General features: G+C 48.0%; 2 protein-coding genes and 1 long non-coding RNA gene across 5 annotated transcripts; 2 read left to right on the top strand and 1 right to left on the bottom strand.

Moving 5' to 3' along the window:
* Window positions 1–37,697: 37,697 nt before the first annotated feature.
* Window positions 37,698–47,411, top strand: CDKN3 (cyclin dependent kinase inhibitor 3). 2 transcript variants are annotated; one of them, XM_084797078.1, is made up of 8 exons: window positions 37,698–37,839; window positions 39,730–39,812; window positions 41,572–41,627; window positions 42,035–42,079; window positions 42,750–42,972; window positions 44,462–44,493; window positions 45,579–45,679; window positions 47,211–47,411. In XM_084797078.1, exons 1-8 carry the CDS (start codon window positions 37,831–37,833, stop codon window positions 47,295–47,297), a joined length of 636 nt encoding a protein of 211 aa, XP_084653204.1. In that variant the 5' UTR covers window positions 37,698–37,830; the 3' UTR covers window positions 47,298–47,411. The 2 variants fall into 2 exon arrangements, with proteins under 2 accessions (XP_084653204.1, XP_084653203.1); XM_084797077.1 differs by having other exon boundaries at window positions 45,576–45,679.
* A 1,600-nt stretch (window positions 47,412–49,011) lies between these two features.
* Window positions 49,012–63,261, bottom strand: CNIH1 (cornichon family member 1). Of its 2 annotated transcripts, XM_084797081.1 has the most exons (6): window positions 63,095–63,261; window positions 59,096–59,164; window positions 58,790–58,837; window positions 54,054–54,166; window positions 52,608–52,751; window positions 49,012–49,893 (listed from the first exon to the last, which is right to left on the bottom strand). In XM_084797081.1, the coding sequence occupies exons 1-6, from the start codon at window positions 63,173–63,175 to the stop codon at window positions 49,866–49,868; spliced, it is 483 nt and encodes a 160-aa protein (XP_084653207.1). In that variant the 5' UTR covers window positions 63,176–63,261; the 3' UTR covers window positions 49,012–49,865. The 2 variants fall into 2 exon arrangements, with proteins under 2 accessions (XP_084653207.1, XP_084653206.1); XM_084797080.1 differs by lacking the exon at window positions 58,790–58,837 and having other exon boundaries at window positions 63,095–63,203.
* Window positions 63,156–64,774, top strand: LOC311606080. The gene is made up of 2 exons (XR_014782191.1): window positions 63,156–63,241; window positions 63,448–64,774. It is a non-coding gene; the product is annotated as an uncharacterized lncRNA (long non-coding RNA).
* Window positions 64,775–70,973: the final 6,199 nt, after the last annotated feature.

Raw genomic sequence — 70,973 nt, 5'->3', positions numbered from 1 at the left:
GGTCACCATCAGCTGCAGCTCCCTTCACAGACAGAAGGACAAAATGAAGAAAAGCCTTTCCACCTCATCAGTTTAGCTTTGTGAAAAACTAGCGCACGTGCGTGTGTGCATGTGTGTGTATGTGTATGTGTGTGTGTGTGTGATCAGAATTTATTGTGTACGTGTGTGAAATTGCCAAAGAGTGAATTTAAAAAGAAATAAATAAAATAAAAACGAAGACACTGTGCTTTGCTGCTCTTGCACCCCCATGGATTGGCTGTCGTGCCCTGACTCATGCTGGGGGGCCCATACTTGGAATAGTGATCTTAGACCACAGAGCTCTTACTGAGTCCGAAATTACTCTATCAGAATTTTGTATTGTGGTAAAATATGTACAAAAGCTGCCATATTAACGCGTTTTAAAGATAGGGCCTCATGTAGCCCAGGCTAGCCTCGAATGTATTATGTCGCCAAGGATGTCCTTGCACTTGTGATCCCCCTGCCTCTGCCTCAGGGTTGGGGTGCTAAGGTTGCATACATGAGCCACCACTCCTGGTTAAGGCAATGCTGAGAATCAAACAGGGCTTTGTATGTGCTTGGTCAGAGCTCAGCCGAGTGTGTCTCATCCCCAGCCGCCTTTGAACACTTTAAGTGTGCGACCTAGCTGTACACACACACACACACACACACACACACACACACACACACACGCAGACACACACACACACGAATCTCTGCAATATTTTCACTTCCCAAACTGAAACTCTTTATTTACTAAACTATAATCTCTGTGTTGGCCAGTTTTTATATCAACTTAGTACAGGCTAGAGTCCTGAGAGAAGGAGGGACACGCCCCCTAAGGGCAGGCTGTAGGCAGGCCTGTAGGGCATTTTCTTACTTAGGGATTAAGGCGGGAGGGCTCAGCCTATTGCAATGGGACCACCCCTGGGCTGGTGCAGGTGAGCAAGCCAGCAAGCAGCACCCCTCCGTGCCTCCGCATCAGCTCCTGCCTCCAGGGCCCTGCCCTGACTTCCCTCAGTGATGGGCTGTAATAAGGAAGAATAAGCAAAACTAATCGTTTCCTCTCCATGCTGCTTTTGGTCACGTGTTGATCACAGCAGCAGCCCTAGGGCAGTCAGCGCCTACCCCTCTCCCCTAGCTCCTGGAAGTCACTTCTCTTTTTCCTCTTTTTTTTTTCTCTCCTTTTTTACTACCCGGGCTACTTTTCATCAGTGGAACCATACAATATTTATCTTTTTGTGACTGGCCTATTCCAGTTAGTATGAAATCCAAGGACGCCATCTTATAGCTCATCAGTTCTCAACGTGTGTGTTGTGACACCAGTCCTTTCCCAGGGGTCTTGGGTCAGGTATCCTGCCTACCAGACATCCACACTGCAATTCAGAACAGTAGCAAAATGGCAGTTAGGGGGTACCAACAAAAACAATTTCATGTGCCGGGCGTGGTGGCACACACCTTTAATCCCAGGACTCGGGAGGCAGAGGCAGGCGAATCGCTGTGAGTTCGAGGCCAGCCTGGTCTGTAATGCGAGTTCAGGACAGCCAAGGCTACACAGAGAAACCCTGTCTCGAAAAATAAACAAACAAATAAATAAAACCCAACAGCTTCACAGTTGGGGGCTACCACAGCGTGAGGAGCTGTATTAAAGGGTCACAGCGTTAGGAAGGTTGCAGACCGCTGTTTGATCAGGTGTAGCGCCTCTGCCTTTGAAAGGCTGGATAACACTTCCCTGTGTGCGCATACACTGTCTTTGGTTTATTCGTTCCTCCACCAGTAGACACTAGCATTGATTTCATCTTTGGCTGTTTATAATCTATTAAAATTTGCTTCCCAAAACAGTCATCTCAAACAAAGGTGTGGCCATAGCAAATTCTGAGTCACCTAGTAGGTACCTCACAAGCAATGGTGGCTCTGCTTCGGCATGTACTCCACACGAGACCGCGTTGCCGCACTTCACGTTCCAACGCACTGGCACTGGTGGAGGAATAAAGACGCCACGAGGCACACGGTGGCTGAAGCACCCCGATCCTAGCAGCCCATCGTAGGTGCAGTGTGAGCTGATGAGGGAAGCCGCCTTCCTTCCCTGCAACACTATCTTGCCTGTTTATTACCGTCATTATAAGAGCAGCTACCCAAACGCTGGGTGTGGCGGCGCTCGCCTTTGGTCCCAGCACTCGAGGAGGCAGAGGCAGGTGAATCTCTGAGAGTTTGAGGCCAGCCTGGTCTACAGAGTGAGTCCAGGCCAGCCAAGGCTACACAGAGATACCCTGTCTCGAACCTCCCCCCCCCCAAAAAAGGGTAGATAGCCAATAAACAAATGTCTAGTCCCAACGTCAGTACCCAGCGACCCAGGAATACGAACGCTGACTTCCAGAGAAGAGCTAACCTTGCTTAAATCAACCATTTGAAAAAGCTGATTTAAACAAATCTTGCCTTTATTGTGAGATTGGATTATTCTACACCAGCGAAGCAAAACTTTCAAGTTACTTATCTTTTACACGAGGCTCACTCACAGGCATGACTGTTCTGTAACCTAGCCCCACTGAAGGTAAGCTTATAAGGTAAATACACGCCTGGACGTCGGCTTTGTGTTTCAACTATTCTCAGTGGCTCAGGCTTTCCCAACTCTATTCCGTCCCTACTGTCTGTTTTTATGAGCATAGACGTACATATCCAACTTTACATGTCGATGGGAAATAGTAATAATAGTAGTAGTAGTAATAGTAATAACAACAACAAAACAACAACAACAACAACAATAATAATAATAATGCTTTTTAAAAAGGGGTGTGGATTAGCCTCAAAACGCATAGAGACAATTGTGCCCCTTTAAGAGGGCTCTGCGTTTCTCTGAGAGGCAGAGCCTTACTTTCTACCTACCATGCCTCTGCTTCCGTGAGAAACAGTAGGACCGGGAAATAAACTAGGTTTGCCTAAACAGTGCTCCTGAAACACCGAAACACACCGCACTGTGGCTCCAAATAACAGCGGGGAGAGCGGAAAACAGAGAAAGGGACAGGAACACCAAGGTCGGGCTTCGCGCCTCTGAGGGGGGACACTTTCCAGCTGCGACCTCTAGCGGAGCTGTTGAGAATGGCATCTCTTCCTTTCCCTCCCCACAGGGGCTCGCTCACTCTTTGGGGTTCTAAGCCACGCTGCAGCCTAGCAGCCTGGGCAGTGCCTCCCAGGGGAAAGCCGGAGAGCTGGCTCCGCGGCCCCTAATATCCTAAACTACTTATGCCGAGGCACGCACACCACCTGCCTCCTCCGAAGACTCGACCTGGGCAACCAAGCACATGTGTCGCCTACCTACCTGAGGTAAAGGGCCTTCACTGTGGACGGACGGGAATAAGAAAAGTGCTGGCAAAAGAAAAAAGAGAGAGAGAAAAGTGCTGGCCTCGACTTTCCACTCTCCAACCATCCTCGCTTTCGACACGGGATTGCTTCCCTCACCGGGACTGCTATGCTTAAGAGGCCCCCAAACAAGAAACAGAACACCCTGAAACAACATCTCTGCTCTGTCAGACTCTTCAGCCTGGTGGACCCGGCGAGGTGGCTGTCTGAAAAGCGCTTTGCCTTGCAGAGCCTGAGCCCTGCTGTGTTCAGTCTCCATGCAAAAGCCAAGAATGCTGGTGTACTTCTGTGCCTGGCTGGCTACTTGGCAAATTTGAGGGGTGAGGGGGGTTGGGTGGACACCAGAGTTTGTCCTCTGCCCCCACATGTATGTGCAGCCATGTTAACATACCCATTCCAAGATTTTTTTAAAAAAGTGGTCTCTACCAAGTCACAAGCCCACGTCTGTGAGAGGCACCAGGACATTCTGAGACTCTCTCACTCGCACCCCTTACGGCTTTGACCAGCCTGGGAGTGATTTGGGGGGAGGAACTAGGACCATATACCTAAGTCCCAGAAACTCAAAAACAAAACAAAAACCCAAAATGCACAAGTGTCCGAAGCTATCTTCCTACGCAGAAAGAAATGCTTCCAAGAAAAAAGGGAGAAAGAAAGAGAAACCTAACTGGCTTATATTGGTGCTAACTGGAGTCAGGGAAGTGTGTCACAGAAAATCTGCTGTCCGCTCCCAACACTTGAGGCTGACAGGCGACTGCAGGGAGAGGACCAGCCTGGCTGCGGAGGAGGCAGGAGGCGGGGTTACTCCCAGAAAAGAGATTTAGGGATGGAGACCCACCTGGGAAGCTCTGAGCTCAGGAGGACTTCGTCTGAGCTCAGCTGGGAAGCTTTCCCGCAAATTGCGCCCCTTGGTCCCACTCCCGCGCTGGGTGCCAGGGTTTAGCAGCCCAGTGCGATGCTATCGGGCATTCCCCGGCCCTCCTCGCCTTGCCTCTGAAGTCTGTTTTGGTGACTGATGCGGCCTTATCGGGCCCTCCTACCCTTCCGAGTGTGGGTCGGATCTCCGGCCCAGCATTCCTGCCTTCAGACTGGCTGGCTGGAGGCGTTTCCCCTCACTGCCTAACAAACTTGTTTTCTGCAGCCTCGGGGCAGGGGTGGGGGTGGGGGAAATTTTTATTGGTTTATTTCCAGTACAGGCTTTCTGGGAAGTTTCTATTTGTTTCAGGGTATATCAAGCTTTTTGCTTTCCAAGGTGAATGTCCCAAAGCTTAAACATCAGCTGAATTTAAAAAAAAAAAAAAAAAAGCATCTCCACCTCCCTAGAGAGAGCAGCCCTGAAGAGACACTTGTTCCCTGCCTTTGAGTTTGTTGAGTAACCAGGAAAGACAGCAGGGGTTTGCCAAACAAACACACTTTGCGCTGTTCCCCTCAACTTCCACCCATCCCAAGCCAGAGCCAGAGTCTCCAACTGGGTAACTTCTACTAACAGACTCTGGCGGTCCCTCAGTCCTACCTGTAACTAAATACAAAAGAGCCGTTTCCCCATTGGAATGTGTACACACACACACACACACACACACACACACACACACACATTTAAAGTACAGGAGAATAAAACCTGCCTGCTCCGTGCCAGTTTCATTTTATCATCTTCCTCCAAGAAGCCAGTCAACAGGACTGGTGAGGGCATTCTGAGCTAACCTCTGCTTTGGCTGCCTTTCAGAATTTTCTTTAAAAAACAAAATATGCTCTTGAACTAGAACCGGGTATCAAACATAATAGTCTTAGAAAGCGACTGCTTGCTTGGCCCAGCTCACGCCACTGCCCTGGGACCTCGTGTGTAATGCTGTCCTCACTTACAGGTCAGAGGCAGGCTAATGACACGGCTAAGGTGATGGAGATGGTAGTGCTCACGTGATGTGACCGTACGTACTGAGAGGTTATGTATGCTATAAACACTTATCAAGTGCTTGCTGGAATATTAACAAGTGGGTCTAAGTAGTTTCCCCTTTAATCTCAGAAACCAATTTCTGGGAATTCCTTTTTTTTTTTTTTTTTTTTTTTTTTTTTTTGGTAGTGGTGGGATAGTGTCTGGATGGTCTTGAACTTGTGGCCCTCCTGCGTCAGCCTCCCAAGTGCTGAGTCACCACACCTGGCTACTTTCCTGAATCATGAGCACTGTCTCTCTCCTCCACATCATAGTAATCGTATTCAGAAGAGGGCATAGAGTGGGTAGCTGAAACACATCTCCTCCTCTCGGCAAACCTAACCTGACACCAAACCCCGGCTTTACCTCTCAGATTGCAGCCCCACTATCCTTCACAAGCCATTAAGACTCTCTTCTTCCACAGTCTGTGAAAAGGGACTTGTAAGCGAGCCCAGATTCAGGTCAGTGGACCACAGTGGAGTAGGTCCACAGATCCGTAGCGTCTGATATAAAATGACCTCAGGCCCTAAGAAAACGCACCTCGCTTGTTTGCTTAGTGGTTTGCTCCTCTCATAAGGGAAAAAAAAAATCTTGTGAGGAATTCTGAGAGTTGGAAGCTATGTGTGGGTGAGGGGTGTGTGTGTGTATGTGTGTGTGTGATATGCAAGGTTGCCTTCTTGAGGAATTCATTTGCCAAGAGTGTATGTGGCTCATTGCTATGGGATCTGGGGGGCCCAGACTCTGTGACTCCGCCGTCAGGGACCCCCAGGTGAAGAGCAAGCCTTCGAATTCCCCAAGGCCTGAACCCAGAACCAGAGAGGAATCCCACCCTCCTTCCACATACAGCACCGACACAGGAGTTCCCCACGGTGGGAAGGAGCTGCAGTTTGGGTCTGTGGGAAAACGGCTCTGGGGAATCACTGCAAAGTTCCTTCCCTCCCATTCGCGTTATGCCCTGTGAGCCAGGCGTTTACAGCGTCTCTTCTCACCCGTGGACTGAACATGCCCTTTTGCGCCCGGTGTCTGAGTGCCAGCCACAGGGACGGGCAGCTGTGGACCCTCCCAGCTTTAAAGAATACAGAAAAGCTGCCCTTTTGATGCCACGGAAGTCATTTCAATGAGAAAGACCCACCTTTGACCTTCCTATCATAAACCAATGAAGTTCAAAACGTGTAACACAGATTAAGCTCCTGAGGCTTGGGGCAACACAGAGCTACTGTGAGCCCTTTTAACTGGATGGTCATATAGGAATAAATTATTATTATTATTATTATTATTATTATTATTATTATTATTATTACAGCCCTTGACCATTCTCCTCTGCCCTACTTTCAAAACACAAACAGCATTGGTTGGATGCACTTTAATTCCACTTCCCTGTTTGTCATTTTTGGTTTAGAAATTCTAACCACGGTATGTAATCATGGAAAGAGACACCGGGCACACAGAAATCAATCCCTAGCTCCAAAATGGAAAGTTTATCAAATAGCTGAAAATTAAATACAAATTTTTGTTCTTTAAAGAAGCCTCATAAAACTGGCCTCCTCCTCCTCCTCTGCCCCCAACTTTAGGAAGTTCAGTACCCAATGCGTCCCTATAAATAGTTGTCAATAAACACAACTGCTGCAAATGTATTCAGTAAATGTTAAGGTCAAAGGCCTTCACTGTTTATTGCCTTGTAAACTCAAAGACAAGTGAATTTATTGCTTGAATGAGTTTCAGGGTATTGGCCTTCATCATAAAAGTTCTGAATCCCAGGTACAAAACGCTCCCACCAGCTCACACCAAAGCGATTCCTCGCAGGCTGAGAGGCCGCCCACCATCAGATTCATAATTTAAACACGTCTCGGGGAGTGTACTGTTTGCCATGTTGCGTAGATCCCCGTGGATTAGGGCTGGGCCACGCCTGTCATTATTACAAGAACTTGCTTCAACTAAACTATAAATTGCTGCTGCTTCTTAAGCCACACAACGCAGTGGCCTACTCATGACAACACTCTAAAACCAAATTAAGAAGAGGTCAAGAATAGGAGAGCCCATTGGCATCTGGTCTTTGCGTAGGGGGTTACCCTCTAACCCTAACCCTGAGTGTCTCCTCAATATAAAATCTGTCAGATTTTAAAAGGACAGCTTTTCCAGCAGATCACATAGGAGTATAGGAACTAACTCACATACCTACATTTATAGTATTCAAAACCTAATTTTTTTTTAATATTTTGAAGTGCCACTTGACAATTTTATATAACAGCATCCCAGTTTTACCAACAATGGTTACGTGCAGTGACCCTAGAAATCTCTGTAGACAATATGTGAGGAAAATTCAAACTCAGCAATTTAAAAAATTACTATGTTATCATTTGCACAGTTCACTGGTCTGTGTTAGTATTTTCCTTAGCAGGTAAAAATCTTAAAGTTGAATCCACTTCGATGAGCAAAGCCCACTCTGGCTTTATTAAAATATAAAGTATTTGTATGAAGAATTTATGCCAAGAAGAGCTCGGCTGCTGTTTAGTTACCATGAACACGGACAAAGGCAACACAACAGCAAAACTTCCAATAGCAATGTCAGAAAAGTACCATCCATCATGAAGTATGAGATATAAACCTCAAACCAGCCGGGTGTGGTGGCGCACACCTGTAATCCCAGCACTTGGGAGGCAGAGGCAGCCGGATCTCTGTGAGTTCGAGGCCAGACTCGTCTACAAAGTGGGTTCCAGGACAGCCAGGGCTACAGAGAGAAGCCCTGTTTCAAAAAACTAGATAGGTAGATAGATAAATAGATAGATAGGTAGATCCTCAAGCCATTGATTATAAAAATAAAATATCTGTACTTCTGGTGCTCTCTCTGGCGTACAGGTGGCATTGCCTCCAAGGGCAGCCGAAATCGTACCTCCTAGAACTTTGAATTAGAGTGACCTTAAGTGTTCCAACTACCAAAATGTGGAGTATTTTAAAACATCCCCCACTACTGAGTTAGAAGTTGAAGTGGGCTCCTTTTTGAAGAAACCTGGGAACAGATTTCTTAGCTTTATCTTTCTAAGGTGAAACACTGGATTACATCACATTTGTGCTTAGTAAATTCTCCTCTTCCTGGTAAAGAAGAGGCCACTCTCCAGTGTAATTCATGGATTTCTTCTCTATCTAAGATGATAATGTCATAATTGGAAGATACTAAAGTAATTTCACTAGTGTTCAGTTTAACTCAATGAAAATACATTAGATAACATGTGAACCATATTATACAAAAAATATACATTAAAAAAAATTTTTTTGCTTTGTTGATTGGTTGGGGGTTTGTTTGTGACAAGGTTTCACAAAGTAGCCCAGGCTAGCCTTCAGCTCCCAGTTCTCTGGCTTCAGCCTCCCACGTGCCAGGAAGAACTAAGAAATGTTTATTAGTTATATATTCCATATTACTGAGATGCTTTAAACAGGAGAACTGTCAGTCCTCAAGGAACTGAGAGGACAACGAATGGGGAGTCAGCATGGAAACAGATGACCAGAATGCAACAGGGCACCAATGGCAGAAACTCAGCAACAGGCACCAATGGTGGGAACTTAGCAACAGGCACCAATGGTGGGAACTCAGCAACAGGCACCAATGGCAGAAACTCAGCAACAGGCACCAATGGCGGGAACTCAGCAACAGGCACCAACAGCAGGAACTCAGCAACAGGGCACCAATGGCGGAAACTCAGCAACAGGCACCAATGGTGGGAACTTAGCAACAGGCACCAATGGTGGGAACTTAGCAACAGGCACCAACAGCGGGAACTCAGCAACAGGCACCAACAGCGGGAACTCAGCAACAGGCACCAATGGCGGGAACTCAGAAACAGGCACCAACAGCGGGAACTCAGCAACAGGCACCAACAGCGGGAACTCAGCAACAGGCACCAATGGCGGGAACTCAGAAACAGGCACCAACAGCGGGAACTCAGAAACAGGCACCAACGGCGGGAACTCAGCAACAGGCACCAACAGCAGGAACTCAGCAACAGGCACCAATGGCGGGAACTCAGCAACAGGCACCAACAGCAGGAACTCATATAACCAAAGGAATGTGTCAGAGGGCAGGCAGACTAGGAAGAGGCCACTCTACCTAGGCATATTTTTTCCTTTTTAATTTCTTTTTTTTTTTTTTTTTTTTTTTTTTTTTGGAGGTGTGAGTTCCAGACAGGGTCTCTCTGTGTAGCCTTGGTTGTCCTGGACTCACTTTATAGACCAGGCTGGCCTCAAACTCACAGTGATCCAAGTGCCTCTGTCTCCCGAGTGCTGGGATTAAAGGCATGTGCCACCACCACCCAGCTTTCTTTTTAATTTCTAATACATCTTCTCACCCATAAAATAGCCCAAAATGAACAGACTGAAATTTTTTCAAGCAACGACAACCACAAAAACCAAACAAACAACAATACAACAAAAGCTTTGTGTTTTCCTACGCCAAGACACAAATTAAGCCCAGGGGGCTGGTAAACCTGGGAGTCTCTCCATGAGCTATGATCACCTTTTGGTGAAGATTATACCTTCTAGAAGGCACTATAGAAAACTCTGCTCTTATTACTCTCTTAAAAAATATCAGTTTGGGGCTGAATATCAGAGGTTTAGAGCACTGGCTGCTCTTCCAATGCCTGAGTTCAATTCCCAGCAACCACAGGGTGGCTCACAACCATCTATAATGTGATCTGATGCCTTCTTCTGGCATGCAAGCCTACATGCAGACAGAGCACTGTATATATAAATAAATAAACCATAAAATATATATTGGTGTACGGGTCTTATATTAAACCTGACACAAGATCACAACAGCTCTCTCCATAATGAGGAAAGACAAGAACAGTCCAACTGTCTTTTCACAAGTGAATAGATAAATTGTTCTGTAGAATACAGCTCATGAGTAAAACATTTAGGGGTTAGCCAGGGAGTTATGCTGAGGGTTTTGTTTGGTTTGTATGATCTTACTGATATGTCATATCTGAAGTGCGTAAGCGTGAGACAGACAGTCGTTGCTGGGGTAGGCAGCTGCAGCTGTTCAGGAACAGCGAGGCCATCCTCATTGAGGGTGAGAGCAAACAGCAAACCTGCACAAAGGGAGCTGGAACAGTCTAACGACATGCACACCTCATACGAACAAGTAAAACGGAAGACCCTGAGTAAGATGGCCGGGGCTTCACCACCATGATGCTCTCCCTATGGTTGTACCTTACAGTTTTACAAAACGTTACCCCTGGGGTCTTGGACAAAGAGTACGTGAGAGCTCTAAGCTCTATCGCGTTTTTCATGATTGTTTACAAATCCCAAAACTCTCCATGAAACCTTTCATCAAAATAATTTAAAGTTAATATGAAGCTATACGTGGGAGACACTTCACTAACATGTGTAATATTAACATAAAAGGGAGCGAGTCGGGCATTTATTAATTACTCAAAACACAGCTTGCCCTGAGATGGATCGTGTAAGGAGCCGAGGACTACATCTTAACACCAGTGAGTCTGATTTTGATTTTCTACTGGCTTCCAAAGGACGGCTCCCTCGTTCCTGAGCCTTGGAGAGGGGCATAAGGAAGGCGAACTGAAATTTCAGTTTATTTTGGTAGTTGCCCTAGCCAGCAGAAGGATCCCCTCTAACTAGTTTCATTCCTGCTACTCTCTAAGTTTCAGTTTTCAAAATGCCATGGAAGCTACAACACTGCCGCACATGAGGAGCCAACTGAACTCAGGAGCTGTGCTGGAGATAAGGTTAATTATCTGACGCTGAAAACACCAGCGGGATTAGAGGGATTTCAAGGCAGATGGCTGAAACCTCCCTTCACAAGGTCCACGAGGGAGCTGAGCTCTGAGCACATTCAGACACCAGCAAAGGCCTCCTCTCTCTCGTACCCCTGGGCTCTTCAGAGTCTCAGGCACTTTTGCTAGAGATGGCCCCTGTGACCAGGGCATTGATTCTATCTTTCAGCACAGGTAGGAATGTACTTCAGATAAGACAACTCAGCGTTTGAAAAGTGATCCACAGTCTTTCAAGTAAAAGACATTTCTATAGAAACACTCTTGAGAATAAAGCCCCTAAGAAACAGACAGGCTTTTAATGTATAGAGCCCTTATTCATGGTAAGGCCAAAAAGAGGAGGGGAAAAAAAAGGCTGTGCTGAGCTGAGCAATTTTGACAAAAATCAAAAGAGACATGTTTGCCCTGAACCAAAGGAGGAAATATGGGACAAAAAAGAAAAAAGAAAAAAAAGTCATTGCAGTCTTCCACTGCAGCCTCTAAAGGAGAGCTTTCTTTTGTTTCTGTGCCTCTTGGGTCCAGGAAAAGAGAGACCCCTAGAACTTGCTCTCTGAGCATCACAATAGAAACCATGGCTCTTCCTCTATCAGATCTTCGAGAGAAGGATCCACTGAGAACACACATCGAAGCTTGGAATTCTTATGAAGTTCCTATCAGACACAATCTGAAGATGAGGCATCTACTAGTAAAATGTCAACTGCGCATGCTCCCTTGACTTAACCTTCTAAATCAAAAAACACTGCCCGAGTATTTACAATTAAGAAGAGTCTTCAGCTGTAGTTGAACCGATAACCTTTGGGGTCTCAGTTTCCCTGGACTTCTACCAGAGTCAAAAGGTGCTGGGGGGGGGGGCGGAAATCTAGGATAATAAAGTAATGTGAATTAATGGAAGATAGCCGTCATGAGATTTCTGAAAGGCTGCCTACAGAGCTCGTTGTAGCATTTGGGTGTTTATCTCTGCCTATGAGAAAAATCCTACCATTTGTTTTATTTTATTAATCTAATTTTTCTACAGTATGGTCTCAGACTTCGAGGACTGAAGGTCAAGTTTTACAACTGAGAAACAGGGAGGCTGAAGGAAGCCAAGCCTCGCCACCTCCTCAGACAAGCTCGTTTCCATAACTAATGTCGTTGCCACCCCTTAGAGGACACAATCCTCAGGGATGGTCCATCCATGCAGCCCACAGCCTACACCGGAACCAGGAAACAAGCCCCAATTTTTTCAGGCTTGTACAACTATACAGGTTCCCGGCGCGTCTTCAGGTGTCCTCAGCATCTTGGATGAGCACAGGAACTAGGCAAACACTGCCTTCCGGTGGAAACAGAGCTTGTGCTTTGGTTTTTTGGTTTTTGTTTTTTTGATTTTTTTACTTTTTTGTTTTGTTTTGTTTGTTTGTTTGTTTGTTTGTTTTGGTTTTTCGAGACAGTGTTTCTCTGTGTAGCCTTAGCTGTCCTAGACTCCCTTTGCAGAACAGGCTGGCCTCCAACTCACAGTGATCCACCTGTCTCTGCCTCCCGAGTGCTGGGATCAAAGGCGTGCGCCACCACTGCCTGGTTGGTTTTGTTTTTTGTTTTTTTGTTTTTTTTCACTTTTAAAGATTAACTTTTAAACCTGTAGGACACTTCCAGCATTTCATCCAGGTAGGGGTCTGTCCTGAGCTTGAGAAGAAACCAAAAGATCCTTATCAAAGCTTGGAGGACGTGCTAATTAAATTTCCACATGTTAGTAATACACTTGACACGTTCGGAGCACCTGCCTCCCTTCCTCAGGCAAGAATCCCACTCAGAGCAATTACAGTATTCCAAAAACTTCACAGGCCCAGGCACCGAGCCGCTGCAGTGCAGTGACCTGCATGTCATTGTCAAGAGCACATTCTGTTTACTCATGTCACCAAAACAAAACTGAATGTCCCTTCGAAGCTGTTGTTCGGTGGTGCTGGCAAATGAAGGAACATTCCACGCATTTTTCCCCTCCCCTGGTTGAAACAGTCCACTTATTCTGACATTTCTCTCAAACTGTCTAAGGCGCCATGCTGAGGATGTTCAGGACACTCAAGGGGTGATGGCTGCGTCAGCGTGTTTCCCAGTCCATGCTAAGTAGGAAAGGCCGCTCTCATCTCAAGTCTCCTAGGTCCCCTCCCCCCACCCCCCAAAACATTTCCTGTGCTCACCCTGACCCTGCACCCTGCGTGCCTGCTGGCCTGGGAACTCCCTGGGCAAACTGACAGGTCGCATCCTCATTCCTCCTGTCTATATTTTGTCACCTCCCCTGTTGCCTCTTGTGATCGCAGTCTCTGCTGCTCTGCGTTCCTCCTCCTCAGCTGCTGTCGCTGCATAACTATCCTCCAAGGTATGCGCCTCCAAGGCAACTGAGCTTGACACTGGATAGAACCAGAATGTCTCCAAACAGGCCTACCTCCTGGGGTAGTGACGATGGTGATGCCAACATCCCAAGGTCTGGTCTCCCTGAGATTATCAAAGCACACTGAAAGCTTTCTCGCCGGCTCTTCTGACACCCTTGAGAGCTGAAGATCCTAACGCCCCAGCTGGAAGGGAACCCGAGACGTACAGACGCTTCATAGGGAACTGGCCTAAATACAGTGAATTATCCTGTGCTGTGCCCTGCCGTGCCGTGCTGTGCCCTGCCTTGCCGTCCCATTCAAACCATGATTTGGACAGTTAGTGAGGTAGAACCCTGAGTTCCATATATCATTAAGGAGACAAAAAACAAAACACAAAAAAACAAAACCCCAGTCCCACAGGTCGCCACTCGGTGTACCGCAGGACACTCTAGCACCTTCCTAGCTTTGCACACATTCTTCGCTCACAGAACCCGTGGTTCTACAGGTGCCCCACCCAGAAGTCACCCCTGCAAGCTTCATGACTATTTAGTTATGCCCAAAGAGACAAAACAATTTGCTAAGACCAATTCTTGAACTCGTGTGTGTGTGTGTGTGTGTGTGTGTGTGTGTGTGTGTGTGTGTGTGTGTGTGTTTATGTTTGGGGATGGGATTTTGCTATGTAGCCTGGACTAGGTCAAACCTGAAACCCTCCTGCCTCCACAGGCCACGTTCTGAAGTGGTGGCACTCCCACACCTGGTGGTTTCTTCCTCTTCCTCGTCCTCCTCTTAGTTATTTTTTAAGTCTTTTATTTGTTTGTTTGTCTGTTCACTTAGGATCTAGAGATGGAACTGGGACCTTATACATGCGAGGCAAGTGTTCTACCACAGAGCCTTGTGCACAGCACCGCTCTCTGGGGTTGGGTCCTGGCTTGTGTGAAAGTAGAGTGAACCAGCTGAGCGCCAGGTGTGAATGCAGTCACTTCTCCTGCTATTGACCATGGCAGTGATGTGACCAGCTAGTTGAAGTCCTTTCCTGATCCTCCACAATGATGGGCCTGGAGCCAAATAAATGCTTTCTCCCAAAAAAGTTGATTCTGTCAGAGTATTTTTATCACAGCCATGGACATGAAACCAGGATAGTGTGCACTCGTTGTACAAAGTGACAGCACACACAGTGGCATTTTCACTGAAGCATGTCGTGATGTTTTGCCATATCTGCCTCCCACGACTGTCTCCTGTCCCAATTCAAAGGAGCTGGTGTGTAGTCCCAGCTCCATGCTGCCATGCAATGGCTGCTCTCCACCGGGGCGGCTATGGTCCCCAGCTTCTGCTCACTTCTTTATTGTGTGCACCCTCAGCAGAATCTACTGCGCATTGCCAGACAGATGCTGCCTTCCCTGCTCAACTGCTCAACAACCCCCAAGAGCAGCTTCTGCAGCCCAGCCCCATGCTCAAGCTGCTGGCCAGAGACCACTCCCAAAATAAACAGCAGAGTATGCGCTGTGTGTCAGGCTTCTTACTCTCCGTTTATCACACTACATTTCAACAGAGCCATAAACTTCCAGGGTAGGTGACTTCCTTCCTTCCTTCCTTCCTTCCTTCCTTCCTTCTTCCCTTTCCCCTTCTTCCCTCCCCTCCCCCTTTCTTTGAGATAAGAGCTCATGCAGCCCGGGCAGGCCTCCAACTCACTATGTAGCCAAGGATGATCTTCAAGTTCTGACTCTCGTGTTTTCACCTCCTAAGTACTGGGGTTACAAGCCTAAACCACCATGTCCAGTTTCTATGGTGTTGGAGACTGAACCCAGGGCTTCCGGCATGCTAGGCAAGCCTTCTCCCAACCCAATCCCACCAGCTGGAGGCCCACCCACAGTGTGTGTGTGTGAGTGTGTATGAGTGTGTGAGTGTGTGTGAGAGTGTTGAGTATGTGTGAGTGTGTGAGTGTGTGAGTGTGCAAGAGTGTCATGTGTGTGTATGAGAGTATCTGAGTATGTGTGTGAGTGTGTGACTGTGTGTGTGAGTGTGTGTGTTTGTGTGTGTGTGTATGAGAGTATGTATGTGTGTGTGAGAATGTGTGTATGAGTATGTGTGTGTGTGAGTGTGTGTGAGTGTGTGTGTGTGAGTGTGTGAGTGTGTGTGTGAGTGTGTGTGTGTGAGTGTGTGTGTGTGTGAGTGTGTGTGTGTATTAAAGCTTAAAATTTGTGTTCTTGTATTATTGAGAAAAGATCTTTGTAACTAGACAGAAGACTAGGTTCCATAAATAACTGTGACAAATTCAACTACATGGAGATAAAGCCTTCTGCAGGGTGAAAACTATTCCACAAGCCAACTAGAAACAAAAGACAAACTAGGGTGGGGAGGACATGTCCTCTGGGACTGGAAAGATGGTTGCGTGGCTATGAGTACACACTGCTCTTACACAGGACCCGAGTTCAGTTCCCAGCACCTACATTAGAAAGCTTACACCCTCCTGCAGCTCTGGCTCCAGAGAATCTACTGCGCCCCCCCACACACACTTGCACTTATGTGCCCATAGCACACCAACACACAGACACGCATCAACATACAGAATCAGAAAGAGAACAAAGCCTTTTACAAATTAAAAAGAGTTTGAAAAAGGATTTTAAAATGTTTAATTCATTTCTCAGCAACACCCTCAATTATTACTAATATATTTATAATCACCTTCCTGACTGGCTGTTAGATAAAAAGAAACAATGGAAAATCATTCAAAATAGTCCAGAAGCCAAATAAACAAGAGGGCACCCTTAGATATGGGGCTGAGAAATTCGGTGTAAAATTCACACAGAGAGATCGTTCATTAAACTTCCCTGGCCTGATAAGGGCAGTCTGGGTGGGCTCAACAAAACCACAGAGGTTTTTACAGAAGGGAGGCAGGCATATCAAAGTCAGAGACAATGTGGCACCAATGCAAAGATCAAAGAAAAAAACAAAGACTTGAAGATGTCCCTGTACTGGCACTGAAGACAGGGGAGGCCACACACCGGGGAACACATGTCCCTTCTGGAAGCTGCAAAGGGAAGGACAATCTATTGTCACAGAAGGAGCTCAGGGGGCTCTTGGATTTTGGCACTTCTGACCTCCAGGTTATAAAATAATTGCTGTGTGTTGTTTACACCGTCAGACTGTGGTAGCTTATTTCCTAAGCGGAAGGAAACAGACACAGGTTGCAATCTGAGCCCCCGAAGCACATGCAGTGCTGCCCACCCTGGGCCCTGTGGACTCATCATCTGAGCATTTAAACTATAGCAAATTTGCATAAATGCAAAATGAGGCGAGCACGACTTTTTCCTCTCAGTACAGACAACTGGAACGGGCATTGTTAGCCATCAAGATAATTAAGATGAAGCCACGCAATGTAATATACTGCACCCGTCCAAAGGACGTCAGGGAAGTACAGGAGCACCGTGTGCCCTGGCATGAGACCCGGCTGCTACAAGTGAGGAAAGGAAGGTGCTTTGGGGTCAAGTACGGTAATAACTGGACAGGAGTGGGAGGAAGGGAGAAAACATACTTATTTGGGTGCATATGAACTAATATATGGAAGAAAAAAAACCAGAAGTTAGTAATGTGTGCCACCTCTGGCAACAGAACTGTGTCGCCAGACAAGAGACGGAAGAGGAAATGCTTCCTACAAGCACCTCACGTTTCACCCAAATCCGTAACCGAATAGGCTGTGTGAATAGGTTACCATTGCTACACTTAAATAAGAGGACAAAAAGATTATAAATTAAACAAAAATAAGATTCTGTAGCTCCACCCAGCCCACCACCACCAAGCCAGTACAAGCATCAGTAGCAGGAGACTTCCTGTAACCTGCAGGCCACGCTCTGAAACAGTAAGAAAGGCCCTGCTTCGACAGGGTGAAAGGAAAGAGCCAACAACTGAAGGCTGCCCTCTGACCCCCCATGGGAGCACGGGCACACACAATACCAGTAGAGTGGTGGTAATGGTGGTGGTAAAATTAAATACATACATACATAAATACATGAGGATGTAAATAGGTTAAATATTAATACGATACTATTTTGCATTAGAAATTTAACCATCCATGAATTTGAGCATCTTCAGGGGGTCCTGGATATAAGCTTCCTCTGAGAGATGACTGTAATTTAAAATGTTTAAGGGCGGTGAAAATGACCGAGTCAGTAAGGTGCCTTCTATGCACGCATAAGAACCTGAGTTCAGATCCCCAAATCTTCATTAAAAGTCTGGCATGGTAATATGAGCCCTTAATCCCAGCACTAGGGAGACAGGAGGAGTCTTGGGGCTCCCAGTCTGGCAAATTGGTTAACTCCGGGTTCAGTGAGAGACACTGTCTCTAAAAATGGGGGCAGGAATGAGGAAGACACCCAGTGTCAACCTCTGGTCTTCATACCATGGACACACATATGTGCAGTACACATATGCCAACACACACACACACACACACACACACACACACACACACACACACACACGGAAATGCTTAAGTGTTTGTTGTTTTTCTGAAAGTCAAGATGGCCCATGTGCCCTGAATGACCTTGGGCAACTCTGTATACCTAAGGTGCTTCCAGTGGCCTGAGGCAGTCTTGAGCTAGCAGCTGAGGAGAGCAAGCAGGTGGCCTGAAGGGGAAGCCAGTGGCCACAGGGTACCAACTCAGACTGAGGACACGTGCTCCCGACAGGGAAGAAAGGGAGCCTGTGTCGTAAAGTGCTGGTTTGCCCAGGCAGGACCACTGGCCACTGACAAAACTTACGCCGAGTTAGAAACGGCTCTCTTCTCTCGCTTGTGGCCCAGGAGTTTCTCTGGAAGGTAATGTTAGGGACAGCTCACAACCTGCGGGATGGGGTGAGGTGATGGACAGCCCAGAGAAAATATTCTCCTACCTCAGGTAATAAACATATTCCTTTCCCCAAAAATACTGTTAAAAGATATATATATATTTAAATCTTTAAAATAAAAAAAAAAATACCTTTAAGCTGACCTCCTGCCAAAGTCCACATCAATTATACAGCCTCAGTCAGGCGGGTGCTCAGGAGGGGATAACGTTACAACCAGCTGGGCACTTTGTAGTTAGCACAAATGTAATATAACGCGCAGCAGAGTTCGTCAAGTGTCTGTCTGGATTTTCAGTTTTCATTAGTGCCATAATTAAAACCACATTTTCAGCTCTATTACCTGTAACAAGAAAGGAATGAGAAATGAGGTTGCCAGGGTCAGGCTTTTCCAGCTATTTATCCTGAGGATCTGCAGGCCACAAGCTGTTGAATTTGCTGTAAACCAGAGCGAGTGGCCCAGCGTCGCACTGCTCCCCCCAACCCCCACCCCACCCCACGACCCATCCTGTGTGGTTTGGGAGGCACATTTATGAGGTCACTTCCTTTGAGTGGCCACGGGGCCTTGATGTCTGTCTGTAGTGCACGCATGAGGCAGGCAAGGCCCGATTCCACCACAGCGCTGGAACCAGCGCGTGCCCTGGGTTTCCTCGAATCCAGACCCAGCTGGAGGTGAGGGCTGGAGCAGTGTGCACTGCTCTTGCCGAGGCCTGAGTGGATTCCTGGTACCCATGACGGGCAGCTCGCAACTGGACACCTCTGGCCTTGCTGGTACCTGCACATACTCACATACATATACAATTAAAAATTTAAAAAAATTTTTTTTGTTTTTGTTTCTGTTTTGGGGGGTTGCTTTTTTTTGTTTTGTTTTGTTTGGGGGGGTTGTTTGTTTTGTTTTTCGAGACAGGGTTTCTCTGTGTAGTGTTGGCTGTCCTGGACTCGCTTTGTAGTCTAGCCTGGCCTTGAACTCACAACGATCCACTTGCCTCTGCCTCCTGAGTGCTGGGATTAAAGGCATGTACCACCATGCCTGGCTCAAAAATCTCTTTCTTAATATATTTTTTTAATATTCAAAAATCATAATGAGAAAAAGAAGTGAAGAAAGAGTTCACCAACAGTTCCAGGATATCTAGTCCTCACACAGCCCTGTTGAGGATAACAGACCTAAAACTACAAATAGCATCAAAATCATTCAGGAGAAGGCTAGACTGGTGTGACTATTAAACACACACACACACACACACACACACACACACACACACACACGCATACCCCTGCAACCAGCATACACATGTACACACATGTACTTTACAGAACCCACCCTGCATCCTGTCTCCTGGACTCCAAAACAGACCTTCAAGCAGATGCTGGGACCCTGGCCACTCTCCACCACTGTGCCGGTCCCATTTGCCCCCCCCCCAAGCTGGTGTGTGTGTGTGTGTGTGTGTGTGTGTGTGTGTGTCTGCTTCTGTCTCCTCCTCCTCTCCCACCCAGATCTTGTCACTGCTCTGCACAAATCCTCCGGTGGCATGGCTCCAAGTCCCTCACAGTGGAAGCCTGGGCCCTCACAGTGCGTCTGGAGGCCCCATCACTTCCGCTGCCCTGTGGCTTTTCTCACTGCACCTCCCACAAGGCCTCTTCCTGTCAGTCCCAGGTACCCCGGCTGGGACCGGCAGTTCCTGTCCCTCTGCCTGGAATTCTCTGGTATCTGAACACTTCAGACTTTGCTTTACTGGAAAGCTCTCTTTCCTTTTTACTGGGAAGCCTTTCTGGCCACCTTGCTTCATGACATAAGCCACCAGCACACACACACACACAACTGGCCAGTATATGACACAAGCCACCAGCACCCACAGACACACACACACACACACACACACACACACACACACACACACACAAACTGGCCAGTACATGACACATGCCACCAACACCCCCATACACACACACACAAAACTGGCCAGTGCATGACACAAACCACCAGCACACACACACACAGCTGGCTAGTGCATGACACAAGCCACCAGCACACACACACACACACACACACACACACACACGAGCACACACACACACACACACACACAAACTGGCCAGTACATGACACATGCCACCAGCACCCCTCATACACACACACACAAAACTGGCCAGTGCATGACACAAACCACCAGCACACACACACACAGCTGGCTAGTGCATGACACAAGCCACCAGCGCGCACACACACACACACACACACGCGCGCGCGCGCGCACACACACACACACAGCTGGCCAGTGCAGCTCCATTTCCTTTCTTGCTTTTACTTTCTTGCACACATTTAACATCCTCTGCTCTGCTGTGTGTTTTATTTATGTAAATACTTATTTACTCACCTGTCTGTCTGACTGAACTCTTTATCTACTCTTCCAAACAGAGATGCTTGGCTATTTGCTAATTGCTATCTATGTCCCCAGTGCATACAGCCTGGCCTCAATAAATATTCAACAATGACCAAGAGACTTCGAGGTGGAATGACACGGGCCAGCGGCAATTGCTTTTCTTTGGGTGGCTGGTGACTAGTCCTCTGCCAGCCAGGTAGAAAGTGCTAGAACCAACCGTACTCAGACCCACCAGCCCAAAGACAGATGTCTAGCATGCCCTTATTCTCCAGGTGAACCCCGAGGACTCTGCCATGTGTCTGCCCTCAACACGCCCTCAGTAGCACTTGATGGGAGACACAGGCCGGGCTCCACACCTGGAGCGGGAGGCTCTGACACTTAGGCAACCATCCCGTCCTCACAGCATCCCAGCCCAGATCCTGGGTAGCTGGGCTGACACACTGAGCACAGACATCAATGGTTCATTTGAATTCTTCTTGCCTGGGCCACAAAACCCAGAACCATAGTCAACCACAATTCTGGATATCTGTGTGAGCACAGTTTGGGAATGGAACTGGTACCCAAAGGGATGGAGCTTGAGCCAAGCCAACTGGCCTCTGTGATGGAAAGTCTGCATAGAACAAAAGGCTGGTGGCCTCTCTTGACCGGAGGGAACTCTGAATCAGAGGACCTTCAGACACGAACAGTGGCCCTGGCCAACTCGGAAGCTTTGGACTCACCAACCTCCACGATGTGTGAGGCAATTCCTTACGTCCCATCCCTGTTCATGTATGTATGCTATGTGTGCATTCTCCTATCTCTGCCCCTGGGAAGGCCTGGTGAAAACACGTGGCTAAGCTGCGGAGAGCCCATCCTCCGGGGCTCAAGCCCCTTCTAAGGGCTCCTTGCTCTAGAAGCACAAAAGTACAGTGAGATGGGGGTCCTCCCTGGCACCCAGTCCCTCTGCTTCCAAGGGTATCTTGATGGCCTCTTCCCACATCTAAGAGAGACTGCTTTCCTAGTTCATGAGTCAGCCTCCTGTTACCTATGTCCTTAAGTTAACTAACTCACAAAGAAAAAAGGTTCGATTTGGCTTGGAAAGTTATGTTCAAAATCAAATGGCTTCATTGTTTTAGGCCTCTGGGAAGAGCAACACATTGTGACAAGAGCCATGGTTGAGGGCTGCAGAGATGGCTCAGCGGTTAAGAGCACTGTCGGCTCTTCCAGAGGTCCTGAGTTCAATTCCCAACAACCACATGGTGGTTCACAACCAGCTACAATGAGATCTGGTGCCCTCTTCTGGTGTACAGGTGTACATGAAGAGAAAGCAGTCATATACATAAAATACATGAGTAAATCTTTTTTAAAAGGGTTTTTAAAAAAGAGAAAGTGATGCCGGGTGTGGTGGCGCACACCTTTAATCCCAGCACTTGGGAGGCAGAGGCAGGCAGATCGCTGTGAGTTCAAGGCCAGCTTGGTCTACAAAGTGAGTCCAGGACAGACAAGGCTACACAGAGAAACCCTGTCTCGAAAAACAAAACAAAACAAAACAAACAAAAAGAGAAAGTACTCTATTGTTAATAATAATAATAATAATAATAATAATAATAAATGGTTGAGCAAACAGCTTACATCAAGAGCTAGGAACAGAAAGTGAGAGGTCATAATAGGCCAGGGAGACAGTGCAGAGGGTAAGGGCACTCCGCATCAAGTCTGACGGCCTGAGTTTGACTCCTGGGCCCCATATGCTGAGAGAACTGACTCCTGGAGGTTGTCTTTTCAGTGTACACACGTGTACACACACACACACACACACACACACACACACACACACGGGGGGGGGGGGCGGGGGGGCAGGCCAGAGTTCCCTATTATCTCCAGAAGCACACCCTCAGGGAGCCAGGCTTCGCAATGAGAGAGAAAGGTTAAAGTGAAGGGAGGAAGTAGGTCCCCTAGGTCCCTGGTAGGGGCCAGAGAAGCAGGAAACCGCCCTGCACGGAGGCTCTCAGGGGAGGGATGAAGGGATGCCAGCTTCCTTCCTCCCGTTTTGAAGGACCCCTTGCGGCTCCCAGTGTGCAAGTCATTGCTGCTGAAAACTTAGGGACCAGACCCTTCCTCCTGGAGGTCCCATCACCTTCTGCTAGTGCCACCCAGAGGCCAAGTCTCTAAGGCACTGACATCTGGACATTTGGCGGACACTTCCCCAGTGCACGGCAGCTGTGAGGGTAGGAGCGTATTTCTTTGTTACGACACTGATGTGAGCCATTTTAGTAGGCCTGATAATGTGGCCGCAGATGTCACATGCAAACGCCGCATCACTTTGTGCTCTTGTGTGACAGAGTCTGAGAGGTTGCGAAGGGGCAGTGGTTGAGAGTGAGGTTGTCCTGTTGGGACTCAAATGAAACCAGCTGAGTCAAATGCACCAACCCCTGCCCCTCCTTCAATGTCTTTAAAACTGGGTGCAATCAGAGGAACTTTCCCAGAGGGTCTTAAGAGACCCTGTGGAAGGACCCAAGTGAAGCTCATATTATGCTTGGGCGTGAGGCTTCTCTGAGACTCCTGCTTTTGCTTACTGCTACATTGTAGTACCTTTCTTAAAGAGTCTCCTGGAAACATATACAATGTTCTGCACGTAGACTTTGTGGGTTGCAAGTAAAAAGCAGAAACATCTTGGGGCGTAAGTGAGGCCCGGGAGGAGGCAGCGAGGGGATTGGGAAGATGCTGTCTTGATGGACTGAGGTGGGGATCCCAGGCCCCACCGACGAACTGGTCTGTTCCACAGTAGCTCACCAGCGGTCACGTCCCACACTGATTAGTCCCTTATGTTACAAGGCCTGCTCATTTCACTGCCAGGCAGGCTGGAAGGGAGCGCCACATGCTATTCCGTGGAATAAGATAAGTAAAGGCCCATGCCAGAAAAGTAACAAACTTTGTCACTGGCCTGAAGAGTTTCAGAGAGGAGGAAATGAATTACTTATGGACAGCAGGTAAACGCAGAGACGGGAAGTAAGTCTGGAGACGCCAGGCTGGGGAGAACCGGCAAAGGGGAATGAATGACTTCTCACTCGGTGTTTACACTCATTTCTGCTGTTGCGGGGAGCGGGTCCCTGCATGCCACAGTGCACACGCGGAGGCGAGAGGAAAGTGGGCAGAAGGCAGCCCTCTGCTTCTGCTGTTTGGGTCCCTGGAATTGAACCCCCAGTCGGCAGGCTCGGCGGCAACGTGTTAGTGTCCATCTTACCACCCAAGAGGGACTTCTTAGTGTCCTGGGCTGGTGCGGTTCGCAGCGCTGCCACCATGCTAACTGAGTTAGACATTTTCAAATGGTGGGTTTCATGATATGTGAAATTATACCATAATTTAATTTTTTAATTAAAAATGTCTGGCTGTGGGGAAACCTATTCAGATGGGATAGACAAAAAGAAAAAAGAAAAAAAAAGAGTGAAGCTCTTCAGAGGGACTGCTATGAAACTGAAGGCTAAGGAGCTGGGGGGAAGAAGCCAGCCCCAGAAGGTGTGCAAGGGGGCTGAGTGGAGCAATGCTGAGGACGGTGGATTTGCAGTGTCTCACTTGTCCCCAGCAGGAAGGGGGGGCAGGGAGGGAGGGATGGAGGGAGGGGGAGAGAGAGAGAGAGAGAGAGAGAGAGAGAGAGAGAGAGAGAGACCCTGGTAGGTGCAGAAGGGGAAAATACGCCCTACACGGAGGCTCTCGGGGAATGGATGGCCGCTTCCTTCCCTCATCTCTGAATGACCCCTTCCTTCCAACAAGCAAGTCACTGCCACCAAGGGCAAGGCAGAGATTGCAGAGGTCACCCCAGCAGCTCAGCTTTGCCACTTTGAGTAGAACTGTAACCAAAGGTTACAAATTACAAGATAATGTTGTTACTTGGGAACAAGCAATATGCAACAATGAGTTTCTTGTCTGTCCACAACAGGGGCACCGTGTCTCCTCCCCGCCTAACTCACAGCAGCGAGAAGGTGCTCTGGCTTCTTGGCCAGGGCCAGCGGCTACGCTATTACTAAGACAGGAGTGCCCTCTACAGGCAGCACTCTAGACTGCAGCGTTCATTGGCAAATGGCCCTCAAGTTCAGTCCACTCGTGGCAAGCCAGCTCCTCTGTGTTCCTGGAAGCTGGAGGGAAAGACAGAGAGAGGAAGTAAAATTTACAGTCTTTTTGTAAAATTATATATAATATAACCAGATTTATCATCTCCCTTCTTGGGCAATAATCTCTCTCTGAAGACTGAAAGGACAGAGGAGGAGAGAATAAGACAAATATTCTATCTCCTAACACAACTGTAAGAAGACAACACGTGGCCGAACCGCAAAGTGCTTTAGAAATGCAAGAATTCTGCTATCTAAACTAATAACAAGCAGGCTTCTTGGCCCCAGTGGCAACAGCCTGAGGCCAGGTGAGGACCAGGACATCATCACTCAGCCCTAACATGAGTGTGTTTGAACAAGTAATGATGTTGGGGGGGCGGTGATCTTGAGGGAGAGACGGGGTGGATTTAAGTATGACAACATGCTGTAAGGTTTAAAAAAAAAAAAAAAAAGAATTCCCCCAGGGATGGATTTTTTTTTCCAAAACAAAAAATAGCCAGAGACAAGTGTCTAAGCAGCACACTCACCCTGAAGCTCCCTTGTCTCCAGAATTCTGGGAGGGGCCCCTCCCTCTCCCCTTCCCTCCCTCCCTCCCGCGCCCCCACCCCCGAAAAGAGAAAGAAAAGGAAGACATGCTGCAACTCTGAAAATGGATCTTCCTCCTCTAAAAGATGCAGGTCACTTTAAGTAACAAAATGGGAAAGTGTCGTCCGCCCTCCCACCCCCACCCCAGAACCACAGGAGTCGGGGGCGGGGAGGGGTGGGATAAACTCCACCCGCTACTCTGCACCCACTGATTAACAGGCACTGCAAACCCCCATCTCCTCACCGGGCAGAACAGAGTCCAGCACTCCCTATGCTTCGCCCTTAAGTAGCCTTCAGTGCTGGCCTGCCTTCCTGCCCACTCCGTGTTTGTTTTGGTTCCCTCCATCCACGTGGGAGTCCACGGTCGTTTTCACTCACTCATCATCTCGCCTCCTGCCGCTTCAGCCAGGGATGAAGTAATAATTCACCCAGCTGCTGGGGCTCCCATCACCCCGGCGCTGCGCTGGCTTCACAGCTCAAGCATCCCAGGGTGAACTCCACAGCAGAGCAGGGCGTGGGTAGACCTGCCTCACGCTGGCCTTTTTTGACTCAATGAAAAGCTGGAAAGCGAAGGGAGGGACTACCAAGAATGGCGAACTGGTGTCTTCTTTCTTTGTTTTCTGTGTTCTTATGATGCTGGGCTGTTTGTAGCCGGCATTTCAATTTCAGCCTGGTGAGAACTCTCACACAGCTTAGGAGAAAACGAGACGATGGTGCTGAAGCCTATTAATACAATGCTGAAAAACAAATCACCAGGCCAGGAGTTGAGGCTCAGTGAGACCCCAGGTTCCATCCTCAACACTGGAAAAAATAAAAAGAAGCCAAAAGACGATGCTGGGTGTGGTGTGACACACGCATAATCCCAACACTTAAGGGGCTGAGACAGGAGAACTGCAATTTCGGAGTCTTGATACGTTGCTAGCCTGGGCAACATAGGAAGACCCTGTTAAAAAGCAGAAAGGGGACGGCATGGTGGCGCATGCCTTTAATCTCAGCACTCGGGAGGCAGAGGCAGGCAGATCGCTGTGAGTTCAAGGCCAGCTTGGTCTACAAAGCGAGTCCAGGACAGCCAGGGCTACACAGAGAAACCCTATCTCGAAAAACAAACAAACAAAAAAATCAGAGAGGGGGAGGAGAGAAAAGGGAGCAGGAGAGGAAATGACGGTAAGCTGTGACTCAGTAGTAAAGCGCTTGCCTGGCATGTGGTCTGTGCCCTGGGCTCAGGCCCCAGCACTACAGGACTGGGTAAATAGCCGGCTGCGTGGTTCCTTTGAAATACTGCTTTTGTGTCTTCAAGTTTGCTCTGCCGGACTGACGGAGCCTGCAGCGCCCCCTGTTGACTGGTTTAGTACCACAGAGGACCCTTGATCTCACACAGTATAGAATCAACTTCACTGCAATGATATAGCTACAAACAGACCTTCACATCAGGAAAAAGAAAAAGAAAAAACAAAACTACTTAGTTTGGAAGAAGAGACAACACATTCTACGTCATCATAAGAGAAAGTTCAACATCTGAGATCTAGTAATTAGCAACCCAAACCAACAACAAGACATTTCCACGGAGCATGCAGAAGGAGTCGTGGGCGTGGCGTGGCGTGGCGGGGCGGGGCTGGGACTGTCTCCGGGAAGACCTGATGGTGTGAGAAGACGCTTTCCTGTTCTCTGATTCGACATGTCTTTTTGTTGGGTGGACTTGACTTGGGTCTTGTTTTATTTAGTCTTGGTGTTGAAGAACCAGGCATTTGGCTCCGTTTCCAGAACTATGAACTCTGCATAATGAGTAAAAAAGCGTGTCTGAAAATGCAGAGGAACACAAGACTAAGGTGGTCAGGAGGAAGGCCACGGGGCATGACTAGAGAAGAGGCCAGGTCTCAGAAAGGCAGCCTGAGGAGTAAGTAACCGGCCAAAGCCACGGACGCCTCATTAAAATGGACACCAAGCACAAACGCAAAGCTGTGAAAAATGAGAAGAATCACTGGGTCAGCAATCCTGAAAATGTCACCACGTGCAAGGTGAGAATGAGGAAGGAAGCCACCAGCAGAACCGTAGCTCACACCACAGGGCCTATTGATGCCCAGCAGTGGTCAAAGCTCATCCCACACGGGGCTATTGATGCCCAGCAGTGGTCACTTGCACAGATGTGCTACTATCAAATTAACTAATGTGTCTTTAAAAGTGTCTAGCCGAGCAAAACATGTCGTGCCTTGCATGGTACCTGCCGGCACCCTCAGTCTCATGACCTTCAGGGGAGGGCCACCTGGGAGGCTGAACCCACATCTGCCTTGGGTCACCAAGTTCAGACGCATTCACCTCAGACCGTCCTGACTAGGAAGCCCCTTCACGCCCACCCATTCTACCTAGCAAAGCTCTTCCTCCGCAACAGAAGCATCTGCCCGGTACCTGACTTCTGCCTCTGGCTGCCTCACCTCTCTTACCATCCCAACATTTGTTTGTTTGTTTTGTTTTGTTTCTCTATGACTCGCTGGGGCGGGGGTGGGGGGGTGACTTAGAAATTCTTAAATTTCTTCACAAATCTTACTTAGACCGATCAAATGGCTTCTGAACTTAAAGTCAAGAATCAGACATTCGGCATTCACTCCCTTTACACCAGCCTTTCCTTAAAGCAATGGTAAAGGAGTGGGGGGCGGGAAGAAAACATAACTCCAAACACGGCGCCACAGAAACATGGGACGAAAAGGCTAAGCACGTGGTCGGGGCGTCGAAGGCATCCACGTGTTCCACAGGCCAAGGAGAGAACTCCTCAGTGTGTTCAGCGTACAGAGGATACAGCTTCACAGCCAGGGAGCCCTTGTAAAATAAAACCAGAGGACAGAAGCCCGGGCCACATCCGTTCAGTGAAATACTCAGGTGTGGGGAGAAATGAAAGGCTGATCTACACTACATCCAAAATACTGTTACACAGTACACAAAGGGTGGCCCTGCTTATATGAAGTACGCAAAATAGATGCATCCATACAACCAGGAAACAGATTGGTGGTTGCAAAGGATTGTGGGAGCAGGGATAGGCAAGAACGCTGCAAGGAGTTTTGTGTTGTAGTAATGGAAAGATGCTGGAACCAGAGGCGGTGGTTGCACAGAGCGAGTGTGCTAAATGCCTCTGAACCATTCACTTGAAATGGCAAGACTTATAAGAATTTCTCCCTAAATAAAAAAAAATTTTTTTATTTAAAGATCTGAGGTTGCTTAAGGTGGATAAATGCTTAATTTTATATAAAGGGCAGAAAAAATTCTGGAGCGGTGGTGGAGCTGCTTGACTCAGCTGACTTCAGCAGCCCAGACTGGCATAGGGATACATGCTTTTATTTTTATTTTTACTGTACATAGTTACAATTTACTTTTAAAATTAAAATGTATCTAATAGACAGAAACAAAATCAATGCTACTTAGTTAGGGCTTCTATTCCTGTGATAAAACATCATGACCAAAAAGCAACCTAGGGAGGAAACCCTCAGGTCACTCTCCATCACTGAGGGAAGTCAGGGCAGGAACCTGGAGGCAGGAGCTGATGCGGAGGCCATGGAGGGGTGCTGCTTGCTGGCTTGCTCCGCGTGGCTTGCTCAGCCTGCTTTCTTACAGAACCCAGGACCACCTGCCCCGTGAATACTGCTGCTCATTGAAAAGGGTCCTCACACATCAAAAATCAGTTAAGAAAATGCCCCACAGGTTTGCCCACAGGACAATCCGGTGGGGACACTCTTCCCGAATGACTCCAGCTTGTGTCAAGCTGACAAAAAACAGCACAGTTACTAACTAACTGAAATGCACCATGGAGTCTGTCACTGGAGAATGGCCCTTTCATAAAATGGACTCCCCGCCCCTGCAAACCTCCCCCCCCCCCGTAAAAAAATCTATTCTGAAATTGTATTCTACTTAATTAAAAAAAAAAAACCACAAGGCTACAATTGAAAGTTTATACTGCCATTTTTAACTATCACATATTCACCATTCACCATGTTAGGATTTGATGTGTATGAGCTTGTTAGAGAACTTACAGATTTTTAGACATATATATGTGAAAACATCAATAGTATACAACTAAAGAAGAGTGTGGGTTGAGAACTAGCCACTGATGCTTGAGCTCAAACAGGCTGTTTGTGATGTGAGGCAGCATGCATTTCCAAGGTCAATTGTACAAGAATTTAAACTATTCCTGGCAATAATTTTTGAAGATTTTTTTTCCACTTTAAAGGTGTTCTGGCTGTCCAGCGATGCTTGGCAAATGCTGTGAAACTTCTTGGCTCCAAATATTCTTCTGTCATTATCCCCACTGGTCCTGTGGCTTGAATGGGCTCAGCTGGCCGGCTCCCACTGGGGCATGTCATGGGCTGGGCTGGCTATTCAGTCTCACATCTCACGCCAGGCAGCTGTTGGCTGGCAGCCAGGCCAGCAGGGGACTGTAAGTGGCTTACACCTGGCCTCTTCCTAAGGCGGGGAGGAGGAACACATTGCTCACTCCCCAGAGCAAGCATTCCAAGACATTCCAGCAGAAGTGCTGTGACCTCTGACCTCTGAGGGCCCCTGCTTGGAAATCATCCATTGTCATTTGCCCCTCTGACTGTGGCCTAAAAAGCCAGTGGCACTGAAGAGATGGCTCAGCAGCTAAGAGTGTTGGTGACCTGAAGGAAAGGCTAACCTATGGGTGAGACCAGAACGCCAGCCTTGAACCTGTTGATTCTTCCTCCCCCACATGGGCAAAGGCGGGAGACAGAAGCCGGCTGGGAACTCAGAAGACAGGGAGAGCAAAGGACAGAGGTGGGGGTGGGGTGGCGTCACTACGGGGGCACACAGCCACGCACATCTTCAGTTTTCTCACTCTTAAAAATTAATTTTATTTAGGATGGAACCCAGGCCCTTGCTTTTCAAACCCTGTCGCTGAACTACATCCCCAGTCATACACACACGCGCGCACACAGACACATGCACACGTATACACACACACACAGACACACGGGAAGCAGGCCAGCTAAATTACCAGAGCTGGCCTTGAACTCTAATCCAGGCAGGTTTGGACCTTTTGACCCTCCTACTTTACCCTCCACAGCATGCTTGCTCTAAGAAGGGCGACCTTCAGCCAGGACGCTGGAAGATGCTAGAATAAAGACTAGCACTCTCGGCGTGACTGTGAAAGGTAACAATCTTGCATTGCATGGATTTGGAAACAAAGGAGACAGTCTTTGAGTTTAAGATTTTTGGATTATGAGGATCTGTAATTGCCAGAGGAAGAGAGTATTTAGAATCATTCTCTTTGGTGTGTGTGTGTGTGTGTGTGTGTGTGTGTGTGTGTGTGTGTGGCTCACCCTCTCCCATCATCCTGCCTTGGTTGCTTGGTTGGTTTTGTGTTCTGAGACAGGGCCTCTTATTGGCCGGGAACTTAACTGGGATCTGCCTGTCTCCCCTCCCCAGCACTGCGATAACAGGTGTAGGTCACCATGGAGACAAAGCCACGGACCCCTCGTGTTTACACAGTGTCTGTTTGCTAAGCAGCGTGGGAAGGAAAGGGTTTACCTCAGCTTACAGTTTATAGCCTGTAATAGAGAAGTCAGTAAGAAACAAGCTCAGCAAACGTCCCACTGAGTCATCGAGTTTATCATTTCTTTTCACCTATCCATCCATCAGCCTTCAGCAAACACCCGCCTTTAGGGAGTGGAAGGAATCCAGATGCGTTGTGCTCCTTGGGAAGCAGCACTTTACTGAGAAATGCCCCGTAGGCTCACACAGCTGGACATTTGGTCATCAGCTGGTGGCGCTGTTTGGCAGGTTATGGAACTTTGAGGCGCTACAGCAGTGTGGTTCTCAACCTTCCTCGCTCTGCGACCCTTTAACACAGGCCCTCATGTTGGGGTGATCCCCCCAGCCATAAAATCATTTCCATTAATGTTTTTATTGACATTTAATATTTTCATTAAGTGTTAGTTTTCATAATTATCAAACCAATAATAATTATTAAAATTAATTTCTTTAACATTTTAATTAAAATGCATAACCGTGATTTTGCTCCTGTTACGAACCATAATGCAAATATCTGATATGCCAGCCCTGTGGAAGGGTCATGAGACCCTAAAGGGGTCACGACCCACAGGCTGAGAAATGCTGAGCTAGAGCCCTGGTAAAGGAAATACATCACCGTGTGAGTGGACTTGAAGGTTTACGCCACCACTTCCTGTTCCTTTCTTCTTCTGCTTCCTGTGTGTGGATGAAATGTGATCTCCCTGCCTCCTGACTGACTGCCAGGCCAGCCTCAGGCCCGGCTGTCATGCCTTCCCACAATTGCAGGGTGTACCCCACCGGACCTGGGAATCAAAGTGAGCCCTTCTTCCTTATGCTGTTTCTGTGTTCTTCAGAGAATCTCGCTGGTAAGAAAGAAAAAAAGATCAGGTTATTATCTTATGGAGAGACATATTTCTTACTCTCTGCCTTTGTCTTTCCTTCTGGAAGAATTGATTTTTCTTGCTGAATTTCACAAAGAAGAAAGCAGGCAGAGCATAGATTTTTTCCCCCCCGGAAAAGCTTGGCTATGGGACACCAATGGCAGGGCATGGCAGGGCATGGCAGTGCTCTGAGGGGGCTAGTGTTCTGTCTTGTTTATCTGCCTGTTCATCCAGACACTTCATTTCTTCCATGGACATTTTTTTTAAGCCCAATGAAGAAAAGGCAGACAGGAGAAGAACTGCTGATGTTGAAGATTCCACAGAAGAAACCAGCTTTGGTCATGGAGAAGAGACACCTCCTGTGGGCCAAGGAAAAGGGGGTGAGCCTTGCTGGGGCCACCCTCACACACAGCCAGTCAGAACGCCAGGCTAGCACCCGAGAAAGCAGAGGGAGGGGGGCTGCTGCTGGAGACAATCGTGGAGAAAATAGCAGGAGGGATAAATGGAAAGACAGACTAGTGTGGGGGTAGCCTTGGCTAAGGGAGACATCCAGTACTTGCCTCTAGCCCCACTGAGAGAAATGTGCTTGACTATGTGTCTAAATGTTTGGGTTTTTTGCTTGCTAGCTTGGTGTGTTTGGCAGTTTAAAAAAAAAAAAAGATCAAAACTAGGACTTCACTCATGCTAGGCAAGTGCTCTGTCTAAATTGAATAAAAAGAAAGAAAAGTAGAATGGAAAGAAATGAACAAAATGCTATTTACTGTGCCCTGCACCTGTGCTCAGACACCTTCACTTACTGGCGTTTGTAGAAGAAAAGAAAGAAAGAAAGAAAGAAAGAAAGAAAGAAAGAAAGAAAGAAAGAAAGAAAGAAACAACAACATCCCTGCCTCGAGGAATACATGCTCTGGTTGTCTTCATGGGTATCAAGGCAGTCCTTGCAAAACTTCCTTAAAGTTAATTTTTTAACCATCACCCTCATGCTAAGTGACAGACTCTCCCCCTGACTAAGTTAGGATGGACGAGCAAGCGTGAAACAGCTGCCGTTGGAACAGGCTCCCCCACGTGAAGCTGTCAATCAAAGAATGGCACTGCGTGGGTGTGAAGAGGAATGGAGACCTGATGGTCTCTGAGGAATTAGCATTTTCCAACAGCTCATCCAGCGGGGTTTGAATGTGATTTTCTGTTTAAGACACTATGCATAAAATGACTTCTAAAACACAAAACAAACAAACAAAAGTAGTAGTTGTGAAATCAGCACGCCGTCCCCCCCAGATACTTACTGCAGAAGCTGAGCAGGGCACAGGGACATAGCTGTATTTCTTCGGGCCCAGTTTCAGAGCACACAGATGTACATAAGCTATAGGCAGGATCTGGCCGCTACAGGACAGAGCATGGTGAGGGACAGCACCCCCCCTCTCCCCTGGCCGGACTGAAAGCTGCAGATATGCAACATCGGCACAGCATTTGGCAGGCTGAATTGCACTAGTAGCCAAGCGCATAAGTGCCAGGAGCCGGCCAGATCCACAGAGACACCAGCTACTTCTGAATGCTGAAAAATGTTAGTAATATACCATAATAAATGTAAACCTGACTCACTTAATCAGATTTGAGTCCCTGGGCTGGGGATTTCTACACAGGAGAGATGTTTACTGCAGTCTTAAATTTCCACACCACCACCTTCCAGTCGCCTTGCCAGGTCATTAATATGGATGCTTATAGCACACATGTTCCCAATTCCTTCAGAATTCACCTCAGTACAAGGTGCCCTTCCTGTTGTCTTGAAGCTAAAGCAAGGGAGGGATTGCTGAAGGAGATTCTTTCTCTGCTCCCAGCGCACTTCCGTGCATCCTTTATACAGGCCGAGGAGATGGAGGAAGGTGTGGTCGCACTCTTCCATGAGGACAGTCTGGGCTTGGAGCCGTGGACTAGGTGAACAGAAGGGACCAGCTCATCTTCCCCCTAAAACGAAGGTGGAAAATCAACTCTGCTGGTCCTGGCTGACTCTCTCGGCTTCTTTTACTTATAGCTCCTTGTTCTGGTTTTATTTTTGATGGTCTGATAAAATATCCTGACCAAAAAAAAAAAAAAAAAGAGTTTTGGAGAAAGGTTTATTGGTCTCACAATTTCAGGCTCAGTCCATCATCTGGGGCCCTCTGGCAGCGAGTGATGTCACATCCACGGTCAAGAGCAGAGAGAGAGTATGAATGCATGCTGGCTTGTTTGGTCTGAGCTTTCTCCACTCCTGTTCTGTTTAGGGCCCCATGCCCAGGGAATGACGCTGCCCACAATTGTCTGGGTTTTCTCATCAATTCACATTTAGGGACGCAGGCTGGAAAGATAGCTGCTAGGTAAGAGCACTGGCTGTTCTTCCAAAGGACCCAGGTTGGATTCCCAGAACCCACTCCAGTTCCAGGGGATCCAACACCCTCACACAGACACACATGCAGGCAAAACACCAGTGCGCACAAAAATAAAATTAAAAATAATTTAAGAAAGTGACACACACCAGACAACACCTACAGGCCAAACTGATGTAGACAATTGCTCATTAGGACTCTCTTCCCATGGATTCCAGGCAAGCAAGGGGACAGTTAAGTAGTTAAGAAATCTGATTTTTTTACCCCAGCCTAATCAAACAAGGAAATCCTCTAGTGCGCAAGTCAATCCATCCATTCCAAGCAGTAATGTCATTCCATGTCGGGTGTCCAAAGTTACCCAGGTAGCTTCCAAGGTAGAATTTGATTTTGGGCCTTTTGGCTTCAAAGCCTTTGATATTTTCTGCTAGAGCACCCCACTTTCCCAGTAGAACCTTGACTTGACATATAAGTGAAACATGATTTCCAAAGCACGCTGGAGCAACAGTGTGGTGGGCAGGCCTTGAAGGGTACCACACATCTGGTAAAAGAGGCCAAATGACCAAGGATCCAGGCACAGAAGAGGCCAAGTCTAGGAGACCTGGTTAGAAACCATCAGGAGTTGGGTCAGAGTCAGAACTGTCCCCATAGCACAGCAGACGTCAAGCAAGGAAAACTAAGCAGAAGTGCATGCTGGGTAACCCCACAATTACTACTGACTGGGTTTCAGAGCACTCCTCCCCAGCTCTTTCCAGCTAGGCTAGGGAAAGGATGGTCCACAAGCCACTCTCCCAACAAGGATTCTTCTGAGGAGTGAACGGGAGGGCTACAAGTGCTACAGCACAGCAGCCATAAGCCAGGATGAACCCAGGCCTAAGCAGAGGTACCGAACCCCTGTGCTTGAGACCAGAGCTGAGAGAACTGGTGTAGGCACAGCTGGCATGTGAGTCTTAGGACTGCGCACAGGGCAGGGCAGAGGCGCCTGGGAAGTACCTCACCATGAGGAAAAGAAAAGGCCAAGCGCATAAGCTGAGTTCAGTGACAGTGAGCCAGGCCAGAGACGAGCGATCAGTGCCACACAGGGAGAGATGGCTCTTCAAAAGGTCCTGGCAGCCACATGGTGGCTCACAAACTGGGTTAGCCACAGCCGACATGCTCTGTCCCATGATCTACAGATCTTACAAGTCAGTGAAGGTTAAAAGAGTTGGCATAGCCAGGTGGCAGTGGCGTACACCTTTAATCCCAGCACTCGAGAGGCAGAGGCAGGCGGGTCTCTGGGAGTTTGAGGTCAGCGTGGGCTACACACAGGTTCACCCCGACTCACTGCTGAACAGCCCATCCACTTCCTGTTCCTGCTCACCTCTGGATCTCCTGAGAGTAAGTGAAGTGTGGCAGATGGTTCACCCCGACTCACCCCTAAGAGAGTGAACTCAGAGACATGCTATGAGGAAGCCAGGCACTAACAGCCTCTTTACACAGCTTCACACGGGCTGTTCCAATCACACTGTGAAATATATGAAAATCTATGCAAAGCTTTGCAAAGCCACTGTGCTTAAATAGCCTGCTATCACAGCCACACGTCAGAAGCTAGGCGCGTAACTACTGCATATTGTACAGCAGTGAATTTGTGGTGGGTGGTACCTAGTTCTCAGTGTCTGTGGCAACATCATCTAAGGAGGCAGCATTTATCACTTTGCTGTCCTAACTTAAACTTTGATTTGAGAAAAGCAATCAGTATGCATAGCACAAACCTAAATGTGTTCGCTGACTGTAGAAAACCCCTGTGGGTCTGTATGTTAGTTTTGTGCATTATATACCAGCATGTTCTGTGTCAATTTGACACAAGCTAGAGTCATCAGAGAGGAAGGAGCCTCAGTTGAGGCAACACCTCCATGAGATTCAGCTGTGAGGCATTTTCTTAATTTGCAATCAATGGGGGAGAGCCAGTCCCTTATGGGTGGTGTCATACCTGGGCTGGTGGTCCTGGCTTCTATAAGAAAGCAGGCTGAGGAAGCTGGAGAGATGGCTCAGAGGTTAAGATCCAGATGGCTCCTCCAGAGGTCCTGAGTTCAATTCCCAGCAACCACATGGTGGCTCACAACCATCTACAATGTGATCTGATGCCCTCTTCTGGCCTGCAGGCGTACATGCAGGCAGAACACTGTAGACATAATAAATAAATAAATAAATCTTTTAAAAAAAAAAAAAAAGGAAAGAAAGCAGGCTGAGCAAGCCAGGGGAAGCAAGCCAGTAAGCAGAGCCCCTCCATGGCCTCTGTGTCAGCTCCTGCTTCTGGGTTCCTGCCCTGTTTGAATTCCTGCCCTGACTTCTTCAGTGTTACGGGAGTATAATCCACATACACCCTTTCCGTTTCGCTTGCTTTTTGGTCATGGTGTCTCATCACAGCAATAGAAACCTTGCATCAACCTGGCTAAGCCAGGTCTCAGATATTCGGATAAACACTCTTGTGGACATTTGGTGATATAATTTACACTTTCAGTTGGTAGACTTAGGGCAAAGCAGTTCGTCTTCCATAGTAGTCCGTGGGGTGCCTGAATACTACAAGATAGACTTACCCTGCACAGGAGGATTATTTGGCTTATGGCTTTCATAGCTCATCTACAACACAGACTCTTCCTGGTCCCTCAACAGTCTGCCTTTGAGCTTGAACCACAATCTGTTAAGTCTACAGTCACTAGCCTCTCACTGGATTTTAAACTCACCAGCATTCTGAAATCAAAGAAGAACACTTCTTTACACACACACACAAACACACACACACCTATTTCTCCGAAGGACACTGACTAATGTGATTTCTAGGCCAAATTGTGCTGTCTTCTTTCCATACCTACTAGCCCTGCACCCACTTTTGACATATGGGTCACAGAGGAAACTTCTGCTTTTCTCAAATTCCAAGGTGCTATTGCTCCAGGTGACATCCTCTCCTTAGCCAGCTAACTAGAAGCGGGTGGGGAGCACCCTGGAGAGATGGCTCAGCAGTTAGGAGCGTGTACTGCTCTCGGAGAGGACTCTGTTCCTAGCACCCTGGTAGGGAGGCTCACAACTGCTGGTAACTTCAGAGGCTGGGAGCCGAGGCCGACCCACCGGTATCAGTTTATCTCCTGTTCGTACACTATTAGCGCGGTCCTACTTGGCGAAGAGGAAGGCTGATCTACACAGGTTAATACTTGTGCACATCCTGGGATGGTAAAGAGCATTCAACGTCCAAGTGCGCTTAGACCCTGTTTAGTATTCCCCGTAGTGTTGGTGTACAGGACCGGGTATGGCTGCAGCGACTGTGTCTACGTGATGTGTTTTCACACGGATGCCTCCAACGCAGGGCTCTCGGTCACCAATCACCACGCCCTTAAAGTTAAAAACAGTTTAAAAGAAAACTTTTAAGAAAGCCGACAAATCAACCTACCCTGGGACCATTCCGAGGATGACAGCTCTCCAGAGGAGTCTCCAAAGCGCTGGGCTTGCCGGGGAAACCACGTCGCCCCGCCCCTCTCGCCACGTCCCCGCCCCCAACTGGCAAAGGGGCGGAGCCTTCCAGCCAATCAACTTTCTTCCGGGCCCTCCTTCCGCGCGTCTTTCAAAGACTTCCTCCGAGCCAATGAGCACTTAGAGGCTTGGGCCGTGTGGAACAGAGCGAGGATGTGATTGGTCGCCGGAAGGCGCCGCGCCACCGCCCACGCGGACGGACCAATGGGCTGACGGGGGCGGGCTCGGCGCGGGCTGCGACGCGGACGCTGCGAGGGCGGCCGCACTGGTTCTACGGCGTGCCGCGTCCCGCGATGAAGCCGGTGAGTGGGGCCGGCGGGACGCGAAGGACCCTCGCTGCAGGGACCGGGGTGTCAGGGCCTCGGCTGCGATGCTGGGCGGGCAGCGGTGCGACCCGCCCTGCGCGTCGGAAAGGGGAGGAGGAGCAGCGGGGGCGCCGAGGTTCGCCGGCCGCCCTTGGGGGCTCACTACACCCCAAGCCATTGGGCTCGACAGCCCAGATGCAGAGGCTGTCACGACTCGGTTTGTGGGTGGCTCGATGCCTCTCGTGCAAAGGCTGTCACGACAGCCACCCTCCTGCGGGGCCCTCTGGGCACTGCGTATTCCTGTTTCCTGCAGGTCAGAATCCTGGGCCTGGGAAAACAAGGACGTCTGACCTGTCAGGATTTATCCACACCTGGCGGCTGGGAGGGGTGGAGTGAATGGACAAACAAGCTTAAAATCGTGTTTTATAGTGTGTTTGGGGCGGGGGGGGGGGGGAAGAGTCCTAGCCAGGAGCTGAAGCCCCATCTGACCTACAGCTCCTACCTCACAGGTGACAGACACCCCCCTTAAAGGCTTCATTTAGGTTCCGTTGAGTTTTATACCAAACAGCAATCCAGAGAAACCACAATCCATGGCTTAAGTCAGTTGTCATGCGACCCTTTTGTAAAAGAGCTTGGAAGCCCAGCAGCCGCTTAGGGCTGGTTAGTTCTGTCCCGCTATGTCCGCGTCCTTCACTCCTGCCTTCTGACTCTATTGTCCCCAGAGAGGGGTAAGCGCTGATCTCAGCTCTCTGGCACACAGGAGTCCTGTTCGTTCTGGGAAGGGGTGAGTCAGTCCTATTCTAGAAGGATGTGGGAACCTCTCCGCCACAGCATTCTCCTTCATTTTGACATTCAATAAAACTGACATTTTTATATACACTTGCTGTTCAAATGTCTGGTCTCAGATGGCTCCAACTAGGGGAGTAAGAGAGTTTTTTGTGGGGTTTTTGTTGTTGTTTGTTTTCCCTCCATGCAGAAGTGCTGCATCCAGAATTGAGGTGCGCCTGCTTAGATTAGCATATAAGGCCCATCTGGGCTTTTCTAATCCAGTATTTCATAAAGATGAGGGGAGACTGGCCCATGTGTATGTCTGCACACGTGCAAGGCTGTCTGGGGGTGAGCAGTCTCCACTGCCGTATACACAACCCTCCACCCTCCGCCCTGTGCTCTCTCGTGTTTGCTTTTGAGCCAGCCTGGCCATGTATCCCACGGTCCTAGAACTTGCACCTCAGTCTCCTCAGTGCCGAAATCAAAGGCTTGCATCATCATACCTGACTCAGCCCTTGAATTTCCACACGGGTTGCTTTAACTTCCCCATGTACCTAGAAACCCAGAGTTTCTTCAAAGCTTAGCGTGCTGGTCTCTGAGACCCTTTGCTGCTCTCTAAGTGGCTAGCTGTCCCTCAGCTCTACAGCGCATGGCTTTCTGCTAGCTTGGCTCTTCGGCCGCTCTGTAACCTTGCACATTGCTGTCTCTTTGTGCTAAGGGCAGACAGTGTAACACAGGGTCTTCTTCAGTTCTCCAGAGCATGCAAGCAGCAGGTCCAAGAAATGTTTGAGAAGGGACGGGCAAATCTTACTTCAGACTTGAGGGAAACTGATCTAGGATGGACTCAGGTGCCTTTCTGAGATTATCCAAGGACCTCTTCCTGCAGCCAGATACCCTTATGGTCCAAGTCCAGTTCTGCCCCTTTGTACAGTGCTGTGATTAACCAAATAGTCAAGAGGAGTCATTTATTAGTTATATTGCTGGTCTCTCCAATAGTCCAGATAAATGACCAAAAAAATTGCAAATATTAATTCTGTGGGTGTTTAATCATGGATTGGCTATATGAAAATTGTATCCAAGTATTCCTTGCAGTAACTTAATATGACATTTCTTTTAAAGCCCATTTCGATACAAGCAAGTGAGTTTGATTCTTCAGACGAGGAGCCCATTGAAGATGAACAGACTCCAATTCAAATTTCATGGTAAGTCAGCATCAGTGGTGAGCTACCCTATTTGATGTTAACACTGTATTTGGGCAAGGTAATACATGTAACTGAAAATATCAAGTATTCTTCATGCCAATTACAGAGTTTTAATCCTTTTTGGGTTTTTTGTTTGTTTGTTTTTCGGGTTTTCAAGACAGGATCTCTCTGTGCAATTCTTGCTTCCTGGACTCACTTTGTAGACCAGGCTGGCCTCGAACTCACAGAGATCCGCCGGCCTCTGCCTCCCAAGTGCTGCGATTAAAGGTGTGCGCCACCATGCCCAGCTAGAGTTTAATCCTTAAGAGACTTTCTTACTCCCTGCTTTATTTACTCTCTGATAGGAAATGAAACCATACTTCCTTCTTTTTAATCCTTCTTTAGACATTGGAAATAAAAATCTTTGGAGCAGCAGGTAGGCACCAGGTTTCTGAGATGATCTCCAGCCATGATTGATGTGTTCTGTTAGAATTAGAGAAACAGTAATTCCAAAAATGGGGTGCTTAAATGGTTTTGTTTTTCAAGTTTGGGTTTTGCTATATAGCCTTGGCTGTCCTGGAACTCACTCTAGACCAGGCTGGCCTTGAACTCAGAGATCCCCTGCCTCTGTCTCCAGAGTGCCGGGATGAGAAAGGCATGCACCATCACCACCTGGCTGGTGTTTAATAATTACTCATTGTTAAGTCCTATTTAATACCAGAACTATTGTCATGGTGATATGTCTATCAGCAGACCACATGAGATAAAAGCCACACTAATATTACTATATGTCTACCCAAAATACGCAATTTGAGGAAGGAAGGTTCATTTTAGCCCATCATTTCTGAGGTTTCCATCCACTGCAGCAGGAGGAAAGTGCAGGGCAGGGCAGAGGAACTCAGACCACAGCTGCCAGCAAGTAGAACAGAACAGCTGCGTGGAGGAGCAGGGAAGGGCGTGCCCCAGGAACATGCTTTCCAGCCGGCCACTCCCTCTTCTCCCCTCACCTTCCAGTAGTCCATTTAGATTTTTAATCCGGCAAGGGATTAAGCCGTTCTTTAGGTTAGGACCTCCAGGACAGGTGTGCTTTACCAATCCCTCAGGCAGTCCTTAACCCAGTCACGTGGGCCAGCGTCAATCTTTCCATCAAGCAATTCCCAAGTCTTGGCATGAGACTTATGGCTGTGCCAGGGTCTCTATGACCAATGACCAAATGGCTTCTCTCATTGCCATAAAGCCAGTTGTCTCACTGGGATGTGGCTTAGCGGGAGAGCACTTGGCTATCATGGACCAACCCCTGTGTTCAAGCTCCAGCACTGAAAATAAAAGTCCTGGTGTCTCAAGGAGACACTCGTCCCCTCTGCAGGAAGAGGGAGAACTAAGTGTTGTCTCCACAGGTCTTTTATTCTGTCATTAAATACACATTACCTTTTATTCCCCCATCAGCTCCCTCCCATGCCAGATCTTCTCCTGTGATGCCTCTGGCTTTCCTCCAAATCATCTCCTGACAGGGAGCCTCTGTCCCTGGGTAAACTAGGACCGTACATTCTAGAAACATTTTCTATTTTAATCAGAATTATTGATAATAAAGAATGAAGGGGCTGGGCGTGGTGGCGCACACCCTTAATCCCAGCACTCGGGAGGCAGAGGCAGGTGGATCGCTGTGAGTTTGAGGCCAGCCTGGTCTACAAAGAGAGTACAGGACAGCCAAGGCTACACAAAGAGACGTTGTCTCAAAACAAAACAAAACAAACTAAACTTCATATATTTTTCTTTACAGGCTACCTCTGTCACGAGTGAATTGTTCTCAGTTTCTCGGTTTATGCGCTCTTCCAGGTAGGTAAGAACACGCGGTTGGATCATGGTAGCTGACAAGTGGCTCCGTGCGCTCCGCTGTGCCTGTCACAGGCCGGTGAGCTGGTCCTGCATCGCCTGCACCTGGGGCTGCGGTTCAGTAAGCCTTAGAGCCAGGTACAAATGCGCTGAAGGCCATGGCCAGGAGCTCCTGCATCAGAACCGCCTGCAGGGAATTTACAATTTCTACAGCTATGTTCCTAGAGTCTAAGAAATTAATATATACATAGTCATGGCTGTCCTGGGACTCACCCTGTAGGCCACGCTGGCCTCGAACTCAGAGATTGGCCCGCTAGGATTACAGGTGTGCACCACCAGCGCCTGGCCTAATAAATATGCTTTCTTATACAACCCCAAACTGATTTTTCTTTAACTTGCCTTCTCTGTAGGTTGTAAATTTAAAGATGTTAGAAGAAATATTCAAAAAGATACAGGTAGGTTCACTGTAAGAAAAGCTTACTACTGGTTTTGTTTTGCTTTGCTTTAAGCCTGAAAATCTGTCAAACTATATTCTTTTCTTCTCAATATATATGACATTTCTAACTGTGAACTTCCCAGCTGTGAAGTGGTGATTGCGATGGGCACATCATCTATCTGAACGTAACTATTTTCACAGTCCTAGTTACACATGTCAGCCTTGTCTGCTGTTACAAAGTGTTCAGGAGGGGAGTGTGTGAGCAGGAAGCATGCACACTTCCGCGCCCGTGACTCGGAACCTACGGGTCCTTGCAGACTTGACTGTGGTAGTATAAATTAGGCCTGAGCTGGGAGCTCAGGATGCACCCTCGGGCAGATGTAGACAGCCACGCAGGTGGGCAAGAGCACACGCCGTTCTCCTCGCGCACGCACTGCCGTCTCCGTAACCCCAACACCCTACCTGCGTACTAGACCACAGTCACAGCTCTGGAGTCCCGCAGTATTTTACGGAATATTATAACCTATTTAAACACCTTTTCATTAGATATTTCATATTTACAAATTCTCATTTGTTATTAGTTTGACTGAAGAACGTAACTCCGTATTCTCTCTTTTAGCCATATTTAAACGTGTCCTGTCCTATTTATGTGTTCATCTGTGTGTGTGTCTGTCTTGGTCTGTTGGCAGAGGAACTAAAGAGCTATGGAATCCAAGACGTGTTTGTTTTCTGCACCAGAGGGGAGCTGTCAAAATACAGAGTGCCAAACCTTCTGGACCTCTACCAACAATATGGACTTGTCACCCACCACCATCCAATCCCAGATGGAGGGACTCCTGACATAGGCAGCTGCTGGGAGATGATGGAGGAGCTGGCCGCCTGCCTCAGAGACAGCCGGAAGACCCTCATACAGTGCGTGCGTGCGTGCGTCCCCAGACACCACATGAGCCATACGCCAGTCAAAATGACTTCCTGGGCTGCTCAGCTGCGACCTCTTGTTGTCGGGACTAGAGAGCTGATGCAAGGACAGTGCCAGCGTAGGGCCTGGCGCCAAGGACGCGCTCATGTGCTGCCTCATACGTCAGGAGTCATGGGCGCATTGGCGAGTTTAGAGAAAGTACAGCAGAGGTTTCTCCTTCCCTTGTCTCAGCCACAGTGTGTGGCATTAGTCTTGCTCTGTCATGTCTCACTGGCTTGTCATTTCAGCCTATAGGTTGTTTGCAGTAGCAATGAAGTCACTTGCTTGACTTTCAAGATTCATAGGGGGAAAAAATCCCTAAGCAGTAAGCAGTCTTTTAAAATATGACTTCAAGGGGCTGAGGAGGTAAAGAAGTTGGCAACGTGTCTGCCACTCAAGTGTGAGGGCCTGAGTAGGAGCCCCAGCACCCACGTGAAAAGCCTGGCATGGCAGAGCCTTGTTTAAACCAGCATACCCATGGTGAGGTCATGCAAAGGCGAAATTTCAGAATACACAACTGTATGTAATTTCTTTGTAAGTACATGCAAAATAGTATCAGATGCTGCTACTAAAAAATACAATGTTTAGGCTTATTTTCCAAGCAGATACTAAATTTGTTTTTCACTATGTTTAAAGCGACCTCTGTCTTGCAGAGGTCAAAGCAGGTCCCAGCAACCCAAATCCCCCCTGATGCCTGAACAGAGAAGCCAGGCAGATGGGTGATCTCGCCTTGAGGAATGCTTCAGGCTTTCATCTGATGCTGGCTTTTCCTTGTTTCCCTACAATATACTTTTTAGGATCTTTAAAGTGATTCAAACTAGTGTTTTCCAGCTTTGATGGTTGATGGTAATTTTCCTGGAAATGTAGTTTTGCAGAACTGTTGCCATCTTCGCAGTGCTGGGTCATGTCCACTAGCATTCACTGGTTTCTCGCTGGCCTGTATAAACTCTGCCTCATGCGAGCCTTACTCTGACATAGGTTCTATTCCTAACACCATCACACAGGTAAAAGGGAAGAAAGTAAGGCCAGCGTCAGCACTGGAGCCTCTCTAACCCTGTGACCTGTGACCTCTGTGCTTGAGATAGAGGACGAATTACCACGTGATTGGCACTTGGTCCAGAACCACTCGTACTTTACTGAAAAGACAGATAGTCTTGACTCGTACTTGCTTAAGGCTCCATTTCTTAGATATGGCTCTTGGGGTTCAGCAGTCACTGATGACGTACTAAGGCCACTCGCTGCCTCTGACCCTTAAAGGAGTTCAGAACACCCAGCAGGAATGAGCCAGCACTGCTTTGGGGTGACGACAGTAGTGCCAGTCTGCGCACAGGCCGCTGCGCTGGGTGCTGGAGAGGTGGAGGGGAGGCAGAGAGAGCGGGTCTTGAGTTGTAACTCGGGACAGAATGAAAACAGACAAGCCTCAAAACTGCTTTTCCCTTTCAGCTGCTATGGAGGACTTGGAAGATCTTGTCTTGGTAAGAAACATATTTTCATTACTACTTAATTTAAAGAGAGCAAACCTGTTTGGGGACCTCACTTTAAAGGAGAGAGAGGACAGTGTAAGTTTACTAAGACTCGGAGACTGAGTAAAGCCTTACACTTGGCTTTTCCCAGAAGGCCTGGGCGGCGTGCCTGCTGGCCTTTCCCAGAGGGCCTGGGTGGGCATGCTTGCTGGCTTTGGCCTAACTTCATAGTCACTTACAAGGTTTAGCACCTGTATCTTTTTTTTTTTAAATCATCTTTCCATGGAGGTGTTATGATACTGCCCGAAAATGCTAAGTAGTACAAAATGACAGCACAGCAGAGGTAGGAGGAGGACCAGGAGTTGAAGGTCAAGCTGGTCTGCATTGAGACTCTGGCTCAAAAACCAAACCCCAAACAAATAAGACACACAGCAACAAAGTATAGTCACTTACTGTGTATTAATTTTAAAGTACGCTGCCAAAAGAAATTAAAGGCAAAATAAGATAAACAAGATCCAAATCAACAACCTTTGTAAAAGAAAGGACACTATCAAAATGAAAAGCCCTTAAGTTAGAATGGGAAAAGGAAAATCGCATACCATCTATCTGACAAGGAAATATATCCAGAATATATAAAGTACTACAGCTCACGATAAGTAGGCCAACATGGCAATTAGGCAGTGAGCAAAGGATGTGCGTAAACATGTCCCAAAATACACTGGCAGAAAGGACATGGAAACGACGCCTAGCAACGCCAGCCAGCAGGACAGCCGTGGTGTTCAAACGTGGAAAGAATCGGCAAGCAGTCCAAGAAGCAGGAGCCCCGAGCTACTGCTGGGCACGTAAAACAGTGCAACTGCTCTGGGAAGTTCTTTTCCTCAGCCCCAGAAGCACAGCTGCCGTGACTGAGAAGCCCACTCCTAGCTCCATACACAAGGAGAGCAGCGTGAGGCAGTGTTTGAGGCAGCTGTGTAGTTAGCCTGAGCCACACTCAACACAGTTTGCAGCAACAGCACAAGTCCAATTGCTATCAAGTCTCTGCAACAAACCCAAACCAGATTTCTAAGTCCATTGTTTTTCTGTCATGTTCTCAGTAGCTGCTTGTCTCCTCCTATACTTGTCTGACTCAGTGTCACCACAGCAAGCCATAGACAGCCTTCGAGATGTCAGGGGATCTGGGGCAATACAGACCATCAAGGTAAGAGCCAGACTGCTCCGTCTGCTGTAGCAGTGACTTCAGATACAGTGTGGGGGGTGCAAGAGAGCCATGAAGCGAATTCCAAAGCTGCCATGCAGATCTAGATAGCCACCTAGTTCATGGTTTACACTTACATTTAATTACAACCCAGGCATCTGCACAAGCCACCGCATTTTGAAGCAAACAGTGAAGGTGCTAAACGCTGCACTTCACTCTCACCTCTGCCCGCCAGTTCCTGCGCTGACGCTCACAGGCAGTCAGGAAACGGCCACTATCAACACTCATTTTCTTGGGTAGATTTGTCTCCCAAGCAATCTATAGATCCTATTGCGCCACCAAGATGTTGATGAATGGCACCAAAACAGCACAACAATGCTTATTTTATTGTCTGTTGCCATGGATACGGGATGCCCCTCCATTCTCCTGAACATTTGAAGAGCAAGGCAGAAGTAACACCCATGTTGTGACAAATCCTGTTCCCAAAGACCACAGACGGTGCTGCTGTGCGCATCTGTAAAGTTCATTTGCCTCTCTGGGCCAGCTCTCAGCTTTAGGCTATCATCAGTGGGTACTGAGGAATCCTCACCCTAGGCTGCAGTGGTCTGGGTCTGCCCCCCCCAGGGGTCTGCCCCTCCCCAGGGGTCTCCCCCCCTCAGGGGTCTGCCCCCCCAAGGCTCAGGGTCTAGTCCAGTCAAGTAAACTCACTCATCAGGCCAAGCCGCCTGCCTCTCATGGTTTAATGTGGCCACTCGTTAGATAAACCTTACCCTATCTACTTCGCTACGTAAGTTTTAAAAGTAGAGCTCCCTTTATTCTTTTAACATCAAATGCTTCTAATTTAGGCTGTTACACTCTCCTCTTTCAAACCAAATCCAGTCAGATATTATGAATTATACGTATGTTGCATCCTCCGTGTCGCCGGGAATGAAGGGGTGGGAGCTCACTGCATGGGTATTTCACAGCTTACGGGCCCTTACCACCTCTCCCAAGGAAAGGCAGCACTGCAGGAGGGTGTTATCATGGTGGCTGTCAAAGCTATCTTTTTTTGGAAAGATACTTAAACTTTAATAAACTGCTTAAAGCACTTACTTATCTAGTGATAATTAGTTTTAAATTTTTTTTATTTATGAAAATTATTCCAAATGGACTGTCATCAAAAGCACCGGTAGCTTGGGTCTCTACCAACAGGAAGACCTTAGACTGCATCACTCTTGTTACAGAGAATGCTCTGCTCCCTCTGTAGTCACAGGAAAGAAACACCAGCAAAAGCTAGGCCCTTCCACACTGCAGGTTCCCAGCAGCAGGAAGGACTGTACAGACATGAAACCTCAGCTGAGTCCCACGCTGCCTTCTGGCTAGGGCAGCTTGCTTCCCCAAGCTCACCTCTGACCCTGACCCTCCCGCCTCCCGCCTCAGCCAGCATCTCCTCCTCCCTTGTAGGTGCAGAAGCATCTGTTGTTACTCAGGTGTGGGGTGTACACCAGTCTCGTTTCCTGCAGTATATTTCAACATATCTTTACTCCTTTTTCAGCAATATAACTATCTTCATGAGTTCCGGGATAAATTAGCTGCATATCTGTCATCAAGAGATTCACTATCAAGATCTGTGTCCAGATAATGAAGATTCCAAAGACACAACGACCCGACCTACCGCGTTCTCTAGCAGAATCTGTATTGAAACAAAACTACTTGTGCTACCATCCAGAATATAAATGTTATGTGCAGACACTCTGAGGCTAAGTCATGAAGTCCTGTTCTGTCACAGCAGAGGAAAGCAGAGCCAGGGGGAGGAAGGTGAAAACTGCTGAGGGGCCGTACCTTACCACACTCTGGTCTCATTTGACTGTCACTAGTAAGCATGTGGCACAGCAACACGAATGAAGTTTTTGGCTGGGCAGTGGTTGGGGCACACCTTTAATCCAAAAAGCTGGGCAGTGGTGACGCACGCCTTTAATCCCAGCACCTGGGAGGCAGAGGCAGGCGGATCCCTGTGAGTACCAGGCCAGCCTGGTCTACAAAGTGAGTCCAGGACAGCCAAGGCTACACAGAGAAACCCTGTCTCGAAGGAAAACAAAAACAAAAACAAAACCTCGATTTACCTCAGACCCACCACCTTGTGGCAAATACTAGTTTCCAAAGTAAACAGAATATAAGTAGCTGTTATGCACTCATTCAGACACTAGCTGGAGGTACCTGAATTTTAGTCCAAGTTAACAGCTATAAGAAAGTCAGTCAATAAATGCAGCAGCAGAGCACCTTTTCCTCTAGGCATCACTCTGGAAGATCATTCAAAACCATCTCCTACATTATGTTGCTAATAGACACTTTTTAACTGCAAGTGTGGCTGCAAGTCAATTGGTTTGAGTAAAAAAAGAGCTTAGCGTCACTGAGACTTAGCATTACTAGGTTCCAGCAAGGCTTAACATTAAGAACAAAGCTAGTCAACAGGAAATCTCTGCATTTGAACCCTGGCCAGGTCTCTCATGGTCAGCAGTCCTTGTGAACAAGAAAGGAAGGTGAGGGCTGGCTGTGATATACTTAGGAGGTTAGAAACAAAATGTCTGGTTGCACCTACTCTAAGTGTAAGTCGTCAGTGTCCAGAGCATAAAGAGGAGGCGAGGAGGGGCTCTGCAGACCACGGGGGCGGGGTGGGCAGCGTTCTCTGTGAGGGGCTCTGCAGACCACGGGGGCGGGGTGGGCAGCATTCTCAGTGAGAGGCTCACCCCCTCTGGTTCTTCACTCCCTTCCTCCACATGTGCACCCCATCACCTAATCTGACGGCGGCATCTCTCCCCAAGCTGAGGAAGGGTTACTGCACTGAAGAACAGAACAGTGAGAACTCCTCAGAGGAAACGACAGCACACATCTATACACTGTCCTGATCATTAGGGACTCTACAAGTTAGCTGCTGTCTTTTATCATTTGCTGAAGGAACTTCTAAACTATTTACGGCATGTTCAATTGCCTTCACCCTCAAAGCATGTTTATGAAAGCATGCAAACATATGCCTCCCTCACAACAGCACCAAACCTCAAATTCAGAAACCGGCTTCAAGCTTACCTTAAAGCTGGCTGCTTAGAAAGCAAACCACAACACGTAAGACCTCACACACCCCAGGGACTGGAATCAGTGAAAGGACAATGGAGCAGCCCACAGAGACAGGTGAGGACTGTTCAAAACCCACTGGTCTTTGGATCCAGAAGTAGTATTTTTAATACACACTGTAATGATTTAATTCTAAAAGTGGCAATAGTATGTCTTTGCTATGATGGACCGAGTGAGTCTGAGAAATAGCTGTTTGTAATATGTGAAACAACGCACTGCCAAGTATCTTCATTTCAGAGTTTTATTGTGTTGCACTGAAGGAACAGCAGGGCGGTTACACAGTTCTCTCGTTCATTGTTGAAAATCTAAAGTACTTGCAAATTCTTAAGAATACCTTGACCACTGATTAGAACAGGAAGCGTAATATAACCAATTTCTTAGCAAATAATGTCTTACAAATAAAAACACATTTAAAATAGCTTTAAATGCATTCTTTACAGGTAATTCAGCATGTTTATTTCACTTATGCTTAAGAATTAAAGCAAGTGTATTACTGTGACGGGAACGGGGGATCCCCCTCTCATGCAATATATAGGGACCATGTTCAAGTCAACAGAGAGAAACCCCACTCTTCTCACTGTTGTGCCCATATATAATCAACTACAGTGACAAGTGAGGAAACCTACGATGTTTCCCACGATTCAGATGCACATCTTCCGTTCAGCAGCTGCACCTCCTATCTACAGCTAGTGTGCATTTAGATGGCATTCGATAGAACCAACATGGAGCCAACAAGTCCTCTCAACAGAGCTTCCAATGGGCTGGGGGCAGCCAGTAAGTAACGCATCACTCGAGGGCTACGGCTGTTCCTTAAGAGTGCAAGCTCAACCTGTCAACACCAGAGGTAAGCATTTTATATTAATTTATACGTAATTCCATTTAAATTCTTTATCCAAGTAGAACATATGAAAAGTCTTTCCACAAGCAAAAAGTGTGGAAACATTTAAAAAATAAGAAGTCATTTTTAAAGTAACTGATCAGATTCCATAGGCTACTCTTGGAAACAGGACCTTGCTGGATAGAATCCCTTCATTGGTGTCGTTTTGCATGCACTTAACTGGACCGATTCTTCTGCGTTGTTCTAAGAGCTCACCAAAACATAGATCATGCTGAAACAGAGAGAAAAGCTGTTACAAACATTAAGCCCTGGCACAGCCACTTTATACAGCCAGCTCATACACAGTACCACAGCATCACAGAAAAGACCACTGCCGGGTTCCGAGTGCGACTTTAATTTGCATGGACTTTTGCTTATTGCCTCCCTCCCCATCTCCTCTGCAATTTCAGCAAGCAGAACACTCAATGAGGACCAGAGCTCAGAGAGGCAACCCAAATACCACTCTCTGGAGCATCTCCGGAGAGCTGGTCAGTGCCACGCCTGTCAGGCCCTGCACACGACCCCACTCAGCTCTGGAGGCCAGTTACTGGCCCCATTTTATGCAAAGGAGTGGCCAAAGGAGGACTGTTCCAATTACCACCTACTAAACAGCTCTAAGCAACAGAAATGGGGACAGCAAAAGGGCTTCACCGCCCACCCCCGAGAGGGAGCAGCAAACATGTAATTTAGGCTCACAAAGTACCAAGGGCAAGTTTACATCAACAGAACATCACAAAGGCACTCAGAGCAGCCATGGGAGGGGAAACATGACCAAAACATAGTGTATGAAATTTCCAGAAAATAAAATCACTTAAAAAATAAAGAGATGCCTCCAAACAAAGCTAGGAGCTAAACACACAGGGACAACTTTAAAACAAGAGCCTCGTGTCCATGAGCTGACGAACATTCACCACAGCTCACCACAGCTCTCCACAGCTCACCACAGCTCACCACAGCTCTCCACAGCTCACCACAGCTCGCCACAGCTCACCACAGCTCACCACAGCTCTCCACAGCTCTCCACAGCTCACCACAGCTCTCCACAGCTCACCACAGCTCTCCACAGCTCACCACAGCTCACCACAGCTCTCCACAGCTCACCACAGCTCTCCACAGCTCACCACAGCTCACCACAGCTCACCACAGCTCTCCACAGCTCACCACAGCTCACCACAGCTCACCACAGCTCTCCACAGCTCACCACAGCTCACCACAGCTCACCACAGCTCACCACAGCTCTCCACAGCTCACCACAGCTCACCACAGCTCACCACAGCTCACCACAGCTCACCACAGCTCACCACAGCTCTCCACAGCTCTCCACAGCTCACCACAGCTCACCACAGCTCACCACAGCTCTCCACAGCTCACCACAGCTCACCACAGCCACACACCTCCAGCGCATGTCTTTCCTTCTCCTTCAGCAAGTGTATTTTAAGTGCCTACTTCACTCCAGCAGTACCCAGAAGTTAGTTAAGAATTATGAACATGAAAATCTGGGAGAAACTGAAGAACAGGTAGAATTTCACCATTCAGAATCTAGTCACAGCTGGAGATGGGCAGCCTTAAAGGGTCACAACCAAAACCACACAACTATTCACTGCACCTCATCCCCAGGCACGCAAGAGACAACCTCCACACAACTTTCATTTGTCTTTTTCTATACTGGAAACCTGGATGATTCAAATGTGAACAGAAGCTTAAAGATAATAAACATAAATTGATAAAAGCTTGATTATGTCAACTTAAAATAGCTAACTTTTTTCCCCCGAGATAGGGTTTCTCTGTGTGTAATAGCTAATTTTGAATGTTTTCATTATTTTATGCGTTTGGGTGTTTTGCCTGCATGTGCATCTGTGCACCACATGTACAGGACCCTCACAGGCCAGAAGAGGGCATCAAATCCCCTGGAACTGCAGTTGTAGATGGCAGGGAGGCTCCATGTGGGCGCTGGGAAACAAGGACCTGTAACTGCGGAGCCATCTCTCCAGCCCAACATAACTAACCTTTAAAAAATATTTTGAAAATGAAGAGGAAAGACCTCTGCAGTGTGCTTATCCAGAATGAAGAAAATTCCTGCTGCACTTTACAGTGTCCCATTCTCATTTGTTGTGTTGATTTGAGATAAATTGGCCCAGGCTGTGTTGAGAGGCCTGCCAGGACTTCCTGACATGACCCTGAGCCGTCCTTTTCTAGCTTCAACGCAGAGGTCTGAACACGCGTTTCAGCTGCCGGTCTCCTGAGGCAGGGTCACCATGTATGCTCTCAAGCACGCTTACCTCCACACACCTTACAGTTACAGACAGGCACCCACACCTGGCTGACCTGGTTTTATTTACTATTCCTAGAACGTTGCTCACAATACTGGGGCAGCTGGCAACACCTAGAGATATCTATCTATGGTTCTCGTAACTGGGAGGGACTGGGTACCACTAGAATCTTGCAGTTAAAGGCCAAAGGAGCTGCTGACTACCCAACCTATAAAACAGTGTCCGCAATGAAGAACGGTCCAGTGCAGAAGCTGAGAAGGCCTAAAGAAGAAAAGTGAGCTCAGCACCTGTGACACCGCCCTGCCTCACTCATCTCATTCAGATCAAGCCAGCCGGAAGATCAAGGGCAGGACAGTTTATACAAACAATAAGGTGAGAAGTTCAATACTATCTGGGAAGATGATAAAGCCATTTAAGGTTTATCCAAATATTAATCCAAATATGATATGCCCATACACTTGTACAAACTCATGCAACCCTGTCCTCTCAGTAGATCATGGGCACAAGGACTGTTCTGTGCCAGCAGCGCCCTGGCCAGCGCCCTAACGCTGACTTCACGCTGGAGTGTGAGGGCCTGCTGCCACTCTGCCTCGACTCCCGCAAGGTGTAGCGACCGGAAGTCAGTACAGTTAGGCACAAAGCCTAATCACACTTTCACGTCACGTTTCAAACTTACCCGTATAGGTAGTAAAAAAAGGCTAGAAGGTAAAAAGCTAGTTTGCACCATCCTTCCTTCTGACAGTAGGCTAGGATGTCTGCATTCATGATGGTCGTCGGGTCGTAGAGTCCGGGCCCGCTCATCACCGGTCTACTCATGTACCTGCGACAGACACAGCCATTAGCATGAGGGAAGGGCAAGGCGGTCGGGTGGGGAGGGACCGTCCCTCGAGTGGGGAGGGGTTTTTCTTCTCCAGCGTTTGCTACAGAGAGCGGTGTTCCAGACACAGGGCACACCTTTGCTTACAGACACAATCTCTCTTACTTTTACCATCTTAATTTTAAAACTAAAGACCCTAAGTAAGGATGGACAGCTATACAAATCACATCTGATCCCTTGGATTTCAGAAATCCAATAAAAACAGGAGTAAGCAGGTATTTGCTTTTTGTTTTGTTTTTTAAAGATTTGTTTTTATTTTATGTGTACGAGTATATGCTGCCTGCATATATGCATGTGCACCATGCATAGGCAGTGCCCACAGAGGCCAGAAAAAGGCATCTGAACCCCTGAGACACAAGTTACAGTTAGTTGTAAGCCACCTCGAGAGTGCTGAGAACTGAACCCAGGTCTCCCAGAACAACAGCTGTGCTCTTAATGCTGAGCCATCTCTCCAGCCCAAGCTGTTTTCTTTTAACTTTTTATCTCAACATAATTTTACAGTGCCAGAAGGGCAGGGCCATTCACCCACAGTCTCTAAGCTGTGCACTGTCCACACTTGCTTCGCGTTCCTTCTCTTTCTACCTCTAAACCTGAGTACAATCTTTCTGAAAACTTATTCAGTTACAGACATAATAGCACTTTACATCGAAATAATTATTTTATGTATTTCCTGAAAGTGGGAGATACAAGATTCTGATATGCCCATTTAAAACAAAGCTTTCAGCTTATGGGGACGGAGGAAAAAAAAAATCCTCTATCAGGTCAGACATTAACTATATAAGCATTTGTTACCTGGTTCTTATCTATAAGATAGCTAAATGCTTTAAAATTATAAATATGAAAAAGGCACATATTATAAAATTTGACTTACATGAAGGTTAAAATAGGCAAAACCGATCTAAGCTGATAGAGGTTGAAGGTCTCAGGTTAATGACTTGAATCTGGGCTCAGAAAATGTTCTGAGGGCTACCAGTGTTATATATTAATTTGTGTGAATTCACACATCCATACATGCATGAGGATTCCCTTAGCTGTCCACACCAGCCATGTGTGGTACTTGCCTGAGCTCCTCTGAGGAACAGTGACAGAAGCAGCGCAGAGCACTAAGAGTGACCTGCGTACTGCCCGGCGCTGAGTCAACACTGTCAACCTTCTTGTAGACATAAAAGTATCAAAGATGACTGTATCGACCACAGCAAAATAAAATTTACTTAAGGAAATATCTTGAGTGTATTTAAATATTACCTCCAAATATGGTATGCCAAGAGGGGCATATTAAGCCCCAGTGTGAGCCACTCTGCTGCGCAGAGAAACATGACGCAGAAGAAAGCATGGATGAGGTACTCTGGAAGGACAAGCTGCAAGAGAGACAGAAGCGTTATCACACTGCCAGGCTTGACGGCTGCTCATCTGCCGAAGATGCTGCTGTGGTCTGCCTGTACACTGGCTTCTTACTAGAGATGCTGCTGTGTGCTGTCTGCACACTGGCTTCTTACTAGAGATGCTGCTGTGTGCTGTCTGCACACTGGCTTCTTACTAAAGATGCTGCTGTGTGCTGCCTGCACACTGGCTTCTTACTAGAGATGCTGCTGTGTGCTGTCTGCACACTGGCTTCTTACTAAAGATGCTGCTGTGTGCTGCCTGCACACTGGCTTCTTACTAGAGATGCTGCTGTGTGCTGTCTGCACACTGGCTTCTTACTAAAGATGCTGCTGTGTGCTGCCTGCACACTGGCTTTTTACTAGAGATGCTGCTGTGTGCTGCCTGCACACTGGCTTTTTACTAGAGATGCTGCTGTGTGCTGCCTGCACACTGGCTTTTTACTAGAGATGCTGCTGTGTGCTGCCTGCACACTGGCTTTCTACTAGCGATGCTGCTGTGTGCTGCCTGCACACTGGCTTTTTACTAGAGATGCTGCTGTGTGCTGTCTGCACACTGGCTTCTTACTAGAGATGCTGCTGTGTGCTGTCTGCACACTGGCTTCTTACTAGAGATGCTGCTGTGTGCTGTCTGCACACTGGCTTCTTACTAGAGATGCTGCTGCTGTGTGCTGCCTGCACACTGGCTTCTTACTAAAGATGCTGCTGTGTGCTGCCTGCACACTGGCTTCTTACTAAAGATGCTGCTGTGTGCTGCCTGCACACTGGCTTCTTACTAAAGATGCTGCTGTGTGCTGTCTGCACACTGGCTTTTTACTAGAGATGCTATTGTGTGCTGTCTGCACACTGGGCAGAGGATAGGAAGCTTTCATTAGCATAGTAAGATGAGAAATGTAAAACTCAAATTCTTACAACAGCAACTTAAGCTGTAATTACCACCCAGATTGCTCAAAAATACTTATAAGTCAAGTACAGTGCTTTTATTTCCATCATTCAGCAATAATAACACAAAAATGAAATAATCTGAGCACATGCAACATGATAAAAAAAATCCATAAAACAAACTCCAATTTTTAAGTTTATGTGTTTTAAATTTAAGAAAACCAAGAATGCTTCATATACAGTATTTAGCACGTTGTTCAATGGAAAGCCGACCAGCCAACATGTCAGCACTGCTGGGGAGGACACTGAGGCACACAATGCAAGAGACACACTTTCTGCAATGTAGGAGGGAAAAGACGCAATTCTTAACCATGAAAGAAACTGCCGGGCCCCAGAGTTCCCGCTGTTACGTAGGCTTTGCAGTCCTCTACGTCTGCCTATCCAAAAAACGCTACAAGGCAGAAGACAGCAGAACCTCAAAACTCAAAGGCAATACGCCTTTTGACAAATAGTGAGGAAAAATTAATTCAAATGATATATATGCTTTCTATAAAATGTAAAAGACTTAATGATTTGTTTTAAATCACCTTTTTTATCCTAAATGGTTCAGTCTAATCTGATGAGTTGTTAAATAAAATATCAAAACTATCTAAAGCCAATTCCAGCCAAAACCCCTAAGTCCCAGCTGCAAAGACCGATTTACCAACTGGCTTCCCAGCAGGTGAGGACTGTGTGAATAGTGTCCTTCTGGGTTTAGCACGGTTGCGGAGGTGACACAGCCGCCCTGCGTGACCCAGCACACCTTCTAATGCTCCCAAAACATTTTTCCAGCTGACAGCCATGTGGCCGACTAACCCTCAGCAGCCCTGGAAGTCAAACCCATGGCCACACACTCTAGCCAAGCACTCTTTCACTGGGCTGTATCCTCAGCCCCAGCACCAGCTTTTTAATGGGCACAATTTTAAATAAAGTCCCAGTAGAGCCAAATAAGTCACTAACGCGATATTTTCTACAAATGTAAGCAATATGATACCTAACTAAGATAAGCTCCACATATGCATTGTATACATATGCATATATAAACGATACAGACATGTATGATTTTAAGGCCAAATTTCTATAAGCAAGAAAATGTCCAAAAGAGATCCTTAAAACTCAGTAACTGCAACCAGAATAGACCAAGGAAAACATGCAGTACAAGCCACACTGAAACTGCTCTCTTTTTTTTAAAGATTTATTTATTTATTTATTTACTGTGTACACACTGCTCTGCCTCCATGTACATCTGCATGGCAGAAGAGGGCACCATATCTCATAGATGGTTGTGAGCCACCATGTGGTTGCTGGGAATTGAGTTTAGGACCGCTGGAAGAGCAGCCAGTGCTCTTAACCACTGAGCCATCTCTCCAGCCCCTGGAACTATTTTCTTAACTCCAGTTTAAAAGACAGGACAGGATACTGCTTTAAACTGTGACAAGCCTACTTCAGCCCTAAAGCCTGAGACCTCACAAAAGTACCCGCTTTACAACTGCACTGGAGCGAGGTGGGAGAGACTTGAGAACCACACGGCCCATCCATCCCAGCCTTGTCCTGGAGAGCGCACGTCCACAGGCCCCGCAGCTTCTCACCCTCCAGTAAGAGTCAAACTGCACCGCATGCCTCAAAAATGTCCAGAAACAGCTGTGAGTACTTCTCACAAAAATGAAAGCTTTGTTTTTGAGACAGGTTTTCCCTATATGGCCTTGGCTGTCCTGGAACTTGCTCTGTAGACCAGGCTGGCCTTGAACTCTGAGATCCACCTGCCTCTGCCTCCCAAGTGCTAGGATTAAAGGTGTGGCTAAAAATCAGAACTCTTCAATCACTCACTCAATTACCACAAAACTCATTCTATTTACAACCCAAAGATCATATAAATCCTAGTATTCAGGAAAAACACTTCATGCAAACATGGCTGAAATGATTTGTACTGAACACAAAGAACTATATTCTCTTATCAAGTTTACATTTTAAAAATCATACTTGTCTTCCCCCATACTTTGGCAGAACTGTAAAACAGATTTAAATAGGGAAAACTGTCAGATGCTCTGCTGTTCAGCCAATTATCGGCACCCTAGCCAATCCGCAGCTCCCGAGCTAGAACCACCACCCCCAGCTGCAGGCGTCTCAAACACTTGCCTTTTCTCAGCATGAGTTTCTTTTCATTGAGAGAAGCCAAAAATCACACACTATATGCTACAATGACATTTGTCCCTCTTAAAGTTAGATGAATTAGAAAAACACAGTTTGAACATCCAAAACCAGGCTGTTTAGCTCACAACTATGGTCTCTGCCTTAACCGCTCTGACATTAGCCTTGGTCTATTATGTATGCAGTGTTCTACCTGCATGTACACCTGCCCGCCAGAAGGGGGCACCAGATCTCACTATCGATGGTTGTGAGCCACCATGTGGTTGCTGGGAATTGAACTCAGGACCTTTGAAAGAGCAGCCAGTGCTCTTAACCTCTGAGCCATCTCTCCAGCCCCATACATGGACCTCTTAAAGCAACTCAACTAACTGTCCTACTTATGAGAATGACTACTCGCCTACCTGAAGGAAATGCTTCTGTGCAGAGCCTGGCACCAGGAAGTGCTCAAGTGAGTCTGCCTAGTAAGCTCATCGCTTGACTATCTAAAATAACACAAAATACTATTAACAAACCAAAAGATCCCAGCTTCCGGACTTGTTGACAACCAGTTTTAGCAGCTGAGGCAATGCTCTATAGCGCTCACCTGTTCCTTTGCAACCACAAAGCATCTTCTCATTTTACTCCTGTAAGCAGGGACCTGAAATCTGGGATTGCTCCTACACGGAGTTTTACCACAAAGGTTCTCTACACGAAGTGAAGACCCAGTGCGCCACTCACACTGGCCTGGGAGCCAAGGATGAAGTGCTAACTGGCTTAGGAGGGCTTTTTCGAGTCAGAGCTGAGAACAGGGCTGCTCTGGTCTCCTTGCTGTCCCGCACTACAGCTGCTTCCTACGACTCACCTGTTGCTTTACCACAAACAACTCTTTAGATTCCGACCTATCAGGCAAAATCAATCCCACAGACTAGAGAAGAGCCCTTCAGATGCCAAATATGTATCTAGAACCAACCCAAACCACAATGGAGCTACATTATCAATAAATCTACCACAGACCAGGGTTAGACAGGCCTGTCTTAGAAATCTGAGGTCAATACAATATACTAGGAATAACCACATAGACACATGTATACAAACTGCTAGCTACAAAATTCTGACGTCTTGAGGCCAAAAGATAGCATCACCACAAACAAGACTCCATGATCCAAGCACGGGGCCAAAACAAAGGCCGAGAGAGGGCAGCTGTGTGAGCCCACGTATTCTCGCAGACACACAACCAGAGGTGACACTAGACATGGCGGCCACGCCCACACGACAGCCCACGTGTCGCTGTCCCCCACTATCAATGTCATTTTATATTGGCCAACTGTCAAACACTGTGCTAAATAATTTAATATAGATGTGCCTATGGCTATAACGGAAAAAAATGCATTAGCATTTAACAGCTTTCCCTACTTGACTGGGCCAGCAAGCAAACATTTGCATAAACCGTGAAGTGTCATGGACAAGCAGTGTGAGCAACACAGGCGCGGCCGCCCTGGCCCTCCCCGCGGGACGATGGGGCACGAGAACATTCAACTGAAGAGCAGTACACACCTTTAGTGCAATTTTGACTCTTTTAATCTTTTTGACCTTTTCAACTGTCTTTGGCCGACAATGTAAGAAGCAGATTGGAAGAATGTTAGTATGGCAGCTGACAAGATCACTGGGAATTAACAACAGAACAGTCAAGTGTGGCGAGAGAAAGTTCTTTTTCTTTCTTTTTTTTTTTTTAATTCTGCCTACTTCAAAACATTCCGAGGTTATCATGCTACTGAGAACACTGGGGCCGTTTTCAAGTTATATCAAGTTAAAAGCAAACAGTGTTTTAAAATCTGCAGACAAGGCTCGGCCGGGACTTACAGGGTTGAGGGTGTTGCACTGGTCGATAGGGTTCTTGTAGTCAGTCTTCAGCTCATCAAATGCTATGATCTAAAAGTAAAATCACAACAGTTAAGACCACTCAGGTTTAACAGCAACAAGCCTGCCCCAGCCAGACATCTCGGAGTAAGACAAAAGCGTAAGGACACTTTAGCACCAATTCACACAGTAGACACCTGAAAAGGTATCACCATGACCACAGTGACCGCAGCCTCGGTTTACCCGGTGCTTCCAGTGAGGTTGCTCTCTCTATGTCATGTGAGCTTTTCCTCCCCTGAAGCTATTTACGCAAAGTTTCCCTCCACTCTTCCTGTGGCTGTTCCTGTGGCTGTTCCCGGGCTCCGCTGGGTGGAGATACTGTCTACGCGGCCTGCCAGCATGCCATCTCTCACTCTGGACTGCTGTGTCTACACGCACGCCCGTGTGCCCCGGTGGGCTGTGTGGGCCTCGGGGAGAACGAGCAGTTTTAATTATCTTCACAGCCTTCTCCCTCGGCACAGCGCTCAGGGACTCCACCGCGGACTCTTCCACCACTCCCACCGCCAAGGCTACTCCCGCCCACGTGGCTCAGTGGCCTTACACACGTGGCTCAGTGGCCTTACACACGTGGCTCAGCGGCCTTACACACGTGGCTCAGCGGCCTTACACAGGCCTTCAAAGTTAAAACGCACAAAGAACCCAAGGCAGGGATGCGCACCACCTGGCAGCATTAACTCAGGTGGCATAAGTCAAAGCAAAGGGTGTGTGGGGACCTGCTTTGGCTGGTGCCACAGGCCACGCCTACCTCTCCCGTCTTTAGATGTGCACCCCCACTATCATGGGTGAGCAAGAGTTACACATTTCTAGCTTTCACCGTGCTCACTTTTTAGCTAAAGTTCTTAGTTTCGGAAGAGCACAGGCTTTTCTTAATCTCTAGATGTGTATAAAATACCCCAGCCTTCTGTGATTAAAAACTCTACACAGAAATAGAAGGGGAAAAAAAGCAAATAACTGGTATTAAAATGTAATATCCAAGGAGGCCAGGGGCTTGGGAGGGGGTGGGACACTGGAGGAGATGGAGAAAGGAGAGGGGACAAAGGGGCATGATAATTACATTTAAAATTTTAAAATATAAAAAAATACGCCAGGTGGTGGCGCACGCCTTTAATCCCAGCACTTGGGAGGCAGAGGCAGGTGGATCGCTGTGAGTTCGAGGCCAGCCTGGTCTACAAAGTGAGTCCAGGACAGCCAAGGCTACACAGAGAAACCATGTCTCAAATCCCTCAACCCACCCCGCCAAAAAATAATAATAATAATAATAATTAGTTTAAAAACGTAACCGTAAAAAGTAGAAGGCACCCTGCCCAACCACAGTTTGTGCCGCTGCCAGAACTGTGATGTCTGTCTGGTGCCAGTTGGAAGGCTGAAGCTGCAGGGATATCCCCGGGATCCCAGAAGCCACGGGGACACCCCGGGACTCCAGCAGCAGCAGAAATGGGGCTTCACCCAGGTGCCGAGTCAGCAAGACAGTTTACATGTCACCTTTTCACCCGCCTGAAAATGGACTTTACAGAAGCTCACCGCTCACACGTGGAAGAGGAGGAAGAGCAGCAAGGAGCGGCACTAAGGCACCATAAAATCCCCCAGTATTCCCCAGCTGCCACGTGACTTTTAAGCATTTCATCCTCTACTTCTAGGGTTACAAAAATAAAATCATCTCAAGTTAAAAAAAAATTATGTGTATATATATATATATATACACATATATATATATATTTATTATACATGGCAGCAAAGATTTCATTATGTCCATTACCATGGCTCAGGGTCTAAAGTATGGACTAATGTGCAGCACATTACTTAACAGAAGGGAGCTTTAAAAAAAAAAACTAGGCTAAAAATTTTAAATGTACAGAAGTCAACAAAAGGGATTTCCTGTGTCACTGATTCCCAACACAATAAATGTTAAAAGTATAAATGTGTGGTTTAAAGGGAATAAGCTTTGACCAGTTGTGAATATTAACAATCGGCTACATCACATTTATGGGATACACACTTTAGTAACCCTAATGCAACAGTACCACTACTTGCATTTAGCAAGTAATTTAGACTCAAATTAACTGTAAGTTAACATAAAACTATTTTTTTGGAGCAGGACTTTATGTAACTCAGGATCAAATGTAGGAATTCGGGGCTTCCAGTCACCCTGACACCACTTCCCCGTGCTGGCCTCACACTCCAGCAAGCGCAGTCTGAGGGATTGCTGCGGTACTGGGGGGGGGGGGGGCGGTGGTACGTACCAGGCAGGTCCTAACCAGGTGAGCACATCCCTCATCAAAACTAACCTCCATGATTAGACAGTTCCTTTCAGTTGGTTTCCAGGGATCTTCTCTAATAGCGTACAGTCAGCATATACTTGAAATTATTTCCAAAAAACTCCAGTAATTAACTAAACTAAGGAATCCCTGAGTCTAATGCTCTTCACTGATCTGCGGTACAAAAATGTTCAAGTCTGTAACAGGACTTAAAATTATCCATTTCACCTAGACACGTTCCTTTCTAATGAAGTTACCCTTTTTTTTTTTTTAATTACAGGTGGTGGTGGTTGTTTTTCTGAAACCAAAACACAGAATGTGGAAATGCAAGCAAAGCACCCAGCACTCTTCTATGGCTCTCCACCATCCCAGAGGGCACCTGTAAGCGGGGCAAACGACAGACAGACCCTTCAGCCTCCTCAGAAGCCACGGTGGGGCCAGCTCACACTGCTCAGCCGCCATCCTGTCCTTCCACCAAAGGGCAGAAGATGCTCTTCCAGGTGTTTCTTACTAAGGGGCGTTGTGAGGCAGCAGTGTTTTCTGACGGCCTACACCAGCGTTCCCCACGGCACACGCAGACAGGCTCTAAAAATGAGTACGCTCGCACTGTGAGCGGGAGGGACCCGTGATGTATCTACCACCCCAGTTCTGAGACTTCTGCACATGGTACTGCTGCCATTGAGTCACGCACACGACGGTGATGGAACGTGGCGTGGTAGCTCCATGGAGGTGAGCCCGCCCCACCATCCAAATAATACCCACTATTCCAGCAGGTACTGGGAGGGCAGAGACAGATGAACCCAACGTTTAAGGATTGCTGATCTCCAGATGAGACTCTCCATGCTTACGCGGTAAAGACACTCAAATCCTCGGCCTCAAATAGAACTGTCATTAGGAACAGGGCACAGCGAGAATGTACGTCCACCCTGCAGCGACATGAGGAGCTGAAGGCTTCTGAGGAGCTTCGAAACCAAATTAAAACTCTCTCTACTAAAGCAAGCATCCCAGACCACAGAGGTGGCTCGGAAGGGCTGTCTGTCTCCTCGCGATCCAAGTATGACTTATTTGGGGGGATGGGGGGGGGGGGGAGAAGGGGAGGGGACTTGGAAATGTGGCCAACGAAGTGATCAATCCAAGCAGCCTCAAAGTTCACCAGGAACTGCTATCCGAGGCCCGGTGCCGTTCTGCCAGGAAAACCGCCCACCAAGCGCTGCAAAGCGGAGTTGGAAAATCTGGCTGAAGTAGCTTATTTAACAATCTGGTTTTAGCCGTGCCCCGAAGACGCCTTAAAAGGCCATCTGTAACTCAAGGGTGAAAAATTCGGGAAACTTCGCGGCGAAGAGTGGCCGCTCCGTACGCACTGGGCACCCACCCACCCACCCTCCTCCGCGACAGGGGACGCGGCGCCCGCCCGCCCGCTCAGCCCAGCCCTGCTCGCGAATAGCGGAGCAGAGCGCGGCCTGGGTCGGCGGCAACACGGGGACCCCACGCCCGGGGTGAGCGCGCAGCCTCCGCGTCCACGGCCCCCGTGCATCCTCGCCACGTCCCGCAGCGCGCGCGCCCCGCCCCGCCCCGCCCCGCGCGCTCGCCCGGGCCCCGCGCAGCCAGCCGCCGGCCCGGAGCTGCAGGAGGCTGCGCCGCCGTCCGCCCTCCTTCCCCTCTCCCCCCGCTCGCCCCGGCTACTCACGTGCCAGATGGCGAAGAAGATGAGCGCGGCGGTCAGCAGCAGCGCCAGCATGTAGCAGAAGGCCGCGAACGTGAACGCCATGGCCGGGGAGGAGGAGCTGCCGGGCGCGCCGGGGCCAGCGGAGAAAGGCGGCGCACGGCCCTCTGGGTAAAACCATTCACTTCCCCGCCCCCGCCCCCACCCCGCGGCCTCCGCCGCCGCCGCCGCCGCCGCCGCCGCGGCCGCCTCCCGGCGCGCCTGCGCACAAGGGGCCGCCTGCGCGGGCGCCCCCTGATGGTCGGAGTCTGCGTGGCACGTCTGTGATCAGCCCCGCTGATTTGGTCCTTCGTTCTTTTTAGTTTTTCTTTTTTCAGTCTTTGACTAGTCATTTGTGTGGATGCCTCGTTTGTTCCAGAGACTACTCTTCTGGCTTGAAATGCAGAAATAAGTGAAAGGCGCCTGCCATAAACGAGCGACTAAACAGCAGTATTATAATGACCCTGCCAACCGGTACCCGCGCATTCTATGAAAGGTCAAAGAAGGGCGCCCATCCGTCCTCCTCGAAGCTAATCGGAAGTCCGGGCAAAGGGAAGGGATCGCTGTTGGTACAGGAAGATGGTTCGGTCGAGCAAAGGCGGAAATGGGAAAGGGAAAAAGAAAAGGAAAAGCTATGTCTTAGGTACAACCAGCAATAGTTAGTGGAACTTGCATCAAAGACCGTTGAGAGGTGATTTCAAAGACACCAAAATAAGGTCAGTTCAGGAGCCCAGGTTCACACCCAGACCCCCGGCTTTTCAAACTTTTTTTGCTTATCACAAGATTGTAAAGACTTTGTTTTGTTTCTTTGTTTGTTTGTTTGTTTTTCTTATTGCAACCCTGTGACATAAAGACCACAAATTAGAAAGCCAGTGGGGGGGGGGTGAGCAAGTGAGCCAATGAGCCAGTGAGCAAAAAAAACGAAATAAAACTTCTACAAAGCACGGTTCATTTTTAATGCTGGCAGCAACCCACAAAATCAGCTCATCACCCACTAGCTGCTGCCGATGGAAGTGTGAAAACTATTCAAGGCTTTGAAGGCAGAAAGACATGCTAAACTTGCCTTGACGTTTGCTCACACTAGCCAGTTGTGTAAAACGGATCAGGAGACATGTCCAGTCAGTCTGAGACTTTCTGCAGCCGGTAGACATTTGGGCTACTGGAACCCATCCAACAGAGCAGCCATGGCCGCTTGTGGATACAGAGTGCCTAAGATGGGTAGGGGATTGAACATTAAATTTTTCATGGCTTCAGTCAGTTAAATTTTATTTTAAAGTTACATTATTGTGTGAGCACTCACTGACTGGTCTGTGGTGAGTGGAGGAGGCCCTGAGTCAGTGAAGTCCAGAGAGAGAGAGAGGATGTGTGATATTGACATTGACGTGGCCACGTCAAGGACCCCAAGCCTCAGATCAATGGGAAAATGGCAAATGCCACCACACCCCAGGCTCAGGGAATCAGTAAACGTTCTCTGGTCGGTGGGAGGATTGTAATCTCCACCGTAGGCCCGCCCCACCCCACTCCACCCTACAGCTGCTCCCCTCACAGCCTGAAGATGTCTCCCCTTCACGAACTGCTCCTTCCGAGATCTATTAAACCTGCTCCCTTGTTCAGCTGTTCACAATAACCCTTCTCCCTGGTCCCTGTACATGATAAACTCCTAAAGCTTCCAGGATGCTGTGCTTTCTCCATTTACGGGCCCCGCCCACCTGTGTGTATCTGTCTTTGATTGATTCACTGGACACCCTGTCAGGTCCATTCCGGGAGGCCGTGCAGCGACAAGGCACAGGCCCGTGGGCCAATGACAGGAATCCATTCTACTGTGGCCAGGATTATTCGGCATGCGAAAACTACTTTTCTGAAAGACGGGGGTCCACCTCAGTTCTGGGGGAATCTGATGTTCCCTTCCAGCCTCCTCAGGTACTGCACACACACAGATAGGACAAGGAGGCAAAACACCCAACACATAAAATAAAAGTAAACCTTTTTTTTTTAAAGTAGTTCCTCAGCCAGGCGCAATGGCGCACGCCTGTAACCCTAGCACTCGGGAAGGCAGAGGGAGGCGGATCTCTGTGAGTTTGAGGCTAGTCTGGTCGATAGAGCCAGTCCAGGACAGCCAGGGCTACACAGAGAAACCCTGACTCAAAAAATGGGGGGGAAAAAGCCAAAACCCCGCAAAAGTAGTTCCTCAGCCACACTCGTCACACTCCTAGCACTGAATGTCCTTGTGTGAGTCTAATGAATGAGTTACTGTGCCTACGGCTCCCTTCTGTCGTCACAGAAAGTTCTACTGGGTAAGCTGTGGAGAACACCTCACAGCTGTAGACTGCTGGAGAACACACTCGTTCTGACGAGGGCAAAGGGCGAATCAAATCAGCCAACCAGAAACAAGGCAATAAGGAAAACATTCGGTCTAGTTGACCGTTTGGAGGGCCGTTACGAGCAGCGAGCCACCTGTGCCCTGTGTTCACACTGCTCCCTCTGTTATCTGGGACTTACATTAACTCTCTCAAAACACAGGACTGTTTGCAGTATACACTACGTTCCTGCTTCTACTTGTATAGATGGAGCCGAATGCTGTGGGGAAAGGACTGGCTGACGCGTGCCCCTTCGATCTGCCTTTCCACACTCTCTTCCTCCTCTTCCTCCTCGGTTCAAAGTGTCTATCAGTTTGCCTCCACACCCCTTAGTGATCAGACCCTCCACCTCACATAAATAACTACACGCTACCAGCTAGGCACTGATGACCCATAGGAGAAATCCCATAAAGCATCTAGTCTCAGAAAAACCCCCAAAGCAGTTGGGATACACTCCTGAGAAATACCTCTGCCCAGACCAGGTGTTGCCAGTGGCAAAGGACGAAGGGAAGGCAGTACTGAGCAGTTTTAAAGGGCTGTACAGGAACTGGAGCTGGCACCATCTTGTCAACATCTAGAGAGTCTCTTAGCAGCCCAACTCATTTTTTTTTCTTTGTTTTATTCTTTTTCCTTGTCACCTGTCGGCAGGTGCTGCCAAGTGACAGCAGAATACCACTCAGCCCCTGTTCAATCCAGGTGGGAAACCAGCTTGGCGTTCTGATCAGTGCCAAGTCCAGTCCTTAGCAAGGAGACAACAACCCAGCCTCGTCCCAGGAGGCTCATAGTCGTTCAGCCACTGCCCGAGGAAGCAGGAGTAGAGTATTTAAAGAATGGGTGGTAACAGAAAAGCCATGGACTTATCTGAATCAACTCTCATTCAAACTCCAGGGCTCCCGTGTGGGAGAGCGCACACATGTCATCCCAGCTATACAACGCTTTGGGAGGGGAGGGAACTGCTCCTTGAGTGAGGATCCTCCAAGCACAAAGAATATTGTAGGACAACAGTTCTCAATCTCCTCCAAGAGGTTTCTGTGTTTGCAGTAGTAATCTTTGTTTGGTTTGGTTTCTCTTATAGTCCTGGCTCTCCTGGACTTCCTCTGTAGACCAGGCTGGCCCCGAACTGGAAATTACAAGTAACTGTGGACCTCACAGGAATCTATACATGTGCCCAAGTCATAAGCCTTGGAGAGAATAGCTATGAAATTGGGGGAAGTAGGAAGGGTAACAGGAAGTATGGGGTTGCCCTATTCTACGGTTAAGGTTTGGACACTAAGTGTCCCCTGAGAAGAGTCTGTGTTAAAGACTTGGTTCCTGATCCAGCAGTGTTCAGAGGCAGAGCTTTGTGGAAAGGATTGCATGACAGAGTCATGGTGGGACGGCCTTACTAGAGGTAGTAGGAGACAGGAAGTGGGGCTTAGTGAAATATGTCACAAGTGGTATATGGTGGTTTGAGTGAGGATGGCCCCCATAGGCTTCTATGTTTGGATGCTTGGTCCCTAGAGTGGAACTGTTAGGTAAGGATTAGAAGTCATGGCCTTATCTGAGGAGGTGTGTCACTGGGGGGCGGGGGCGAGGTGGTTTTGTTTGGTTGGTTTGGCTTGGCTTGGTTTTGGTTTTTCAAGACAGTTTTTCTCTGTGTAGTCCTTGTGGCACCCATGCCACTGCGGTACTGAGTCAAGAGCGAGGGGCTGTGGATTTAACACGCACATGCACACACACACACACACACACACACACACACACACACACACACACACACACTAAAACAGCAGGTCCTTCGTGCTAAGAGAGCGGCAGCAGCAGCGGCAGCAGCAGCGGCAGCAGCAGCAGCAGCAGCAGCTTTTATTTAGTGTCCAAAGAGCCTTCTTACAGGCAGCAAAACAGGCATGCCACTCACAGGTGAAATCCCTCAAGAGGTGATTGCGCAAAAGAGGAAAAGTCCCGAGGAGGGGAGGGGTGCGTTCTCAGAGCAGTAAACATGACTAGCTGACCAACATAAACACAGACATGGAAGCTGCTAGAAACAAGACATGAAACAGCAAGACAGGCAGGCAGCCCAGTCGGGCCTAGTTCCCACAGTCCTGTCTGTCTTGATCACTTTGTAGACCAGGCTGGCCTTGAAATCACAGAGATCCACCTGCCTCTGCCTCCCAAAGCCTGGGATTAAAGGCATGTGCCATTTTGGGGGGCGGTATTTTTGTTTTGGGGGTTTTTTGTTGTGGTGGTGGTGGTGGTGGTGGTTTTGGCTTTTTGAAACAGGGTTTCTCAGTGTAGCCTTGACTGTCCTGGACTCGCTTTGTAGATCGAGCTGGCCTTGAATTTACAGAGATCCGCCTTCCTCTGCCTCCCAAGTGCTGGGATTAAAGGTGAGCACCACCACAGCCCAGCGTGGGTGGGTTTTGAAGTTTCAAAAGCCTAAGCAAAGTCTAGTCTCTCTCTGCCTGCCTTCAACTTGCAGATTCGATGTGAGTCTCAGCTACTGCTCCAGGGCCATGCCTGCCTGCCTGCTGCTGCCACACTCCAAGCCATGATAGTACACTAACTCTTTGAAACTGTAAATAAGCCCCCAACTAAATGTTTATTTTCTAAGTTGCCTTGTTCATGGTGTGGCCTCATGGCAAGAGAACAGCGACAAGACAGTGTGTGTCAAGGAAAGATAAACCATGCCCCTAGTGTCCCTGGCCATTAGAGGTGAAGAACTGTAGTCTACCACCCTGCTTGCTCATGGTCTTCCAGAAGCAATGGGACCAGCACAGTAGAACAGAGACTCTAACCTCTGAAACCAGGGGCTAAAATAAGTGTTCCCTCCTTCAAGTTGCCCAGCTCGGGTGTCTGTCACAGCACCATGAGTGTAACAGACACACACACTTCCTTCTTATTGGCCGACCTAAGTTAGTTCAAGGCTGTATGGCCCTTTTCGCTATGGCACAGAGCAGGAAGCTTTTCCAGCCCCAGATCTTGGGAAAAGGTGGCTTCCATACCTTGAGGGTGCTGAGCGGCTTTCCTTTGCTCTCTGTGTTGGTTTAAGTGAGAATGTTATGTATTTGGGATGCTTGGTCATCAGTTGGCGGAACTGTTTGGGAAGGATTAGGAGGTGTGGCCTTCTTGGAGGATGTGTGTCACCAGGAGTGGGTTTTAAGGTTTCAAAAAAACCAAGCCATCCCAGTCTTTATTTTCCTGCCTTCTTCTTGCTAATAAGGACGTAAGCTTTCAGCTCCTGATCCAGTGCCATGGTTGTGCCTGCCTGCTGCTTCTGTGCTACCTGTCATGGTGGCCACGGACTCACCCTCCGAAAAGTGTGAGCTCCAGTAAACTCCTCTGTACCTTCCTTGGTCATCGTGTCTCATGACGGCCATTTAAAAGTAACAGCAGGTTGTTTATGCTACTTTCTTGTGTTGTCGGTTTTTGTTTTGTTTTGTTTTGTTTTGTTTTGTTTTTCCCAACATGACAGAAGCTAAAGTTACCTGGGAAGAGGAATCTCAACTGAGAAAATATATACACATGAGAGTGGCCTCCTCGGCACGGGGAGGCGGGGGTGGGGGTGGGGGGATGGGGGTCAAGACTTTCTTGATCAGTGACTGATGTGAAAGGCCCACCCCTAAACAGGCGGTCAGTCCCAGAGTGTACAAAAACAGCAAACTGAGTAAGGGAGGTGAAGCAAGCCAGTACACAGTGTTCCTCCATGGTCTGCACGTCAGCTTCGGCCCCCAGGTCCCTGCCCTGCTTGAGTTCTTGTCTTGACTTCCCTCAATGATGGGCTGTGATCAGACCATGTAAGGCGAATAAACCCTTTCTTCCCGAGTTGCTTTTTGGTTTTATTGCAGCAATAGAAGCCTAATGTACTTCTACCCACAATGTTACCCTCCTAAAACGCAACTCTACAGCCAAGGCTGTGTTCAAAGAGAAAGCACTGAACATCCCAGCAGGGTGTGATTTCTCAGTATGGGACAGCCGTCGTCACCCATCTTGGCCTTTGCTCGAGGAGTGCCTCTTACACAAGCATTATGAAAGCAATTAGTGTGCCAACATGCAAACATGACTCAGCCAACAATCGCAGAGAGGCAGCACTCTTACCTACTTACTTATCTACTTACTCCTTGTCTTCGTTACGGTTTCCTTTGCCTCACTGGAACACTGGGACCAAAAGGCAGGAGGAAGGAGAAGAGGATGTATTTCAGCTTGTACTTCCGAGTCATCACTGAAGGAACTCGGGGTAGGCAGGAACTCAAACAAAGCAGGAACCTGCAGGCAGGAGCTGATGCCGAGGCCGTGGAGGGGCCCTGCTTCCTGGCTTGCTCCCCATGCCTTGCTCAGGCTGCTTCACATAGAACCCAGGACCCCCAGCCCAGAAATGGCACCACCCACAGTGGGCTGAGCCCTTCCCCATCAACCGCCAATTAAGAAAATGCTCGAAGGCTTTTTGTACAACCCCATCTTGCTGAGGCACTTTCTCAATTGAGGCCCCCTCCTCCATAGTGTTTCTAGCTTCTGTCAAGTTGACATAAAACTAGCCAGTACAAAGCTAGTGGTACACGCCTTTAATCCCAGCACTCAGAGGCAGAGGCAGGCGGAGCTGGTCTACAAAGTGAGTCCAGGACAGCCAAGTTCACACAGAGAGACCCTGTCTCGAAAAATCAAAATGGAGGAAGGAAGGAAAGAAATAACTAGCCAGTACATTCCTCTTATTTTTATGACCTTTTTTCATAATGTTACATAAAGGTGCATTTTAAGGACCCTGAGACACACAGTGCAGGGTCTCCAAGTATAGCTACACCCCTCTTCCAGGAAGACAAGGGGCCATTGCTCCACAAGGCTGCCTCGTGTCCCAGCCCTAAGTAACAAACATTCTGCTTTTCATCACAGAACATGGATGCCACATGTTCTAGAACATTGCTGGATGAAATCATCTATGCATTCTTCGTTTTGTCTTTCTTGGCTCAACATAATGTTTGAGTTTCTTTTTCTATTTACATTTATTCGTTTTTAATTTATTCACTTTACATCCCAATTGTAGCCCCCTCCCTCCCTCTTTCCCCCTCCCCCCTTCCCCCCTCTCCCCCTCCCCTCTCCCCTAGTCCTCAGAAAGGGGGAGCCCTCCTCACCTACCATTTGACCCCAGCCTATCAAGTCTCATCTGGACTGCCTGCATCCTCTTCCTCTGTGGCCTGGCAAGGCTGCCCCTCCAGGGGAAGGTGGTAAATGAGTGGGCAACAGAGCCCATGTCAGAAGCAGCACCTACTCCCCATAGTATGGGGCTGACATGGAGGCTGTGCTGCTTTATGGGCCACATCTGAGCAGCGGGTCAGGTGCTCATGTTTCAGTTTCTTTTTTTGCTTGAGATGCTTCCACATTACTCTGTGTGTCTGTATGCATTCTTTTGTTCTGTCTTATTTTGTTTTGTTTTTTGAAACAGGGTTTCTCTCTGTGTAGCCCTGGCTGTCCTGGAACTTGCTTTGTAGACAAGGCTGGCCTCGAACTCACAGAGATCCACCTACCTCTGCCTCCTG

Source organism: Acomys minous, assembly GCF_964271855.1.
Source record: "Acomys minous genome assembly, chromosome: 9".
NCBI lineage: Eukaryota > Metazoa > Chordata > Mammalia > Rodentia > Muridae > Acomys > Acomys minous.
The sequence above is the reverse complement of the archived record's forward strand: the minus strand, read 5'-3'. Positions and strand labels throughout refer to the sequence as shown.

Bases quoted from the DNA above. Each gene is read 5' to 3' on its own strand.
- CNIH1 (XM_084797081.1), bottom strand. From the start codon at position 63,175: ATGGCGTTCACGTTCGCGGCCTTCTGCTACATGCTGGCGCTGCTGCTG. The intron at 59,165-63,094 runs GTGAGTAGCCGG...TTTTACTTTTAG, and splicing joins TCTTCTTCGCCATCTGGCAC to ATCATAGCATTTGATGAGCT. The intron at 52,752-54,053 runs GTAATATTTAAA...TGTCTGTCGCAG, and splicing joins TTGGCATACCATATTTGGAG to GTACATGAGTAGACCGGTGA.
- CDKN3 (XM_084797077.1), top strand. The intron at 41,628-42,034 runs GTAGGTAAGAAC...CCTTCTCTGTAG, and splicing joins CGGTTTATGCGCTCTTCCAG to GTTGTAAATTTAAAGATGTT. The intron at 45,680-47,210 runs GTAAGAGCCAGA...CTCCTTTTTCAG, and splicing joins GGGCAATACAGACCATCAAG to CAATATAACTATCTTCATGA.